We start from the raw sequence: 61,362 nt of genomic DNA on the forward strand, positions 1-61,362 counted from the left end.
ATGGCTGGTCAATGCGAGGCGAGAAACTCATTTTCTACTGTGGAACCTTGAGCTTGGGTTTCTACCCCAATGTACACGTTACAGGCCAATATACTGCACGTTTATAACCCAATGTACGAAGGGTCTCTGTATTTTCTGTCAGGCAAACAAAATAAAGAGGAGGGGGTTCTGGCCATAGACATATAGGAGAAAAATGCCATATGTCTCTGCTTCTGGCTTTTGAGACTGACAATTATCATCTCTTCATCACCAATTTAACCTGCAGATTTTAAGTGGTCAGTTTGAATTGGAGATTGCTATGGCATGGCTACTGCAATAGAAACAAGGTTGTGGATTGGTCATGTTTTTATTTGTACCATCTCTGTCCATGCACAAGGGATACCACAAAGTGAACATTTAATATTAAACTGTTTAACAAAATTAAATGACATTGGTGAGCATATCTGAGAACAAAAATTGAATTTCAAAGATTCCTTCCCTATCTCCCATCGTGTAGCAGTGGTCAGAGAAAATACTCACAGGAGAGTAATTCAAGGAAGAAAAGGTTGAAAGAGTATTACAAGAAGGCATATTTAGCATGACCTAAAACAGTGACGGTTTTTGATGTGTGACTGAGTGATAGACTGTACACACAGGTGACTTAAGCTTTGTTCACACTGGCATTTGAAGTGACTCAAACACAATTTTATTGCATATCAGATTCAAACCTGTTAACTTTCCTGCATTCTGAACAGCCAAAAATAACACAGAATCTGATATTTTAAGCCACATTTCAAATCTGATTCCTGGCTCTGAACGGTCAAATATTATTTATTTGTCCTCAAGTGGTTTTTAGACAGTCATTTGGCAGATTTTGTTGCTTACTAGCTACTCTGTTGACAGTTTTAACAAGAACATGTGGTAGCTAGCTAGCTTGTTAATTGTTTACAAACAAATTAGCTAAACAGCTACCTAGCCAGCTAGTTGACTGCTGTAGCTAGCCAAAAGGAAAAGTTGGATCATCTTATCCTTTAAGGCTTTAGTGTTCTTACACTATGATTTTGAACATTCAAAGCAACTGGGAAACATACATGGCAGGCATTGCTGTGACCTTAGCTTGCTACATAACTACTGAGTGATAGGATGCATGAGCACCACGACCAATCGGCCTACACCACTGCGCACACACCCGTCATTACTATGTCAACTTGCATAGCCATGCAAGCAAATGACTGCTGTCTGAACCCACACAAATACAATTTGGTCACTTGTAACTTGCTGTTTGGACAGTCAGAATCCTAAAACAGATTAGAAAAACAAAACTGGTTTGAGCATTAAGGCCTGCAGTGTGAACAAGGCTTAATAGACTTTGATGCATTGTGGGAGGCCCTGGTAGCAGGCTCAGGTCTGGGAGAGTCTGACAGACAGACAGACAGACAGACAGAAAGGGTGTGAGCCAGGAAGAAAGAGTCTAGCAGCTGCTAAAGTCATGGATCAGAACCAATGTGCTTTGACTTGCTCTCTTGCAAGTCAGGGGTGACTGGCTGTGTGACAGCAAGAGAGCACCTGGCTGCACTATTCACATTTACATTTCAGTCATTTAGCAGACGCTCTTATCCAGAGCAACTAACAGGAGCAATTAGGGTTAAGTGCCTTGCTCAATGGCACATCGACAGATTTTTCACAGCCTGGCAACAAGGGCGCATCCAATTATTTGCATTTGTTTTTTGACACACAGCTGTTGATGTCGTTAAATATCAATTACATTTGTCAAAACTTTTGAATAACGTACAGAATTTGAAAGATATGGTAATTCTCTGGTGAGGAAAAATATTGAAAAAAAATTGAGGGTTTGTTTTCATGTAGAATAAGCAATCGGAAGCCGATGTTAGCATAATTAGCATTCCCTGTTTAGAGTTTACATGGCAGGTAGCTAGCAGATTGCAAATTCGCCACCATTTCGGTGAGTAGCTATATTTCTATTAACTTGACCAGTGATTTTTTGTTGTTGTCATTTAGAACATTTACATAGAAAATAGATGTGATAATTGACTGCTACCAGTGCATTTCCATTTAACTGTCTTGTTGATAAATAACAGCTGTATGTAATAATGTCACCAACAAAAAAAACATTGTTGAATACCAACGAAGTGGTTGAAGTGTTTCCATTATCCATTTAGGCAAATTGCATATTAATAAATTGGCAACAGCCTGTATACCCTCCCACCAATCTGTTTCATGTCTCAGGTAGATGGCAAAAGCCAGCATGGATAGAATGCAAGAATTTACTAATATTTGCCATATTGTAATAATTCTCAACGTATCACCATGGTCCGTGCCATGGTGAGATCTGAAATAATTTGATGGGGAAACTTGCATTCAGCCAACCACAAAAGTAATTAGAAGAAATTCAGGCATTCTTGAAAGTCAAGGCAATCCTTGTCCTGCAAAGAAGCATTATTTTTATAGTTGAAAAATAGATTTAGCAAGCCGTAGGCATTTATAATTAAATGTGGAGTGGAGCTTTATAATTACATGAGGACATCACGTGTCCCACCTACCTTCAAAATTATTCCGCAATCATTTATTCGAAAAACAGTTTCCATCATTTGTCTCAATAAAGAAAGTTAGACAAAATAGTAATCCACCCCTGTCGAACAGATAAAATGTTGTTGATCTTTAAAACATTTCTCCTATATCTACGGTTTTGTAATGGCTGTCTTCATAAATGGACCAAGGCGCAGCAGGTATGTGAATACTCATCTTTAATTATCCAACAAAAGGAGTAAAGCATCCACAGGAAACAAAAAAAACACAACAGCAACAGTTTGCAGGCTTGAAAACGCAGTGCAAAACAACCACCCACAAATCCCAGTGACAAACATACTCCTACATATATGACTCCCAATCAGGAACAACGATCCCCAGCTGTTCCTGATCAGGAGTCACAAGACACACAGAACAATCAAACACCCACACAAGACTGCCACGTCCTGACCCCCAAACTACTACAACAGCTCCATCTGCTGGTCAGGACGTGACAGTACCCCCCCCTCAAGGTGCAGACCCCGGAATGCACCTAAAAAAAAAAAAAAAAACACCAACAAACAAAATCCCCAACAAAACCCATAAACACTAACCCTTAAACAATAAGGGAGGGAAGGGAGGGTGGCTGCCGTCACCGACGGCACTGTGCTACACCCCCCCTCCCCAACCCACCTATCTCTGGAGGTGGCTCCGGTTCTGGCCGTTCCAGGCTGTCGGGGCGGTCTGGCAGCTCGGGGCAGTCTGGGCAGTCCGGCAGCTCGGGGCAGTCTCGCCACTCCGGCAGCTCGGGGCAGTCTCGCCACTCCGGCAGCTCGGGGCAGTCTGGCCACTCCGGCAGCTCGGGGCAGTCTGGCCACACTGGCGACTGTTGACTGGCGGGCAGCTCTGGCGACTGTTGACTGGCGGGCAGCTCTGACGACTGTTGACTGGCGGGCAGCTCTGACGACTGTTGACTGGCGGGCAGCTCTGACGACTGTTGACTGGCGGGCAGCTCTGACGACTGTTGACTGGCGGGCAGCTCTGACGACTGTTGACTGGCGGGCAGCTCTGACGACTGTTGACTGGCGGGCAGCTCTGGTGACTGTTGACTGGCGAGGCTGGGTTCACGCACTTGAAGCCTGGTGCGTGATGCTGGTACTGGGCGTACCAGATTGTGAACACACACCTCCATGCTAGTGCGGGGAGCTGGCCTGGGGCTCCATTCTTGCCCCGCAAAACTCCCCTTGTGCCCCCCCCCAAAAAAATTCTTGGGGCGGCCTCTCGAGTTTCCTAAACTCCTCCATCGCCCTGGAAACGCTCCTCCTTAGCTCTGCCCACGTCCATCCTTCCTCCTCGTTCCTCTGCTGCTTGGTCCTGGTGAGGTGGGTGGTTCTGTAACGGCTGTCTTCATAAATGGACCAAGGCGCAGCAGGTATGTGAATACTCATCTTTAATTATCCAACAAAAGGAGTAAAGCATCCACAGGAAACCAGTGACAAACATACTCCTACATATATGACTCCCAATCAGGAACAACGATCCCCAGCTGTTCCTGATCAGGAGTCACAAGACACACAGAACAATCAAACACCCACACAAGACTGCCACGTCCTGACCCCCAAACTACTACAACAGCTCCATCTGCTGGTCAGGACGTGACAGGTTTCTATTACACATTGCAATACTTTTTTTTTTACATTGCTTATGTTTGACCACACTGTCAATGTTAAGCAAGCTAGCTAAAATTGTATTGGTTGAATAATTGTTTCTGAATTCAAAAGCACTTGAACACAATAATGTCGGACTTCCCAGTTTCATGATAAGAATATTCCTGGAAAATGTTGGTTAGGTGCAACATAAAACCAAAAAATGACAATGGTTTGAGTTACAGGAGTTACAGGACAACTGGTGTTGTCAAACCCTTACCCCATACACCCATACAGCGCTGTAAACCACAGAGTTTGAGCTCTGACATAATTTGTAGCATGTTACTCTACAGCCACTGGATTCCAATTTAGGTGCTTATAAGTGCCCAAATCTGGCATTTTCAACCTGTATACGAGTACAAGATTAAAGGATTTTAACGATGGGTTTGCTTGTTTGTCAGTGGGCTGGAAGTAGAAAAACAGTCAAGTTCAATCAGGAACTTGGTCAAGTGGGCGGGTCTACAGAAAGTGGATACGCTGTGATCGGTTGTGACTAGTGGAACTACAGCTAAGACAGGAAGCTACTTTTCGTAGCAGGTTAGGAGAGCATGTTAGCAAACCCTAACCCTTTTTCTAACCTTCACCTAAGTCTCCTAACCTGCCACCTTAATTATCCTAACCTGCTATTAAAAAGTAACTTGTATCTGTACTCCCTCTAGTCAGAACCACTCGGTTCTCTTCCCAATTCTGTCCCATCCCCATTAGTGACCAGATTGTTTAAATATGGTTTCAGTGAGTTGTGAATGTACAGTAGATACTGTATGTATGATCAAAGTTGGTGAGAAATCTGGATTAGAAATATGACAAATTATAATTGTAATGTTTTGTAATATTTTCAGAGGGAGAAAACAGCTACATGGTTTGTTACATCTGAATGTGCACTGAAATGTGCTTCATTACCTGACTTGTGTGTGAGGGTAAAGCTTATGACTCAACAATATCTTGTGCGGGTGGAAAATTAGACTTTTCATAATCATCAGACTAACAAAGAAACTCGCAGCATGATACCAGACATAAAAGAGAAAAGCAGGAGAAAAAACTTAAATTATAATTATTGTATGTACTGTAATGATGTGTCTGATCTTATAAAGGAAAAACTGTTTGGGTTCTTATCTGACCTCCACAAAGCGGTTGTCTCCCCCGCTGGCCTGGGGAGATAGAGTGGAGGTGAGGAGGAATGCCTGCTAGACTAGAACAGATAACAGAACAGCAGGACACTCACCTGGAATGAATATGAGATGGAAGCAGAGGATGAACAATAGTAGTATACAGGCTAACGGACCGTCTCATTCAATTCATTGTTCCCCGCTGATGATACTAATAGTACTTTTTGGTTATCTTAAATGAAGAATGGTGATGTTTTTTGTTTATTTTATTACATTCAAGCAAATGTACTCATTCATCCCTGTTTTTCTTTTGCTGAGCCCTGGCAAAAAAAAAAAAATCTCTCATCATTCCCTGAAGCTCTGACGCTAAACAATGAGGCTTTCAACAGCATGATAGGAATGATTTTTGTACATTGTGAGAATATGCAAAAAAATTGATTTAATATGCAGCACCTTCCCACACAAGACTCTGGTTGATGTCACAGTACTGAATATATATATATATATATATATATATATATACAGTTCGTAGGAGTGTAATCTTGGCATTGACCCTAATGAATATACTGTGTTAAAATGCAAGACGGTGAATCAAGACTCAGATATACAGTGATTTTTGGTATGGGTCTGTATGGTGGGTAAGATCCACTTTAACTCAAAGGGGGAAGGGAAGGGCTGCATCATGTAAGCTACAGTAGTTATTGCTTTGATGCCATGTTTATGTTTACAATCATGTTTTCCCTTTGCTACATGAATGAAAAGATATAGTCCTCCTGCTGTGTTCACTGACAGAAAGTAAACAACAATTACTGACTGTCAGTCATGTCGACACGATATCGCTTGTGGGTTTCAAATCTCATGCTAGTAGAAGTGGCACTGTTAATACCTGTATCTCGTGCAGCGGTCGGCCTAGAGGATATGTATGTCTGTGGGAGGAACTTGATATTTCAGGTCACACCAAATCAATTGGATTACTCAGTAATTGATGTGTTTACTGGTAGTCTTATTTATAGCTGAGGCTTGAACGAGGTTGGTAGGAGAGAGTGGTGCAAGGGGAACAAGGGGAACAAGGGTGCGTTTCCACCCCATTTCTACGTATGTGAGAATGAGTGTGTATCAGTCCGCCTGTCTATGCATGTTTTGGCCTCCCGGCGTTATGGTTCACCTACCACTGCATTAGTACAGCAAGATGCCCACAGTACCTTTATTCACCTTAACAGAAGAGGTGACATAGACATTAAGTGAATTCAAGTACTTCTCAAGTGTGGTGGTACTCGTAATAACCCTGAAGAAGGCACAGTGATGCTGAAACGTTGGTCTTTTACCCAATAAATTACTGGGAGTTCATATCTATAGTGTGTGACTCCCTTTATTTTTATAGCTTACAGTTTATTCGCCGTTAGTCATCACCTCTACACTAAATAATCTTCTCTGGGTGTGCGCCAGCTCATGCTTTTTACTGGTACTGGTAGTACCAACATACATTTGCATGTGCATGTGCTGCACACATCAAAAATAGTTACTACTGCTTTAGGACATGCTGCATATCTTCTTGTAGTGCTCTTTCAACCTCGTCGCAAATCAATTGTTTTACAACTTTAGATATTTTTCCTTTGTTTAATCAAAGCATTTGCCTCAATTACCAGGTGGGATTAAAAATATCCGTGTGTGTGTTCACCCTTCACCCCCTCACAGGCTGTCATTCTGTAGTTGGCAGTGGGAGCCTTTGGGCAGCATATGTGAAGGAGTCATCTGCTTCTCTCTGTTTCCCTTTGATGAACAGACATCACATGTGAACATTTGACCCCATCTTTGGTGACAGACATTGAAGCCAGCACAGGGACAGCGACAGGGACAGGAAGCTCGCTAGCAAAACTGTGTGCTGATATGCAGGGCGGGGAGCTTCCTCTTAAGGTTTGCTCTGCTCATACCTCAGAGTGTAACCCCTGTTGCCATGGCTGTAAGGAGATCAGACGCTGTCGGTTAGACAGGATGGGGCTGGCGGTCGGTCTTGTGTGTCTGACTGCCAGAATGTCAGCATGCTACAGGAAAAAAGCCTATTTTCTCTCTCTCTCGCTTTTTCTTTAGTTTGTTGTGTATGCTATTTTCTCTCCTCTCAGTCATGTACTTTATAGCTACTGTGTGAAGCAATGTCCTTGTTCCATTTGTTCCACAAATTTGTTCCAGTACCTACTACCTAAATGACTCTATATGACAGCTGCCACACTAGTTTTGAATAAAATATTTTGCTGGGAGCAGGATGGGAATTAAGGGGAGTTTTTGGGTCACTGTCCTCATTCACTCCTCCAGAGTCGCTCAAGTTTCAGGGAACCTTTTTTATAATTCTTTTTAGTTCATCTGAAAATCTATGAATATTTCAGAATAAAGGCCTTTACCATGCCTTAAGGTCTATGAAAGATCTATCAATCTCGCCAGCTTTGTTGATATATACAGTGTATTCGGAAAGATTTCAGACCCCTTGACTTTTTCCACATTTTGTAATGTTACAGCCTTATTCTAAAATTGATTATATTGTTTTTTTCCCTCATCAATCTACACACAATACCCCATAATGACAAAGCAAAACAGGTTTATAAATGTTTGCACATTTATTAAAAATAAAACTCTGAAATATCACATTTACGTAAATATTCAGACCCTTTACTCAGTACTTTGTTGAAGCACCTTCGGCAGCGATTACAGCATCGAGTCTTCTTGGGTATGACGCTACAAGCTAGGCACACCTGGATTTGGGGTGTTTCTCCCATTCTTCTCTGCAGATCCTCTCAAGCTCTGTCAGGTTGGATGGGGAGCATTGCTGCACAGCTATTTTCAGGTCTCTCAAGAGATGTTTGATCGGGTTCAAGTCCAGTCCCGAAGCCACTCCTGCATTATCTTGGCTGTGTGCTTAGTGCCGTTGTCCTGCTGGTAGGTGAACTTTTGCCCCAGTCTGAGGTCCTGAGCTCTCTGGAGCAGGTTTTCATCAAGGATCTCTCTGTACTTTGCTCCGTTCATCTTTGCCTCGATCCTGACTAGTCTCCCAGTCTCTGCTGCTGAAAAACATCCCCACAGCATGATGCTGCCACCACCATGCTTCACCGTAGGGATGGTGCCAGGTTTTCTCCAGAATTGACACTTGGTATTCAGGCCAAAGAGTCCAATCTTGGTTTCATCAAACCAGAGAATATTGTTTCTCATGGTCTGAGAGTCTTTAGATGCCTTTTCGCAAACTCCAGGTGGGCAGTCATGTGCCTTTTACTGTGGTGTGCCTTTTACTGAGGAGTGGTCACCTCCCTGACCAAGGCCCTTCTCCGCCGATTGCTCAGTTTGGCCGGGTGGCCAGCTTTAGGAAGAGTCTTGGTGGTTCCAAACTTCTTCCATCTAAGAATGATGGAGGCCACTGTGTTCTTTGGGACCTTCAACGCTGCAGACATTTTTTGATACCCTTCCCCAAATCTGTGCCAAGACACAATCCTGTCTCAGAGCTCTTTGGAAAATTCCTTCGACCTCATGGCTTGGTTTTTGCTCTGACATGCACTGTCAACTATAGACAGGTGAGTGCTTTTCCAAATCCTGTCCAATCAATTGAATTTACCACAGGTGGACTCCAATCAAGTTGTAGAAACATCTCAAGGATGATCAATGGAAACAGGATGCACCTGAGCTCAAATTCGAGTCCCATAGCAAAGGGTCTAAATATTTATGTAAATCGATTTGTTTTTAAGTGCAAACATATCTAAAAATCTGTTTTCACTTTGTCATTATGGGGTATTGTGTATAGATTGCTGAGGAATTGTTGTTATTTAGTCCATTTTAAAATAAGGCTGTAACGTAACAAAATGTGAAAAAAGTGAAGGGGTCTGAATACTTTCCGAAGGCACTGTATTTTGCACTATTTAGGTTTCACTCTTTGATGAGATGTTTTATGTGACAGTAAGTAGGTTTCCGTCCAATCAGCGACAGATTTTCATGCGAATATTCTAGAATCCGCATAAAGAACGTAGTCACATCTGCTCCTGCCACACCCCCTCGTGGTCATCCGGTGTCTGCTTGACCTGCAGCCATTCTCCCAGTACACTCTCTCTCTTTCCCCATCCCTTACTGTTTGTGTGTGATTGTGTGTTTGGAGACAGGTGTGCTGGAGTCAGAGCAGATCCCTACCAGCTGCAACTCGTTCCAATATCAAGACCTCTACAAATACTCAGTTGTCCCACTTCCACTCTGCCAGATTGTAATCTCTGCTAAATCAGTTTATGCTTCTAGCCATTATTATTATTCAAGATCCTGTTACCCTGATGTACCTGTTTCCCTGCTTGACGCTGTTTATCCTCTCACTGCAGTTTTGCCGCCCTGTCTCTGGCTCCTGTTCCACATCTCACCACCATGCTACCCTGTTCTGGACTCACCACACCACCACTCTCTTGGATTCTCCTCTGGACCTGTTTACCCTGTTCCAACCCAGCACACTCCAACCTCAGCCTCCACATCTGGTTTCCTACAACTCATCCAAGCTTCCCTGGATCTGCACTCCATATCTCCCTGTGTTACAATAAATACCTTGGTTCATTCATCTCTGTTTCCTCATCTGAGTCTGCTCTTGGGTTCCCCTGTGCTGCTCTGCTTAACAAACAGCAGTTAAGCATCGCTCATCATGTCACCAGAATAAGACCCTCTATATTTATTGGAAAGCAGCATCAAGCTCATCACCATGCACTTTCAACACCCTGAGAAGTTCACCATAACTTATTTAATCTGTAGCCTAATAAACTGCATTCGTAGTGGGAGGACCACATACCATCTCATCGCCTGACTCCAAATTGACTTCGATATGATGGTTATTATATATATATATATATATATATTTGCACATAAAAGCGTTTCACGCATAATTCATTTTACAGACACAAAAAGACCCCACCATTTCAAACAAAATAATTAGGCCATTAGGCTAATTACACCAAAACTTCCTGATTCCATCAAAGTTGTTGTGACTTGTTTTATTACAACTCGCATAAAAACCGTGGATGGAAAGGTGGTTTGTGAAGGCTTCTTGTTTTAAAGTGTGAGATAAGGCTTGTTTTTAGTGTGAGATAAGGCTTGTTTTTATTGTGAGATAAGGCTTGTTTTAAAGTGTGAGATAAGGCTTGTTTTAAAGTGTGAGATAAGGTTTGTTTTAAAGTGTGAGATAAGGCTTGGTTTTAGTGTGAGATAAGGCTTGTTTTTAGTGTGAGATAAGGCTTGTTTTTAGTGTGAGAAGGCTTGTTTTAAAGTGTGAGATAAGGCTTGTTTTAAAGTGTGAGATAAGGCTTGTTTTTAGTGTGAGATAAGGCTTGTTTTTAGTGTGAAACAGCTGGCAGAGCTTTTAAATCTATGGCTATTAAATAGTTTATGACCACATACATGTCTGAGTGACTGGGGATATGTGCATTCTGGCAGAAACCCGTTTTTGATTTTTAAACCAAGTGCTGCTTTATTTACAAAGTGATGAAAGAAATATGCTCTAATTTCTCCAGGTACATTTTGGAGAATAACGTTGGCAAAGCAGTTGTAGAAGGGCATGTCAATGAATGTCGTCGACACTAGACACTTAAATAACAAGGAATCATATGACAAAATATAGTGCAAGCCAGGAATATATCTGTTTGCAATAATAATTAACAAGTATTTTCCGAAAATCGAGGTAGAGAAAAGCACACACTGCTTCAATTATACCATTTTTACACAGATTACAACAAAACAGAGTTGTTGTGAATAAAGCAAGTTGATGCAGAGTTCATAAAAGTGTTGACCATATCCTGCTATGAAGGAGAGCAGAAGTAGCAACACCTGCTGCTTCAGGCATTAGTGATGAAGACTTTGATGGGTGGACTCATTCCTTGTTGGGAGAACCTCATCAGCACAATGAGTACCTTTCCTTAATGGGTCATAGTTGAACAAATTGATAAGCTTTTGTTATAACACAATCAAATGAAGTAAAGTATGAACCACTGTGCTGCTGAGCTATGTCAAACTGACTATGCACAATATTCTGCTCTTCCATGGATAATGCATAGCATGTAAGACAGATGTGAGCTTCAAGCAGACTTAACAATGAATGCCAAATGAAATGGTAAGGGTTCCTGTGGATTTTGCAAATGGGCATTTCTCAGAGATGTATGTAGCTAGTTCCAGAACATTCTCCAACTCTAAACCATTAGGTCAACTTGTTGTACCACCTCTCTAACATCTTCCCCATTAAATCACGTCCAATCACAGGCTTGTTATCCCTACCACCCTCAAGTGCTTTGTGGTAACATTACAATATTAACTTTTGTTTGATAGCCTTCATTCACATTACAATTTATATTTCCAAAGGAATATATCATCTTGGCCATGTACTGTGTGTGTTTCCTCTGGGTCTTTGTGGGTGTCCATTGGGTTGACTTTGCAGAGATAGATGTGTTCAAAGGCATGTCTGAAAATAAACTGACTATGGATGCTTTCTGTTTTGCAGGATTTTTGTTGGTGAACATTAAACACTTGCCTGCCTCCAAACAATAATAGATTCACATGTACCTATACAGACCACTTTCAATTGTTCACCATCATCACCTACTAGACCACGGACAAGTTGAACTGGAAACAGTTACATAGATACAGATTCCGCGACCTTCACTGGTTTAAGTCAATAGCTAATGGCACCCCTTGCGCAAGCATTAATTTAGCAAATATCATTGTGCAGAAATCCATTTGCAGCCCATGCGTTTAATGACCTAGAATTATCGCCAGGGTCCGCATGTGATTTCCCAAGTCAATGCATCATCTTCCTGACATGAATATGAAGTCAGGACTGAATTGTAGCATATGCACAAAGCCAGTGTCAACTTGAATAGGCCGTCAAATACGGTCTATGGTTTTGTGTCCCAAAATAGAATGACTGAGTGAGTCAGACAGTCATAAGACCTAAGTGATGGCCTTGTCTCTGTGCCTCTACAGCGGGTTAGAGAGGTATTAACAGTCTGTCTCTGTCTTTATCTACAGCCACAGGTCACAGGTCATCCCTCTGAGCCTCTATTATACAATCACAAAGAGTAGCAGCCAGTAGTCTTTACAATGAGGACAGGATTAGAAATTCCTTTGACGCTTCTGGGGACCCAAACTATCCTCCTCCTTGTCATTGTCCTCTTCCTTCTACACCTTAAGGGCCTCGTGCACACCTACGGCGGACAGGCGTCGGTTGATGTTGCGGTAGCGGCATCGCAGCAGATCCTTGTAGGTGGAGCGCAGGTCCCGGTTAAAGAAGGCGTAGATGAAGGGGTTCATGAGGGAGTTGGCGTAGCCCAGCCAGAGGAGGAACCTCTCCAGCCAGATGGGCACACAGCTGCACTCCACTCCGCAGATGAAGGGCCTGGCCGTGGACAGGATGAAGAAGGGCAGCCAGCAGATGGAGAACACGCCCACGATCACCCCCAGCGTGGTGGCCGCCTTCTGCTCCCTCTTGAAGATGGAGATGTTGCGGCGCTCGCGGGTCAGCAGACGGGACAGCACCGCACACTCCTCGGCCACGCCCTGCGGCTTCAGGCCCTGCATTCTCAGTGCCTCGCTTGCCACCGTCTCTAGCCGCTCGCGCCGGGTGAAGTCGGTGAAGCGGTGCTTGAGGCCGCTCTTGCGGGCAGCCCTGAAAATCTTGTAGTACATGAAGAGCATAACGAGCATGGGGATGTAGAAAGCCACAGCCGTGGAGTAGATGGTGTAGCCAAAGTCCTGGCTGATGAGGCACACACCGCCCGCGTGGACGTTCTTGGCCCAGCCGCAGAAGGGTGGCAGGGTGATGGAGGCGGACACCAGCCACACCCCCAGGATCATCTTGGCCATCAGCTGGCCATTCTGCCTGGCTGGGTATGTGAGGGGGCGGGTGATCCCCAGATACCTGAGAGAGAAGAAACACAAATAATTTAGCCAGATAAACTTTATTATCCCATTTAGAAATGCAAGCAGGCTACATACAATGCAAAACATAAAGACACTGGGGCAGCAGGATAAGGAGTAGTATAGTCTGAAATTAGTACAATGAATCTCCTGCCTGTTTTTGCAATCGTTTGAGTCTCCTCTATCCTCTGCTTGTTTTACATAGTTTTGTCCCCTCTGAGAAAACACTACAGCACTGCTTGCTTATCATTACCTTGAGCAACAAAAGAGCAGCCTCCTGCCCTAAATACATCAAGGCTGCTCGTAGTCTTAGCCTTGTACAGTACATCAAAGAGTTTCTTATTAATTTCAAAGAAAAAAACTCTCTTTAATGTGATGGTCAAGTGTAAGCTCCATCATCTTTTTAAGAGCCATTGACTCCTTACCCTTCTGTAAAAAGGCTTAAAGGAATCTACAGAACAACTGTTCCGGTCATAAGAGCAGCTCCTGGGGTACAATGTACTGACAACACTGTACTGACTTTAGGGAATTCAAATGTATAGTATAGTGTACTGTACTATACATAAGCAATAAGTTAACGCACGACAGGCTGTGCATTATCGGGGAATGGCTTAAAACAAATCCCATCGGATCACGGTTGTAAAAGGCTTCGGCCAGTGGAGTAAAGTACTTAAGTAAAAATACTTTAAAGTACTACTTAAGTAGTTTTTTTAGGGTATCTGTACTTTACTTTCCTATGTCTTTGATGACTTTTACTTTTACTTCACTACATTCCTGAAGAAATAATGTACTCTTTACTCCATACATTTTCCCTGACACCAAAAAGTACTCGTTACGTTTTGAATGCTTAGCAGGACAGGAAAAGTGTCTGATTTCATGCACTTAAAGATAAAATCCCTGGCCATCCCTACTGCATCTAATCTGGCAGACTCATTAAACACACATGCTTTGTTTGTAAATTATGTCTGAGTGTTGAAGTGTGCCCCTGGCTATCTGTAAATGTTAAAAACAAGAAGATCGCAACGTCTGGTTTGCTTAATATAAGGAATTTGAAATTATTTATACTTTCACTTTTGATACTTAGGTATATTTTAGCAATTACATTTACTTTTGATACTTAAGTATATTAAAAAACAAATACTTTTTTACTTTTACTCAAGTAGGATTTTACTGGGTGACTTTCACTTTTACTTGAGTCTTTTTCCATTAAGGTATCTTTACTTTTACTCAAGTATGACAATTGGGTACTTTTTCCACCACTGGCTTCGGCAAATCATTATTTTTAAGACCATAACTTCTAAAATGTGATGTTTCGTGAACAATTATCCTTCGCACAAACCGGAGGGGTGCAATATCTGAGCGTTAGGTTACAGACCGGTTATCTAATCTCAATAGACAGTAGTGATTGACATTGACTGAGAATGTTTCCTAGAAGTCTTCCAAAAAAGAAGGAAAGAGACAGCAACACCCAATATGGTTGTGTGTGTCATAACTTGGTTACAGAAAACAGTCATGCCACCACCACTCCACTCACTCCCCCACCTCAACTCTGACTAAAAAACATTGGTATTAAACTCTCTCCCTCTCCCAGTCAGTCCCAGTGCATGTACACAGCTGTGGTAAGACTGAATGGGTTTTTAATATATCCAGGGGTAGGCCATGTTAAATGGATACATGACATAGGCCACAGTATAACAGGATAGATATACAGTTGAAGTAGGAAGTTTACATTCTCTTAGGTTGGAGTCATTAAAACTTGTTTTTCAACCACTCCACAAATTTCTTGTTAACAAACTATAGTTTTGGCAAGTCGGTTAGGACATCTACTTTGTGCATGACACAAGTAAGTTTTCCAACAATTGTTTACAGACAGATTTCACTTATAATTCACTGTATCACAATTCCAGTAGGTCAGAAGTTTACATACACTAAGTTGACTGTGCCTTCAAACAGCTTGGAAAATTCCAGAAAATGATAGCTTTAGATGCTTCTGATAGGCTAATTGACATCATTTGAGTCAATTGGAGGTGTATCTGTGGATGTATTTCAAGGCCTACCTTCAAACGCAGTGCCTCTTTGCTTGACATCATGGGAAAATCAAAAGAAATCAGCCAAGACCTCAGAAAAAAAAGTTGTAGACCTCCACAAGTCTGGTTCATCCTTGGGAGCAATTTCCAAACACCTGAAGGTACCACTTTCATCTGTACAAACAATAGTATGCAAGTATAAAGACCATGAGACCATGCAGCCGTCATACCGCTCAGGAAGGAGATGCGTTCTGTCTCCTAGAGATGTACTTTGGTGCGAAAAGTGCAAATCAATCCCAGAACAACAGCAAAGGACCTTGTGAAGATGCTGGAGGAAACAGGTACAAAAGTATCTATATCCACAGTAAAAAAAGTCCTATATCGATATAACCTGAAAGGCCGCTCAGCAAGGAAGAAGCCACTTCTCCAAAACCGCCATAAAAAAGGCCAGACTACGGTTTGCAACTGCACATGGGAACAAAGATCATACTTTTTATAGAAATGTCCTCTGGGCTGATGAAACAAAAACAGAACTCTTTGGCCATAATGACCATCGTTATGTTTGGAGGAAAATGGGAGAGGCTTGCAAGCCGAAGAACACTATCCCAACTGTGAAGCACGGGGGTGCCAGCATCATGTTGTGGGGGTGCTTTGCTGCAGGAGGGACTGGTGCACTTCACAAAATAGATGGTATCATGAGGGAGGAAAGTTATGTGGATATATTGAAGCAACATCTCAAGACAACGGCCAGGAAGTAAAGCTTGGTCGCAAATGGGTCTTCCAAATGGACAATGACCCCAAGCATACTTCCAAAGTTGTGGCAAAATGGCTTAAGGACAACAAAGTCAAGGTATTGGAGTGGCCATCACAAAGCCCTGACCTCAATCCTGTAGAAAATTTGTGGGCAGAACTGAAAAAGCATGTGGGAGCAAGGAGGCCAACAAACCTGACTCAGTTACACCAGCTCTGTCAGGAGGAATGGACCAAAATTCACCCAACTTATTGTGGGAAGCTTGTGGGAGGCTGCCCAAAATGTTTGACCCAAGTTAAACAACTTAAAGGCAATGCTGCCAAATACTAATTGAGTGTATGTAAACTTCTGACCCACTGGGAATGTGATGAAAGAAATAAAAGCTGAAATAAATCATTCTCTACAATTATTCTGACATTTCACATTCTTAAAATAAAGTGGTGATCCTAACTGACCTAAGACAGGGAATTTTTACTAGGATTAAAAGTCAGGTATTGTGAAAAACTGAGTTTAAATGCATTTGGCTAAGGTGTATGTAAACTTCAGACTTAAACTGCACTAGGTTATCCTCTGAGGAAATTCACAAAAAAAAACATGATGGCTGCCACGGTAATGCCTCTCTCTGCGCCATAAATGTTTTATTAAACGAGACGAAAATCTGTGGGAAAAGTAGAACACATGAGTGATTCTGTATCAGTGCCTCCCTCATACTGCTTGGCCTTTCCATGATAATGGACGTTTTAGGAACCACTTGTAATTTGGACACTAATATCGCCATCTTTGCCCCTATAGAATTAGATTGATTTACATATGCTGGAATGCAAGTATTTTATACTTTTGTCAGTCAAACTCCTTGATATAGTGACTCATGAAACATATGTAGCAGACATGAGTCAGTCATGGTCACGTGATGAGGTAGCTCCGCCTGCGAACTTCAACACCTGTGTCTGCCTTCAGCCCAAGAGGGAATATCCTCTCGATCTAACAGTCTAAGATGTTGGTTGTTGCCGTGGGTGATCCGGGTTCATATCCCACGTGTAACACAATCTCAAGCTTTCTGTTTTAGGGAAAGGAAAGATACCTAGTCAGTTGTACAACCGAATGCCTTCAACTGAAATGTGTTTTCCACATTTAACCCAACCCCTCTGAATCAGAGAGGTGCGGGGGTCTGCCATAATCGACATCCATGTCTTCGGCACCCGGGGAACAGTGGGTTAACTGCCTTGCTCAGGGGCAGAACTACAGATTTTTATCTTCTCAGCTCAGGGATTCGATCCAGCAATCTTTCAGTTACTGGCCCAACGCTCTAACCACTTGGCTACCTGCTTTTACATGATCTGAATGTTTTTTTGTGAATCGAGATTTGCTATCCCAACAAGCATTTCCAGTGTCACCACAAAAAACACATGAGGGAAACAGTCCAGTCCAACATCACGGTGATCATGAATGTGTCACCACAGATGTCTATTAGTTATTATCACCTCCCAAGAATACACAAAGTGGAAACAGGTGAATCACACTGGTTGCAACATATTCCCTTTACAGTGCACTACTTTTGAACATAGCCCTATGGGCCCTGATTACAAATAGTGCACTTTATAGGTAATAGGGTGCGATTCGGGATGCACCCCGTGATAGAATGTCAGCACTTATCACTGAGCCAGATAGAGACAGAAGAGGGACAGCTCTTATCAAATGAAGTTGAGCTCCTCTTTTTTTGTTGCTTTTTTTTGCAGATGGATTAGGGCCTATCCACAGTTGTTGTGTTCCTGAGCCCTAGGGGATTACAATGCCCTAGACAAACAGAGTGGCTGAGCTAATGGAGAGTTCCATTACTTCTGCTAGGCTAGTGAAGCACAGTAAAGTGGAACTATTTTCTACACACATGCAGAATGGAAGGGCCTGGATGTACATCATGGTTGTAGTGGCTGTCACTCACCTCCAGGAGCCAGGAGCACCACTCAAGCCTTTTATGTCTGAGATAGGGAACATGGTGAAATATTTAACTGGGCTGGAGTGGCTCATTTGGAATGGCTTCCCTCTTAAAAAAGCAAGCACACTAAAAAAGGAATATTGTCGGCTGGATAGCTTTTAGGCCTACAGAGTGTCTTTCTAAGAATAAGAGCAGAATTCTGTAACTTTCTAATAAATTGGGATTATCTTAAAGAGAGGATTTCAGTGTCAACAAAATAATTGGATTGAGTTTTTCAAATGGCGGTCTGCTTTAGTAAAAATATCAAACGTCATGTGCATCTGCAATAACCACATCCTATATTTGTACAGATGAGAGAGCAGTGGATTTGAATGAAACACACATGTGCAGCCGGGGCTGATGCTAATCTGAAAAGAAGTCAATTTTTCTCAGAACGCAGGAACTGTCATGTTGCTGTTTTTCCTTCAACGTTCAGTACATTTGCTTGCTGCTTGCTTCATGGTTTGTTTGCTAAATATACAGAACATGTCAGTGCCATGGAAAAATTTGAATGCACAGAAAAACAGCAACTTCAGCACATCTTCATACTGACTAGCTCTGTATTAAAGTATGCTGCCGTTACTGTACAAGTCCTCCTACATCTCATTGACAACACTACCTTGTTGCAGATCTCAAGAGAAAGAGGTTGACTTCTAACAACTCTCACAAATGTGCCTGTATTATGACATCAGTGACCTAATAACTCCTATCTTAAGTTAGCAAAAAAAAGAAAGGCCTTTTTAATTGGGCTTTCTCCCATTAACCCCTGCCCCTCTAAGTATGTGTATGGACACTTGACTGACCCTGGCTGTCTAGCCCATCGCTGGCCAGGTCAAGGTTAAAATTAGTGAGCGGAGAGGTCAGTTAGGAGCAGTAAGTGCCCATATAAACTGGCCTTGTCTCTTACACACTGGCTGAGTCACCCCTGGACGGTTTTATCTATTTATTTTTTCAAATACTTTGAGAATTTGATTGAGACTGCAGATTGAGAGAATGATCAAGAGCCAGATGGGTGGTGTTGGGACCCTTCTGTGACGATTCCATTGGTTCCAATAGGCAATGTTCAATCAAGCACAGATTAAGTATTTTTAAATGAATAAATACTACACGTGCTTTGGCTTCCATACCATTGTTCCCTACGCTGTGACACTATTGGATTCCTTGAAAAACTCCGTAATGGAAAATGTATATGAACATCCGTACTGTGCTCTGTCTGGCCCCACCCTTGACAACCCTGATTTCTAAACAGTGACTAGGTCCACATTTATTCTAGGGAGAGCACTGCATTGATGACAGCCTGTTTAACAATGGAGCTCATAATGGTAACCAGTGTAGAGTTGTGGTGCAACTCACTCTTAACTATTTTTATGACCATGTGTGTTGACATTTTTTTACTTTTACCTTGCAGGTGCTGAAACATGGGAGAATCCCGCCTTAAGCATAATATCATCTGTAGACCTAATATTTGTCTGACCTGTGCCTCATCGACTCTTTCCACTTTACAAGTGGAGGATGTTTGAGCAGTAACCCTTGCCCCTGAAACCTCTTGAGCACATAATATTCTGAAATGTTAGATTTTCTCTCTTCTGTTATGTCTCTCTTGCTTCCTTCCTCACACCAACCAGCCTGTTCAGTGGCTGGTACTGTGTATTGGTCAATAAAACGTTGATGTTTTATGGCCCAGTGGATCATTACAGGCCTCAGAAACCACCTGCACCACTGGAGTTTATAGAGTTTCCCACAGATAAAGATAATAGCCGGCTATTACTGTCAAAACGATAAATGGCTAATGGGCGCACTAATACAGTGCACAGCTGGTCTGTCACTTTACATATGAGAGCAGGTGTGTATGTCAAATTTAATTATAGTGTGTGTGTATAAGTTTGTGATTAGATAATAAGCTCTATCGTTTCCTCTGGATATTGCGGGTAATTATACCTAAAAAAAAACTATTATAGAACCGAACTCATTTAGTGAGGGTCCTAAAAAAACGGTCACTCAAATATTCATGAATGTGTCAACTCTTTTCTCATTATCATACAACGACACATCTATCGATGGAAGCTGAATATGTATGCTTTAACTAGTCCATCGGTTCAATCCAATCATGGTGGTCCATGCTTGATTTACCCTTTATTCTGTGTAATCTACATTGTACTGTTAACTACGCAATACGCTACAGTTGAAGTCGGAAATTTACATAAACCTTAGCCAAATACATTTAAACTCAGTTTTTCACAATCCCTGACATTTAATCCTAGTAAAAAATCCCTGTCTTAGGGCAGTTAGGATCACCACTTTATTTTAAGAATGTGTATATACTGTATATACAGTTGAAGTCGGAAGTTTACATACACTTAGGTTGGAGTCATTAAAACTCGTTTTTCAACCACTCCACAAATTTCAAACTATAGTTTTGGCAAGTTGGTTAGGACATCTACTTTGTGCATGACACAAGTAATTTTTCCAACAATTGTTTACAGACAGATTAATTCACTTATAATTCACTGTATCACAATTCCAGTGGGTCAGAAGTTTACATACACTAAGTTGACTGTGCCTTCAAACAGCTTGGAAAATTCCAGAAAATGATGTCATGGCTTTAGAAGCTTCTGATATGCTAATTGACATCATTTGAGTCACTTGGAGGTGTACCTGTGGATGAATTTCAAGGGCTACCTTCCAACTCAGTTCCTCTTTGCTTGACATCATGGGAAAATCAAAAGAAATCAGCCTAAAATTGTAGACCTCCACAAATCTGGTTCATCCTTGGGAGCAATTTCCAAACGCCTAAAGGTACCACGTTCATCTGTACAAACAATGGTACGCAAGTATAAACACCATGGGACAACACAGCCGTCATAGGAAGGAGAGGCGTTCTGTCTCCTAGAGTTGAACGTACTTTGGTGCGAAAAGTGCAAATCAATCCCAGAACAACAGCAAAGGACCTTTTGAAGATGCTGGAGGAAACAGGCACAAAAGTATCTATATCCACAGTAAAACGAGTCCTATATCGACATAACCTGAAAGCCCGCTCAGCAAGGAAGAAGCCAATGCTCCAAAACTGTCATAAAAAAGCCAGACTACGGTTTGCAACTGCACATGGGGACAAAGATTGTACTTTTTGGAGAAATGTCCTCTGGTCTGATGAAACAAAAATAGAACAGTTTGGCCATAGTGACCATCGTTATGTTTGGAGGAAAAAGGGGGATGCTTGCAAGCCGAAGAACACCATCCCAACCGTGAAGCACAGGGGTGGCAGCATCATGTTGTGGAGGTGCTTTTCTGCAGGAGGGACTGGTGCACTTAACAAAATAAATGGCATCATGAGGTAGGAAAATTATGTGGATATATTGAAGCAACATCTCAAGACATCAGTCAGGAAGTTGAAGCTTGGTCGCAAATGGGTCTTCCAAATGGATAAAGACCCCAAGCATACTTCCAAAGTTGTGGCAAAATGGTTTAAGGACAACAAAGTCAAGGTATTGGAGTGGCCATCACAAAGCCCTGACCTCAATCCCATAGAAAATTTGTGGTCAGAACTGAAAAAGTGTGTGCGAGCAAGGAGGCCTACAAACCTGATTCAGTTACACCAGCTCTGTCAGGAGGAATGGGCCAAAATTCACCCAACTTATTGTGGGAAGCTTGTGGAATGCAACCCAAAATGTTTGACCCAAGTTAAACAATTTAAAGGCAATGCTACCAAATACTATTTGAGTGTATGTAAACTTCTGACCCACTGGGAATGTGATGAAAGAAATAAAAGCTGAAATAAATCACTCTCTACTATTATCCTGACATTTCACATTCTTAAAATAAAGTGGTGATCCTAACTGACCTAAGACAGGGAATTTTTACTAGGATTAAATGTCGGGAATTGTGAAAAACTTTGTTTACATGTATTTGGCTAAGGTGTATGTAAACTTCCAACTTCAACTTTAGCTGTGTCAAATGGAACCTCTTAATGGAATGGGATCTGCATTGCAACCTCTAAGGGGGACCATAAACACTTTTACTAAAACCCTAACAGCACTTTGCAGGTCAACATCATAAAAATACAGTGAGTGAGAGAGAGAGAGAGAGAGAGAGAATTAAGATTTCCTTCAAAGAACTGTAAGACGAAGGCATCAGTTTTTCAAAACAGCCTGATCGTGCCATCAGCACAAGTGATAACATGTTTTATAGAACAGCAGAAAAGTCATCTTACAGTGTAAAGTTATGCTTTTCCCCCTCCTTCACACAGCATTCTAAATATCTGCTCAGACTCTGTACATGTCTCCCTCTCTGTACTTTTGACATTTATGGGAAATGTCTCGAGCTAGATAGCTAGGCTATAGTTGGAAAGATAAGAGACTTTGGTTATGTTACAGTATGTGAAAGCCTTCCCTGGAGTATATATCAATATGTCTACTGCCCTAAGTTCAGCAAACAGAGAGTGATAAGTGACTAAGACATATGGTTTTATCAATGTAGACCAACAATGTTTCCGTGTGTTTCGTGGTGACAGTCATGTTCCTACAAGGAAACAAACCTTTACTGGCAGAGGTAGACATTGGTAAGTCTTTGTTTTACTCAGAATAATCCACTTGCGTCACAGAAAAATATGTCACAGAAAGTCCATCTGCCGGTACTGTGTGTAGTTTTACCTTTGTTGCTGCAAACACCAAATATTACTGAAAGATTAGGGCAAAAAATAAAGATAAAATATATATATATATTGTTTAACTATATCTCAATATTACCCATTACCAGGGATATTTTACAGTGAAAAACAATATTATTTATCTCTTCAAACACATTTGGGGTAGCTTATGCTCATACCCTCTATCTTTTTCATTATCTTTACAAGTTGGGACAAGTTTTAATATTGCCAGGAATTATTATCTCTATGCTTTATATTATCCTCATAGATAAACGCCTGAAGTGTACCTTTTCTGGTGAGCAAACACAAAGTGTACTCTCACACAGTAAACATAGATTGTGGCAGGCATCTATGGATAACGTATAACAGATCTGCTTTCATACTACATATGTAAATATAAAGTAGCATTGATGGATTGTTTGAGGATTCCTAAAAAACGTAGCTAGGTTATTCTACATTAAGTGAAAGGGTTTTTATTTCTAGATATGTTTCCACTCTGTTATGGCCTATTGTAAACTACTAAGTGGGTGTCAAAGTACTGACAGTATATTCCAGCATGAAATACGTAGCCTATTTGTTAATTGAGAGAAGATTACCTTTGCTGCCCTTGCCTTTACTCATTTTAAAAGCTAAAAGAAAAAGTGGTTGCATCTGTGATTCACAGGAAATTTACAACATCATAATGGTACTTTATGTCCTCTCCCTGAGTCAGTGGTGGTGATTAGGGAAGCAGGAAAATGTGGTCATTTTGCAGCAACATCATAATTCTAAATGATGAGTTTTGGAATTGAGAGTGAATACTCTCACCGAATATGTGGAAGTGTAATGTGTAGAGTAGATACATGTCTACACACACACAAACACCGAATATTCACTGCCAATCATAATTTGTGTGGAAGACTGTTAACCAACATGATAAATCTACATGTCCACAGGGATGTACTTAAACAGGGCATGCGGACAGTATTCAGACCCCTTGACTTTTTCCACATTTTGTCACATTACAGCCATATTCTAAAATTGATTAAATAAATAAAAAAATCTCAGCAATCTACACACAATACCCCATAATGACAAAGCAAAAACAGGTTTTTAGACATTTTTGCAAATTTTAAAAACAGAAATACCTTATTTACATAAGTATTCAGACCCATTGCTATGAGACTTGAAATTGAGCTCAGGTGCATCCTGTTACCATTGATCATCCTTGAGATGTTTCTACAACTTCATTGGAGTCCACCTGTGGTAAATTCAATTGATTGGACATGATTTGGAAAGGCACACACCTATCTATATAAGGTCTCACAGTTGACATTGCATGCCAGAGCAAACACCAAGCCATGAGGTCAAAGCAATTGTCCGTAGAGCTCCAAGACAGGATTGTGTCGAGGCACAGATCTGGGGAAGGGTACCAAAACATTTCGCCAGCATTGAAGGTCCCCAAGAACACAGTGGCCTCCATCATTCTTAAATGGAAGAAGTTTGGAATCTGGCCAAACTGAGCAATCGGGGGAGAAGGGCCTTAGTCAGGGAGGTGACCATGAACTCGATGGTCACTCTGACAGAGCTCTAGAGTTCCTCTGTGGAGATGGGAGAACCTTCCAGAAGGACAACAATCTCTGCAGCACACCACCAATCAGGCCTTTATGGTAGAGTGGCCAGACGGAAGCCACTCCTCAGTAAAAGGCACATGACAGCCCGCTTGGAGTTTGCCAAAAGGCACCTAAACTCTCAGACCATGAGAAACAAGATTCTCTGGTCTGATGATAGCAAGATTGAACTCTGAATGCCAAGCGCCACGCCTGGAGGGAACCTGGCACCATCGCTACGGTGAAGCATGGCGGTGGCAGCATCATGCTGTGGGGATGTTTTTTGCAGCAGGGACTGGGAGACTAGTCAGGATTGAGGAGCAAAGTACAGAGAGATCCTTAATGAAAACCTGCTCCAGAGCGCTCGGGACCTCAGACTGGGGGCGACGTTTCACCTTCCAACAGGACAATGACCCGAAGCACAAAGCCAAGACAACGCAGGAGTGGCTTCGGGACAAGTCTCTGAATGTCCTTGAGTGGCCCAGCAAGAGCCCGGACTTGAACCCGATTTAACATCTCTGGAGAGATCTGAAAATAGCTGTACAGCAACGCTCCCCTTCAACCTGACAGAGCTTGAGAAAGGGGAAAGGGGGATACCTAGTCAGTTGTACAACTGAATGCCTTCAACTGAAATGTGTCTTCCGCATTTAACCCAACCCCTTTGAATCAGAGAGGTGCGGGGTGCTGCCTTAATCGACATCCACGTCATCGGCACCCGGGGAGCAGTGTGTTAACTGTCTTGCTCAGAGGCAGAACGACAGATTTTTACCTTAGCTCAGAAATGTGATCCAGAAACCTTTAGGTTACTGGCCCAACGCTCAAACCATTATACTTTTTTTAAATCAATTTTAGAATAAGGCTGTAACCTAACAAAATGTGGAAAAAGTCAAGGGGTCTGAATACTTTCCGAAGGCACTGTATCTGTGTCTCTCTAGTACCCTTGGCTGGAGAGCACTATACCAATGCCAAATCACAGAAACACACACACACACACACACACAAACAAACAAACAAACAAACGTGTCCTGGTACTGGATAAAGTTCATGATGCCTTATGACCTTAACCCCCTGAGGTCGATGTCCACGCCCCCGCAGAAATGTAATTAGTATAATAAAGAAATCTCCATAAAAAACGTCAGTTTAAGATAGAGATATCCGTTTTTTGCATTGGATGTGTCTTAAACCTCGTCTGCCTTTGTCGCACTTCCGCATTTGTGGTGAAAGGTGAAAGAGCTAGAGTGGTGTTTGTAACACCACGAGGCATCTCGAAAATTGATCTTCTCACAAAATCGTCTGTAGCGTAGGGCAAATTTTTTATCAAATATATTTTTTTTATATATATTTTTTTATACTTCAAGGGGTGCAAATCAAATAGCTAAATGATCCATGGTATGACCTTCTTAAAACAATTCCATATAGCTTAGTAGAACCCCCCTGTATGGAGGGGGATTCTGTATGGAGGAGTGGTCTAAGATCCCTCCCAATGTGTTCCCCAACTCATAAAATATTTTAGAAAAAGGCTCAGTGCCGTTATCCTCGCAAGATGAGATATTGAAAGGTATTGAAAAAGGGGTGTCAATCATTTTGACCCATACCTTTTGAGAAAAATACGTATACATTTTTTTACAAAATCACTTTCTTTGAGCAATTGTATTCCAATAAAATAATAGAATTCGCCCCCCCCCAACAAAAAAATGTGCATACAATATATCTCAGTATTTGAATTATTTGTTTTATATAGTAATTTTTGCTTATCTTTATTAAGGGTGTCAATAATTTCAGACTCGATTGTATATACAAATACCCAGAACACTATCTACTGTATATAATCTGTTCCATCAATGGGATACCCATGATCCTGCTCTGTGTAAAATGTTTTGCTTTTGTTCATCCCAGATGAATAATGCACCACAGCCAAACACGCAACATGATTTATGCCAAACTCCCTTCGCCATTAAGACCCAGTTGATCTTTCCCCCCCTGCCCGCTCACTCAGATTATATGTGGATGTCACTGCCAGGTTATATGCACAGCAAAGAAGCAGGTCTCGATCTCCTGGAGGCTTATAGCTTATCCATCCTGTCTGTCCCCACTGTGCAAAATGTGCACATTATTCACACTATCAGCCCAATGATCCCTCACTGTAATCGTTACATTAACACCTTGCCTGAGGAAGTTTCTTCTGGGAAGTTTTCCATGTCCCTGTTCCTTCACTGTGCCTACTCTCTCTACATATGAAGCTTACCTGGAAAGGTTTCAAGTTCTCTCTGATTAGTTTTTGTCTGACAGAGTAGCTACTGTAGCAAAGAAAAACAAGACAAAATAGGACCAAGAGGTGGGTCTGGTGAAAATCCATATCGGTCCAATGAACCAGTCTGTGCCTGTACTAAAATCAATATAAGGTATACAGTATATACTCTGTATGTGTGGAAAAATATCTAGTACACTTATTCCAATGCATTCACCCCACTTCAACAAAGAGTGTTTAGACTGGAGCTAAAGGTCGAAACCATCAAAGTTTTTAAAAACAAAACAAAGACTGTCTTATATTGAGGCCAGTGAGCAGAGGTGATATTAACTGTAAGGGAGATGACGTGAGGCAAATGTCTTCAATTCCCTATGAGTCAGCTGGCCAGACAGCTTATTGGTGTTCTATGATAACTGAGACCCAAGTAAACGACCGAGGCAACTTCTGACCTCACAGAGTCAATATTGTAGAGGAGGGAATGTATTAAGTAGGAAGATGTATTAAGTAGGAGGACAAACGATGTAGTCTAGGCACCTGGGCTGCGTTATTCTTCTTTCTGCTATCGTATTGACCAAGTCCCAAGGGAACTCTTCTCTCTCACAGATCGTTATGATGGATTGGTATTGTAGCTCTATAACAATGTGTTTTGGTAATTCATGGCTATGGGATTTTAACAGACAGTACTTTATTCCCAATGATGACATTATAGACTGTCACATTGTATAGACACCATTGACCGATTTTTAGTCTTTTCTATTTTTGTCAAATGCCCAACAAGGGGGAGGGCAGTTCTGAGGCACGACTATTATTGTGAATGAATGTTACCATGAATAATGCACCGAGCAAACTGAATTATTAATTCACGTTTTGACAAATTCCAGTACGTCGGACGAACTCCAACTTCCCATTGTTTAGAAAACACTGTTTGCAGCCTGCTATGCACAACTTCCCACTGGGAAAGGTGTATAGAGAGGACTGAATACGTCACTGCTATACACCGATGGACTTGATGAAAAAGCACTGATGAAAAAAACATATTAAAGGATTACATGAGAAGTAGCATGCCTCTCCAAGTACACATTAACTTAGATCTGACCGTACTACTGTAGCTTTAGAGAAGATCCTCTCTCCTCAGCCATGTTTCTCCTCTCCTACATATTTCAGAGCAGGCAGGGCACTGCGTCTGTGGAGAGGTGGAGGAAGGAGGGAGGGAGGATGCCACTGAGTGTGTATCCTCCTTGGTGTCACTCTGTATTACTTGTGCAACCGTCATCCAGGTCAACTCATCTGTGGTGTTGGCCGGGTGCTGCTGTGCTGTGGTGGGTGGATATTCATTCTGCACCAAATAACTACACAGACACCCATACACCCAGACCTCCCCTGGGTTGAACGTATTCACTGGTACACAAACAACAATCAAAGGTAGATGGGGTACTATACTGTATACTGTACTGGTATGATCAACGGTTCTACAGAATTGGCACTGGCTCACATGCACTAATTAAAGGTAGCAAAAGGGGGACTATATACAGTACATTCCCCACAGGATTGTCAAGTCAGGCTATGGGCTTTACACAGGTGCTTACTGCCCCCGGTGTGAACTCTGTCAAAGCACCCATCTGGTTCTGGGTAAATTGGGCAGAATGTAAGGGCCAAAAGAATCTGTCACAATGGAGGGGAATCACATCAGGACTTGACATTCATATAAATTTGCCAGTGTCACACCAGCCCAGTACCAAGTGAAAACTACTGGCCTGGACCAAGATCACAGGAAAGCAAGTTATGCACCCAGAATTTCAATCGTGGGGGATTTCATGTTTCATTTGCCGTCTGGGCAAGTACCTTTATATTATGGTCAACCATAAAATCTGATATTTACACTGATTTTTGGAAAACTAAAATTAAACCATCCCCAACTCAATGAGAACATATAGCCTTCACATATGAAACAGTTTCAAATGTAACGTTCCTCTCCAGAAATGAGCCCAATAACATATTGATGAAAAGCAATATCTTTAGGGCCTATACACATAGCCACGGGAAGAAAGGGTGCAGAGGGTGCTGCAGCACCCCCTGATAAATTGTAATATATAAAAACATCATTTTTAATTGGTGAACTCATCTATTTTTTGTATGTATTATTCTATTAGCAGAGAAAAATACTCCTCAGCACCCCTGACAGGACCCAAAACATCTTCCCGCTGCCATGCCTATACATGTTCCATATTATCAGGCAGGTGAGCTAGTTTAGCAATAAGCATTATCACCTGTAGCCTGATGCAGCATCGTGACTACATGGCTGAAGCATGGGGTTGCTCCTCTGCATTGTTTACCACAATGAGCTAATCATTACTTAGATCACAGATTCTAAATATGATCTTGTTGCTTGTTTAATGTCCTAAAAAAAATTGCATTGGCATATATGCCTTCAAGTTATGCATTGGAATGGCCAACGTGCCTGGTGGTTTGTTTTTTTATTGCCATGCCAGACACTAAAGACTGTCTGAGAAATAAACCATACAGCACTGGAAAGTTGGGATGCCGCTCTTTTCAATAATCATCCTCAAAACTGCTGTCTTTTCCATAGATTGCATTTAGAAATATTGTGCAGCGACTGGGCTTATTATCAAATCAAATTGTATTGTATTTGTCACATGTGCTGAATACAACAGGTGTAGTAGACCTTACCGTGAAATGCTTACATAGAACATTAGAACACATTTCATTCTGCACAACAATCAGCTGTGTGAGAAGTTGCTCACGCTTGCCACCCAACAGTTGATGTTCAGCTGATAAATAAACAACATAGTTCATTGACAACTTCGGGAATTAATCTGTTATATAGACTACATAATTGCATTATTACAATATTCATTGTTATTTCTTCCTGTAGGCTATTTAGCCAACAAGTGATTTGTGTAAATAATGTTCTTGTCTTGGAAAGCAAGCAGCTCCATAGTGTAGGCCTAATCCTACCTAAACCTTTCTTTGCTAATAATGACATTGATGTGTAGGATGTCTGATACGAAAAAAGACTGAAAACCAGGTGGAGGACTTTTATTCTGTGATTGTGGAATGTGTGTGTCGATGTTCAATTCTGAATTGATGGGCTTCCCACCTCCACCAGTCTGGTGTGAGTATCCAAGACGTAGTCTACTAAGGCGGGGCTCACTCAAGACAAAAGGCTTTGACATTTTTGCCTCTGTTTGGAAACCAAATGCTGGTTAATAACAAGTGTGAAGCGTCAGACGTCAGGAAGATTGTGAAGGATTAAATACAAAAATTAGTTTGAGAAACAGACGCCTCACAAGTCCTCAACTGGCAGCTTCATTAAATAGTACCCACAGAACACCAGTCTCAACGCCAACAGTGAAGAGGCGACTCTGGGATGCTGGCCTTCTAGGCAAAGTTGCAAAGAAAAAGCCAAATCCCAGACTGGCCAATAAAAAGAAAAGATTAAGATGGGCAAAGGAACACAGACACTGGACAGAGGAACTCTGCCTAGAAGGCCAGCATCCTGGAGTCGCCTCTTCACTGTTGAGGTTGAGACTGGTGTTTTGCGAACCCACAAATGCTGATGCACTCAGTACATAAAAATGTACTGAGTGCAAGACAGTGTTATTTCTTATTTGCATTTTTAAAGAGGATCTGTCTCTTTGCAATAACAAACTCTTCCATTCCCCAAGCACTATCTAGATATTGTCAACGGCTGGGTGACTCTAGACAGGGAATATCCTCCCTCTCCCCTCTGTTGCCAATGAATTATTCATATCTGGCTTTAAAAATAAAGAATATATATTACTCTTAGAGGGAGAACTAGAACTGGCCACAAGAGAAAGCACCTTTTTAAGAACTGGACAAGGGCAGGTCTAGTGCTTTCAAACTGGAGAAGGTAACACTATTTCCATCTACGATGATGAATCATGAGTTTTTAATATGCAATAACAATGCTAAGGTTGGAGAATATCATATTTATGATCATATTTATTTGTATTTATTTTTTACTATTCACACTTTTCAGAGTAAGATTTGTGCAGTGGCCACTTAAAGTACGTGGTAAGAACGTGGCAGGAATATAGTTTGGCTCAGCCCAGTAGAAGCCAATTGAGAAGATCCTCATCCAGGAATGATAGTTGAGCTACAACTAATTCGCCTGTATGATTGTGGCAGGTAGCCTAGCGGTTATGCACATTGGGCCAGTAATCCAAGGTCGCTGGTTCAAATCCCCCAGCTGACAAATTGAAAAATCTGCCGATGTGCCCTTGAGCAATGCACTTAACCCTAATTTCTCCTGGATAAGAGTGACAAAATATTATGCAGAAACCACCCATAAAGAAAATCTATACCAAAGAAAAGCCATCTTCAATCATTGTGAATTGGGGCCTGCCTCTCCAGCGTGCAGTGTGCGTGTGTGTGAAGCTAGGGACCAACCAACATGATGGCTGGGGAAATGTCAGAGAAGCGCAGAGATTAGTTCCAGCAGAGTGGTCCATGTTTTTCTATGCATCCTTTATCCCTGTCTGAGCTGCTGACAGGATCATGCTAATCCAGAGGACCTCTAAGGCGGCGTCCCAAATAGCATCATATTCCATTTATAGTGCACTTTTGACCAGGGGACATATATTATTTGGGATGCAGCCTCAGTTCCAACAGAGACCAAAAACCACTGTGCTTGTATACGTGTTTGAGATTCACTAATCACTACATTGTGATTCATGCAGTCGGACTGTGAAGAATCACTGATCTACAAATCCCCACCTTGCATCACAAATAAATTAACTTGATGTAATCAAGATTAGCAATTCTGCACCTTGCCTTGCTTAAACAGATCCCCTGGAACATGCTGACACTCTCTCTTTGATCCACAATCATGTGGTAGCTACATTCCTCTGCTGAGACCTACAGTAAGGAGATCTCAGGGACCATTGATAGGCGACGACATAAGACAGTCAAGTCAGTTGGGATCATATGGCCTATATCAGGGGTTCCCAAAACGTTTCACTCAGGCCCTGCTTCCAGCATTTGGGAACATCAAAGCCTCCCCACATTCAATGGCCACAAGCACTGTTCATGACACAAACTGTTCAACCCTCTCTTCATGGCGGAGAGAAAATAGGTATAAAGCTGTTTTCTTGTAATGCTATACATTTTGACATGTCTAATGTGTATTCATGTGATATTTGAACATTACTACAAAATATATGGGCTAAAAAACCCAGCTAAAAAAATGTTAGCTGACATGGGCTAGTTATATTTTTTGAAATATATTATATTTTATTATTATTATTTTCCCCTAACCCTACCATCCCTCCCTTAATTTGAGTAAACTAATGGACAACAACACTTAGGCTTCTACATTGAGCTTATACATACTATATACAGTACATTCGGAAAGTATTCAGAACCCTTGACATTTTCCACATTTTGTTATGTTACAGCCATATTCTAAAATTGATTAAATGAAAACTGTTCCTCAATCTACACACAATACCCTATAATAACACAATGAAAATTTCTAAAAATAAAAAAAACAGAAATACCTTATTTACATAAGTATTTAGACCCTTTGCTATGAGACTGTAAATTGAGCTCAGGTGCATCCTATTTCCATTGATCATCCTTGAGATGTTTCTACAACTTGATTGGAGTCCACCTGTGTTAAATTAAATTGATTGGACATGATTTGGAAATGCACACACCTGTCTATATAAGATCCCACAGTTGACAATGCATGTCAAAGCAAAGACCAAGGCATGAGGTCGAAGGAATTGTCCATAGAGCTCTGAGACAGGATTGTGTCGAGGCACAGATCTGGGGAAGGGTACCAAAACATTTCTGCAGCATTGAAGGTCCCCAAGAACACAGTGGCTTCCATCATTCTTAAATGGAAGAATCTTGGAACCACCAAGACTCTACCAAGAGCTGGCCGCCCGGCCAAACCGAGCAATCGGGGGAGAAGGGCCTTGGTCAGGAAGGTGACCAAGAACCTGATGGTCACTTTGATAGAGCTCCAGATTTCCTCTGTGGAGATGGGACAACCTTCCAGAAGGACAACCATCTCTGCAGCTCTCCACCAATCAGGCCTTTATGGTAAAGTGGTCAAACGGAAGCTACTCCTCAGTAAAAGGCACATGACAGCCCGCTTGGAGTTTACCAAAAGGCACCTAAAGGACTCTCAAACCATGAGAAACAAAATTCTCTGGCTGGTCTGATGATACCAAGATTGATCTCTTTGGCCTGAATGCCAAGCGTCACGTCTGGAGGAAACCTGGCACCATCCCTACGGTGAAGCATGGTGGTGGGAGCATCATGCTGTGGGATGTTTTTCAGCGGCAGGGACTGGGAGACTAGTCAGGATCGAGAGAAAGATGAACGAAGCAAAGTACAGAGATCCTTGATGAAAACCTGCTCCAGAGCACTCAGGATCTCAGAATGGGGGTGAACGTATACTTTCCAACAGGACAACAAACCTAAGCACACAGCCAATACAAAGCAGGAGTGGCTTTGGGACAAGTCTCTGAATGTGCTTGAGTGGCCCAGCCAGAGCCCGGACTTGAACCCCATCGAACATCTCTGGAGAGACCTGAAAATAGCTGTGCAGCGACGCTCCCCATCCAACCTGACAGTTTAAGAGGATCTGCAGAGAAGAATGGGAGAAACTCCCCAAATACAGGTGTGCCAAGCTTGTAGCATCATACCCAAGAAGACTGGAGGCTGTAATCACTGCCAAAGGTGCTTCAACAAAGTACTGAGTAAAGGGTCTGAATACTTATGTAAATGTGATTTTTTTTAATTTATCTATAAATATGCTAAAATGAAAAAAATATATGTTTTTGCTTTGTCATTATGGGGTATTGTGTGATGAGGGGTAAAAAACTATTTAATCAATTTTAGAATAAGGCTGTAATGTAAAATGTGTAAAAAGTCAAGTGGTCGGAATAGTTTCCGAATGCACTGTACATTTAACGGACACAGTTCTATTTTCCATATATTTTTCAACTGTGCTGTTATGTTTCACAAAAGTTATGAACCTTTCTTTTCTTAAAGATTCTACAAATTATAAATTTAAAGAGAATAATTTTTGCTAAGAGTATTATTATATTATTGATCAATTGACTTTAACTAGCACACAGCAGTGCTATTTGCAGATTTAGCTCCAAGAAAATGTTGCAATTCTTCAGCCATTCCTGAACCTGCGACCAAAAACAAGCTACATATCGACAATACCAAAACAAATTGTCTAATGATTCTGTCTCTTCGAAGAAAAATCTGCACTGCTGGGATAGTTGTATCCCCTATATATATATATATATATCATTCTATTGGTTGCAAGAATTTTGTATAATAATTTAAATGGAAAAACAAAGTTTTGAATCTAGTGTTATGTGTATCAGTTCATGACTGAAACCTTTAGTGGGAGGTCTTATGCTTTAATATTTAATCCTTAATCCTTTCTGCCCTTAGAAATTAAATTTTAGAGGGCAAATTTAACTTGCCGTTCCGAATAAAATTGAATATTTTTTGCCCATATAATTTAAAGTCGCAAGCCCATTAGCAAAATAGCTAAACTGGGATATGACTAAAGAGTTAAATCAGGGTGATTTTTCCACAAACCATCAGTCCTATATATGATATCATTTACAAAGATTATACCTTTTTTTTTTTAAATCAGTTAGTATATTTGAGTTTAACCATAATATTTTTTGTAATATTTGATTGGTCTTTTCTGGTGGATTAAACTGAAATTGCAACCAACTTCCTATGGCTTGTTTTAAAAAAAGCGATATGTTGGAGAGGATTTCATTTTCAAATAATCGAAAGTGAGAGGTTGTAATCTCAATAATGCGAAAATGGTCATTCTTGAACATGGGGTTACACATGCTTACTTTTCTGCTGGAGTATAATTTTTGTATGACTGAAACCTTTAGTGTGAGGTCTTATGCTTTAATATTTTATCATTTCTGCCCTTAGAAATGTCCTTTTGGAGGGCAAAATTGACTTGCTGTTCCAAATAAAATGGAACATTTTGTGCTCATTTAATTTAAAGTTGCTAGGTGTAGGCAAGGCCATAAGCAAATAGGTAAACTGGGATATGACTAAAGAGTTAAAATCAGGGTGATTTTTCCACAAATAGACAGGTATTTTCCTTTCCACTGTATGTATGTCCACTTCACCGTCAGACCATTTTATTGGTAAACTACACGGTAATGTAAAAGTTGTATTTTTTTTGATCCAATATGTAATATAGTACACTTATCATTTGGTTGTAATCCAGAGAGGTTAGAAAATGTATCTAGTTTATCTATAAGGCTGTGGAGAGATCAAAATAGTGGTTTGAAAAGAACATGAATCATCCGCGTACAATGACACCTTTGTTGTTAAGCCCTAGACCTTGATATTATTGTTGGATCTAATTTTAATAGCTACAATTTCGATGGTTATAATAAATTGATATGCTAATAGTGGACAACCTTGCTTTACTCCTCTTGACAGTTTAATACTTTCAGAAGTAGCCATTATTTACTAATTTACACCTTGGGTTACTATACATAACTTTAATCCATTGTAGAAGAGATTCTCCAAAATTGAAATATTCCAGGCATTTATATATAAATTCCAGCCGTACTTTATCAAAAGCCTTTTCAAAGTCAGCTATGAATACCAGGCCTGGTTTCCCAGACTTTTCATGGTGTTCTATTGTTTCCAGTACTTGTCATATATTATCTCCAATGTATCGTCCATGTAAAAAACCTCTCTGATTAGGAAGAATAATATCAAACAATACCTTTATAATTCTATGAGCTATGCACTTTGCTAGAATTTCTGCATCACAACACTGAAGTGTAAGGGACCTCCATTTTTTAAATGGACTGTATCTTTATATTTACCACTTAGGTCTTGTTTCAGTAATAATGAAGTCAGACCTTCTTGTTGAGTATCTGAAACTCCTCTGAGTACATCAAAAAAGGTTTGGTATACCTCCACTGGTATGCCATCCAGCCCTGGAGTTTTCCTGGACTTAAAGGCTTTAATTGCATCAAGAAGTTCCTCCTCTGTAATTTGGCCTACACTTGAGTCTTTCTGTAGACCTGTTAATTTTACATTATTAATAGGAAAGAAAATCACATTAACTTTGGCAAGTGGAGATGGGGGAGACTGAAATGAAAACAAATGCTTTGCATCCTCTTTCAAAATATTGTTTGATGAATCATGGGTAACACATTTCAGTAAATCATTTTGGGTAGCATTTGTATGTTGAAGATTTTTTATAAATTGTGAATTTTTCCCCATATTCCTCCAGTTTGCTTTATTTTTACAATATATTACGCTTGATCTTTATTGAATACGTTCCTCCATTTATTTTTGTTTAAAAACATGTTTAAACAGTTTCGAACCACTGGCCTATATAGCCAGGACGCAAAGTGTTTGACTAAACAGAATAGACCTTTATAGGTGTAATATTCCCTGTGAGGTACAGGGACAGCTTTATCACGTGACCTTGCTGGGAATCTTGAAAGGCATGTCAAACACAGCATTATCAGGCCAACCATTTTTTACAACTGACAAGTTCAATCTGAATCTCTTTCATTCTATTTTCCACAGATATCAATTGTATAGGCCTATAACATATTTTTACAACTGCACAGTAGTTTTCTAAGTGAGTGTGCTACACTGAAGAGAAAATAATTGTATGGCTTTCAAGGATATGACTGAAAAGTGTACAGCAGAGGAGGATTGGCTCATAGTAATCGCTGGAATGGAATTAATGGAAGGGAGTCAAATGTGGTTTCCATACATTTGATGTGTTTGATCCCGTTCCATTTATACCATTCCAGCCATTTCAATGAGCCTGTCCTCCTATAGCTCCTCCCTCCAGCCTCCACTGGTGTGCAGATACAGTCAATACCTCTAAATATACAGTTTGACAATAATACTAAAATCCCAGAAGATTATCTCAAGATTACTTTATTTCTTGATAAAATTGCTTTATTGAGCTGGGGCGCTAAATCAGTTAAGACTTTATTGTTAATTTCCCATCAAAGAAGTAAATTGCAGCATGAGCCTAAGATCTGGAAAGGTCTTCCCTTGCTCAAGGATTGTTTTGTGCACACACGTCTTATTTGTCTCAAGTAGTTGACAGATCCAATTGTCCATCTTATCATTTTAGACATTCTTTGCCTCGCATAAGATATTTTTGTCCCTTGGTCCGGTCAGCATAAGCGATGGATGAGCTGTTCAGATCAGACCCTTAATTACAAGGACATTTTAAATCACACAATGGTCCCGGATAAACACCAGTCACGATCATGCTTACAGCAGTCACAATCACGCTATTTTTCGTTTAGGGAGGGACTGAGACAACCATAGAATTAGGAATTAGAATACTAGAATGGACATGAACCTTCTTATGATGGTCTAAAGGTCAGCCATTTTGGGCAGGGAGTTGGTCAAACATGGTTAGCCAGTGCTGTGATAAGATATTGTGTAAAATAATGAGTTTTAAGAATGTATCTGCAATGTGTTTGTTAGCTAGCTAGCCAGCCAGTTTTAGAGGACTGATTCCATGAATTTTTCAAACGCAGACCGTTCCATTGACCAGATTGGCGCACATTCAACAAAGTGCTAACTCCCATTCGTATAAACTGGTTAGCATAGCTAGAATACAGAAATCGGTGGTGGCAGTCAACATAATTTTGAACTGTCATGCAGTTGATTGGTGACAATGACATTAGCATGTGTTGGGGTTGACTTCCATACAAGCCTTACACTCAGAGTTGTACCTCAACATAGTGTGAAATACACATTTAAACAATAGCCAAAACGTAGGCTAATTTTCTGGGGGCAATGAGGAGATTCAGTATCTTTCCCCCACAGCCATTTCCCCCACACATTTCCATGGCAATTCCATTGCTTTGGTCGAGTTCAACTGACCTCTTCACAGCATCTACAGTATGCCAACAATCCATTCAAACAATGAAGTCAATTCACAGCTATACAATGGCTGAAATCAGCTGATGATAGGACTTAGACAAGTTGTAAATGCAACAAGTACTGATATTGTATCATATAAGGGAGTGAATGTTATAATAAGCATTACATGGAGAAAATCAAACCTTTCTGAAATGAAAATGGGTGGCCCTCCCTTCAGCAAAATATACTGCTCAAAAAAATAAAGGGAACACTTAAACAACACATCCTAGATCTGAATGAAAGAAATAATCTTATTGAATACTTTTTTCTTTACATAGTTGAATGTGCTGACAACAAAATCACACAAAAATAATCAATGGAAATCCAATTTATCAACCCATGGAGGTCTGGATTTGGAGTCACACTCAAAATTAAAGTGGAAAACCACACTACAGGCTGATCCAACTTTGATGTAATGTCCTTAAAACAAGTCAAAATGAGGCTCAGTAGTGTGTATGGCCTCCACGTGCCTGTATGACCTCCCTACAACGCCTGGGCATGCTCCTGATGAGGTGGCAAATGGTCTCCTGAGGGATCTCCTCCCAGACCTGGACTAAAGCATCCGCCAACACCTGGACAGTCTGTGGTGCAACGTGGCGTTGGTGGATGGAGCGAGACATGATGTCCCAGATGTGCTCAATTGGATTCAGGTCTGGGGAACGGGCGGGCCAGTCCATAGCATCAATGCCTTCCTCTTGCAGGAACTGCTGACACACTCCAGCCACATGAGGTCTAGCATTGTCTTGCATTAGGAGGAACCCAGGGCCAACCGCACCAGCATATGGTCTCACAAGGGGTCTGCGGATCTCATCTTGGTACCTAATGGCAGTCAGGCTACCTCTGGCGAGCACATGGAGGGCTGTGCGGCCCCCCAAAGAAATGCCACCCCACACCATGACTGACCCACCACCAAACCGGTCATGCTGGAGGATGTTGCAGGCAGCAGAACGTTCTCCACGGCGTCTCCAGACTCTGTCACGTCTGTCACGTGCTCAGTGTGAACCTGCTTTCATCTGTGAAGAGCACAGGGCGCCAGTGGCGAATTTGCCAATCTTGGTGTTCTTTGGCAAATGCCAAACGTCCTGCACGGTGTTGGGCTGTAAGCACAACCCCCACCTGTGGATGTCGGGCCCTCATACCACCCTCATGGAGTCTGTTTCTGACCGTTTGAGCAGACACATGCACATTTGTGGCCTGCTGGAGGTCATTTTGCAGGGCTCTGGCAGTGCTTCTCCTTCTCCTCCTTGCACAAAGGCGGAGGTAGTGGTCCTGCTACTGGGTTGTTGCCCTCCTACGGCCTCCTCCACGTCTCCTGATGTACTGGCCTGTCTCCTGGTAGCGCCTCCATGCTCTGGACACTACGCTGACAGACACAGCAAACCTTCTTGCCACAGCTCGCATTGATGTGCCATCCTGGATGAGCTGCACTACCTGAGCCACTTGTGTGGGTTGTAGACTCCGTCTCATGCTACCACTAGAGTGAAAGCACCGCCAGCATTCAAAAGTGACCAAAACATCAGCCAGGAAGCATAGGAACTGAGAAGTGGTCTGTGGTCCCCACCTGCAGAACCACTCCTTTATTGGGGGTGTCTTGCTAATTGCCTATAATTTCCACCTGTTGTCTATTCCAACAGCATGTGAAATTTATTGTCAATCAGTGTTGCTTCCTAAGTGGACAGTTTGATTAAACAGAAGTGTGATTGACTTGGAGTTACATTGTGTTGTTTAAGTGTTCCCTTTTTTTTTGTTGAGCAGTGTATATTTTACCTAAACCCTCCATGAACACTTTAAAAAAAACAAGTGAGCCTCCCCTACACCCAAAATAATAGTTGAAACAAAGTGGATAGCAGAGAACATGTAAAGTATAATGTTACCCTTACTTCTTGGACAGACCAGAGTCTTACATATGCAGTTTTAGAAACTGTTCTTTGACCTGTAAAAACGACATGGCAATGCAGGAATTTGCAAGGTTGTGGGTTCGCAGACCACGGTGGACAAGAGTAGGGGTGAAAATGTCTCCTTTATACCAAAAGCAGTGCATAAATCTATTATAGTCTTTGCGTGTCCGATAAAAAATTGCCTTTTATAAATATGTGAAGCAATTCTGTGTAATTTTACATATTAGCAGAATATTGTTTTTATACACCACAAACTACAGAAATTACAGGCTAAGAATGGACAGAGAGATAGGCCTATGTGTTGATCTAATCCTATTCGTAGAAATGCCAAATACGTGTCTTGTTTGCAACAAAACTGTGCCTGTTTGCAAATAATTCAATCTGAGACGTCATTAGGAATTGAAGAGGGGTAATTTCAAAAGTTATGCCTACCTTTCCACGTCAGACATAATAGGCCTACCGACACAGAAAATTGTAAGCTTTACCTGCTGGCTACTCGTCTTTCGTGGCTTAACCCAATGAGAGAAGGTCACAAGTGTTTCCCTAAAAGCTGTCTGGGTTTAAACATCTATTGTACAGAAAGTGAATAACTTAATCAATTGATAGTGACAGAATTAGATTAGTTCCCAAGCAAAGTCAGCCTCTGAATGTCAAAGAAATTAAACAATGATATCCTCATTATGCATCGGAGTCACGTCTTGCTCGGGTATTTTACAGCTTGTTTCTCGCATAAAGAATCACGGACCAAAGCGATGTTATAGATTACTTTATATATATTTATATGCACCATGAGCTGTCCATTTCCGATTGATTGTGCCGCGGCTGCTGCTTCAAGTTTCAGCACCACAATGTAAATTACTCGAATCTGGCTTATTGTGAGGTCAATAACTGTGATAAATACATAATGGGCAAGAAACATATTGTTTTTAATCAAATCTATTATAGTCGTGGCCAGCTATCAAAGTTGACCTCCGGTCCTCCTCATCTTCGCGCTCTCCTTCTCAAACTGAACAGAACATTGACTATAGGCTTATCCGCGCGCATAGACTAGGCCTAATCAAAATGTATTTTCGGAAGAAACCTTTGACTCTCCTCCTGAACTGCCACCGTAGCCCTACACAGAACAGCCATTGGTTAAGCTGCACACCAAAAAGTTTTTGATCAGCAAGAGTTGGAATATCCATTGCAGTGTGTAATGCAGCCTAGTTTTATTTAAACCATCCCAGCAGCTATTTTAGAAATATAAATATGAACTTTGCTCTATTCTTCTCCGAGCATGCACTTCGTAGCCTATAGCCTATGGATCATTTGATTGAGGCCACACGAAATAGCCTATAGGCACACTTGCTATTGCGCGCCCATCTGAGATTCAGAGATGAGGGGCAGCACCGAGCATACATCGATATATAGCCTAATAAGCAACTAATTCTAAAGAACTGAGAAATAATTAAATTTCATCAACTACAAATTACATGATCCCCCTCTGGACTAGATTTATTTTAAACTAAACCCTCATATTGACTGAAATTGAAAAAGCATGACCCGCGTCCCTTTTTCCTCCAGGTAACCATTCTGAACATTTAGATTAATATGATCTCTATGGAGGCACAGATTATCTATGAAATTGACCAGATACTCAAGTAGCCTCTCTAACAATGAAAATAATGGAAGGCGATCGGGAGAAGGCTAGATCAGGTGGCACCATTCTAGCCAATGAAGACAGATCCGCGTGTGAACAACAGGCACAACTCCGATGTAAAAGGCTGCATTCCAAACACTTAAAAGACAAACCCTCTCCCCTCAGTCCTCAAATGAAGTGGACACTTCTGATGACGTTTCATGACGTCTGACGAGTTGACACTTTTTATTTTATTTTTACTTGCAGGGCAAGGAGCGAGGGAAGAATGAATTGGACCGCTCTTTCCCAGAAATGTGACACTCGTTCATCCCACGGTTGTGTGTGCCTTATATGCGCTACAGTCAATTATGATTTCATTTTCTATCTTGGCTAGAAGACAACGCATCCGCAGGCATCTAATGTTAGCCATCCTACAATATCTGGTAAATCTAAAATTACAAGGGATAAGTGTGATGTCAGGGAAAGTTATGTGCGCAAGTTAACGTTTCCAAAAGCTAACCAAACAAAAACATCATTACTTTTATGATAAGGTTATGTGTTATGTGTTTGACCCGTCATCACAATTTCTAACTTGTTTACATTAGTTTTCACTTAAACTTGCATGTTTACTTCTCCATATTAATGTCGGTTTTTAGGTTTTGGCGGACTTTTCTTAGTGGATGTACAATTATGGGGAATTGAATTATTGGGCGTTTCAGGCCCGGAGTGAACATAATTGTACACTCGCAAACTCGATCAAAAACGAGGACTGAGGGGCTTACATTGCCCACTTCCCTTTCTTTGTTAATCATTTGGACCAACGACAAAGATGGCCGTGGGGATTCCCCCAACAGAAAAAAAGAGAGGGTAAGTGGAGGAAGGTGTGTCTTTTATGAGTTTGAAACGCAGCCAAAGTGTTTTTTCTTAAAGATCCCGGGTTGTCACGTGCCCTATTTATCAGCACACTCGTAACAACCTAAGCATTACGACATATCTATTAAATCACTTGGTAAATGAAAAAGAAACGCCACTTGCTGGATACGATTTTGGGCCCAGTTATCTCTCTCGCTTCGCCTCTTCCTCTCTGACTGGGGCCAATTGTCTGTCTGTCATCAAATAAGGAAGGCCAAATTTGGCTGCAATGCCCAACGAGGGGTGAGGTCATGTTGACTTTGCTCTCAGTGCTGCTGTCCTCAAAAGCGAGGTTATGTTTAGCTTTGTTGGCTTTGTTTATTTCTCCTTTAAAAGGTTAGCTAGATGGAATATATATATATATGCGAGAAAGGAGGGAATTGATGGCTGAATGGTTAGATGAATGGATCTTGCCCTTCCTGTGCAAATAAAACATTGGAGTCGTTCTGTATACAGGAAGACAGGGAGGTGATAAGATATATATATATTTTTTTACAATTACCTTTTATTTACCCGGAAAGTCAATGAAGAACAAATTCTTATTTACAACAACAACCTGTTGTTTTGAAAATGTAAACCCATAGAACCACCTGCATGAGGGACAGCGGAAGACTTTGTTGTGAGAGGATCCATGAGTGACGTGCTATAGAAAGGCAGATGAGTTCACTGGAGGGTGATAAACTACTGGCCATATACCGCAGTTTCTATCTCTCTGAGCCATCAATGTCACTCACTGCACAATTCAGATATGTTCTCCAACCATCTTTTGCCATAGACATGAAATATTCACTTTCCACATTTTGTTGTGTTACAGCTTGAATTTAAATGGATTGAATTTAGCTTTTTTTGTCACTGGTCTACACACAATACCCCATGTCAAAGTAGAATTATCTTTTTCTACATTTGTACAAATTAATTTGCTTAATAAGTAACGTAATAAGTTGCATAGACTCACTGTGCGCAAAAATAGTGTGGAACATGATTTTTGAATGATTACCTCATCTCTGTACCCCACACCTACAATTATCTGTAACGTCCCTCAGTCTAGCAGTGAATTTCAAACACAAAGACCAGGAAGGTTTCCACAAAGAAGGCCACCTATTGGTATGTAACCTTTATTTAACTAGGCAAGTCAGTTAAGAACAAATTCTTATTTATATTGATGGCCTACACCGGCCAAACCCAGACAACACTGGGCCAATTGTGCACCGCCCTATGGGACTCCCAATCATGGCCGGTAGTGATACAGCCTGGATTCAAACCAAGGTGTCTGTAGTGACACCTCTAGCACTGAGATGCAGTGCCTGAGACCACAGCGCCACTTGGGAGATGGATCAACCACATTGTAGTTACCCCACAATACTAACCTAATTGACAGAGTGAAATGAAGGAAGCCTGTACAGAATAAAAATATTCCAAAACATGCATCCTGTTTGCAACAAGGCACTAAAGTAATAATGCAAGAAATGTGGCAAAGCAATTCACATTTTGCTTTAAATACAAAGTGTTATGTTTGGGGTAAATCCAATACAACACATTACTGAGTACCACTCTCCATATTTTCAAGCATAGTGTTTACTGTAACTATAAATGTATTCGTTTTTAAATTATTAAATTATTTTATTACCACTTTTTCTCCCCGATTTCGTGATATCCAATTGGTAGTTACAGTCTTGCCCCATCAATACAACTCCCGTATGGACTCAGGAGAGGCGAAGGTCGAGAGCCATCTGTCCTCCGAAACACAACCCTGCCAACACGCACTGCTTTTTGACACACTGCTTGCTTAACCTGGAAGCCAGCCGCACCAATGTGGTGGAGGAAACACCGTACAACTGGCGACCGAAGTCAGCTTGCAGGCGCCTGGCCCACCACAAGGAGTCGCTAGAGCATCCCGGCCGGCCAAACCCTCCCCTAACCCGGACAACGCTGGGCCAATTGTGCTTCGCCTCTTGGGTCTCCCGGTCACACCCGGGTCTGTAGTGATGCCTCAAGCACTGCAATGCAGTGCCTTAGACCGCTGCACCACTCGGGAGAGCTATTCAAGTTATTATGTTATCATATAAAGTGTGCATGTTCAACATAGCATGCATATGTCATCGGAGATCTGTGGAGATCTTCACAATTGCTGTAATAATCTGCTCAGAATCTCGAACGGCATTGAGCACTTGAACCATGTACTTTTATTGTAATCTCAACTGCAATCCAGGTGATTTGGTTATGCTATTAGATGAAGAACAGTGATTACACATTCATCTGTTGTATAAATAAACAAAATATCTGACATTGTATTCCCATTTTAACTTTTAGGTGCTTTTAAATTGTTAAAAGTGCAGTGATAGACATTTGGGTGACAACTAAACCAAAAATATGACATTGTTTTTCCATTAGAATGTGGTTGTGCTTTTAGATGGATGAAAGCATAGTGATAACACATTGTAAATTCAACTAACTTTTGGCATTTTTTTCAGTCTGTGAATATGGTTGTAATCTCATTGATCAACATCTCAACCAAATATTACCCAATTATCCACTTTAAAATGATGTAGTGTGCCCGGTGGGATATGTCATCATATGTCATATGTATCCTCCATACCATTTGGGCATCAGGAAGGGATGGCCATAACAATACTAAAGATTAAGAAATGCTCATATCTCAGTGTTCCTGTTCCTCCTTTAATAGCATTAGCTCTTCCGGCATACAGAATCATTATGTTTTGTGAAAGCACTGCTGGCACCATGAATAATTTCTTTGTGTAATATATTGTACTAATAAGGCATTATGAGCAAGAAGGGAGAAGGATCATCTGACCATTGTAACCGCTATTAGTCTTAATTGTGGCTTCTGAGTGAGGGGGAGCAACCCGATTTGATCACTTGAATTTATTTTATAGTGGATTATTATTGGGGAACAGTGGAGTGCTTCCAATCTGTCTCCTCTCTGAACAATCAACAGTACTATAAGGGCAATCTAGAACCAGTCAATCACAGTGAGCAATGATTCCCACTAGCAGGCTTCTCTTCTTTCCCTCCCCAGGCAGACAGTGATAGTTCTTAAAGAGGGGTGGGAAGGGGGAGGAGGAGGAGGAGAAGAAGGGAAAGGAGGGGTTGAGATGGGATGGGGAATAATTTATTATATAATATAATTATTTTCAATATTTTCTATGTAGATTTAATCAGGGAATCAGTCTTCACCGGGAGAAATATGTGTGGATGGATGCAAGAAAAGATACATTGAGGAAATAATGTGGTTTGTTTGCATTCATAATTTTGGCAAATGAAAAAGCATCACTGCTGTGTAAATCCCTGTGAGCATTGTGTGTACTCTGAGTATGCTTGCTGAACTGATGCCCATTTCGGTGCTTTTTATCTACATATTAATATCAGGGATCAGTGTAACTGGCAGAGAGCATGTGTTTATTTGCCCTTTGAAAGCAGTGGGGTTTGGCAATGGGTAGGTCCAGTTTGCTCAATTGAACAGTGAGTCACATCCCACTGGGCACAAACTGGTCGAATCAACGTTGTTTCAAAGTAATTTGTCAATATATTGCTGCGTGGAATCTACGTGAAAAATGTTTGTTTTGAGGGTGACATTTTAACCACAGGATTATGTCATCATGGTAACCAATTTTCAACACAGACAAACCTTGTATAAAATATGTCGAATTTGTACCTTTTTAAACAATGTCGGATCTGGGCAAACCTCCTACTGGAGGTATCCATTTCGTCTCCCATCCAGGCTTTTAACCAAGCCCAGCCCTGCTTAGCTTTGGTATTTGACACTGACAACTGCCAATGTGCTATTGTGAGAAGATTTTTTAAGCGAGTTGGTGAATCAAGGTTGAAATCTCATTGATCAACGTCTAAACCAAATACTTCCCACATTTCCATATTGAAATGACGTGGAGCGCCAAGTGGGATATGACAGAATGACATCAAACGTCGCATGAATTTGTATTAATTTTAAAATGTATTCATCTGAAATATAGGCCAATATTGCACTATGTTTAGGAGGACTATAATATAGCCCATATGTCGTATGTGGAGAATTAACACAAACACTGCATACAATTCATAGAATACACAATACATTAACCAGCATGTGTAATTAGGCTATGCATGATTGTATCCATGTTCTGGTGCAAGAGGATAACCAAATTTAAATGAGGCTTACTATACATTCATCGCAGTCTGCTTATTGATTTTTTGGGGGGAAGAGCACTTGACCGCACAGAAGACATCCCTCAGGAACCAAACACCTGAAATGCATTCGTTTTTCCAGTATTTTACTGAAACCCACTGGCGCGTAATCGTGTCATAGGCGCGACTTGCAGATTCATGATATTTTAAGCATTCATATTTTATTAATTACGTTGGAGTAGGGACAGATGCAATAACATTGACACATTGCAATTTACAACAGTAACCTAGCTCGCAACACGTTAGCTTGCACTAATGTCCCTAGACAGTAGCCTAACGTCACAAGAAAATCAAATTAGTCACAGTGACACGTTCTTTGCAATGACCGAAATAAACTTTCACATTTTACATTGGGCATGTAAGAGCTACCCACTGGGCACATACTTGTTGAATTAACGTTGTTTACATGTCATTTCAAGGAAATTACGTTAAACTAACGTGGAATAGACGTTATTAAATATAATTATGTGCCCACAGCCTGTGCACAGTGGGTAGCGACCAACCAAAGTCTAACGATCAACAACCCTTACAAATAGTTCGATCCAATCTCAAGGGGCTATGAATCCATAATTAGACTATAACCTATTTATCAAAAAGTGTTAATGTTGGCTCATGTTGGCTTATTAAGAGCTCATGTGTTTTATGCTGGACATCAACCTCAAGCAAACCAATTATCATCCCGCTAATGTGTGTCATTTGGCGCTATACATGTTTTGACTAATGTCACCGAATAGCTCAGGTGAATAGCCTACATTAGATACATCCTTGTTGTACATTTGATTTCACTGGTAAGTTTAACTAACTCACCTGTCAACACTGATCACGCACAGGGTCATGATGGAGGCTGTGCAGCACATTACATCCATACCAATGAAGATGTTGCAAAACACCTCCCCAAAAAGCCACTTGCCCCCAGTTAGGTCTGTCACTATAACAAAGGGCATGACAACTATGGCCACGGAGAGGTCTGCCACAGCCAGCGACACAAGAAGATAGTTTGACGGTTGTCTTAATTTTTTCACCACGCAAACCGCTATGACAACCAATGTGTTTCCCATCACAGTGACCGCTGTGATGATTGCCAACATCACTCCGATTATTATCTTCTCTCCACTGCCGAAATCAAGTAGTGTCTCCCCGCACGTATCGTTCCACATGGCTGTTGGACCAGCTGTGACCAGGACGTTATAGAAAAGCTCCAGAGTGCCATTGATAACTTCGGAAACATCCTCTCTCTTATTGGAAGTGGGATCGACGCCCGAGGTATTGAACATTACGAAAACGTGATCCCGGCGGTGATGCAAGGGACACCTCGCCAGTGTACTCCAATTAAGCGCATTCTTGATCAGTAGGCTACGTCTGTGATCTTGGGTCCAGTAGTTTATCGTTTTCCTTTGTAACAAGACAGCCAGTACTGAGAAACATAAGCCCAAACCTTAAAGCCATGCACAGTCAGAGCGTTTCACCTTCCCAAAAGAGTGATCCGCGCCTCTCCAAATGCGCAAGAAGAGGCGAAAAACAATGATGAATTGTATGGCCAGCATCGAGCTATCTTCAAAGAAATCTTCCCAGAAAAATCACTAAAACGTCATAAAAAACGTTGCATGTTAAGCTATTTTTAGGTTGATTTCACAACGCGCTTGTTTCCCAGTGTGGTTTAGGGTAGGCTAATTCGCTGACAGATATACATTCTCCCACGAGCGGTTTAGATCCATCTGCGAACGCTCAAACACGAAAATGTGTTCACAAACATACAAGTCCATGCAAGGTAATTGAATCGTATCAAACATTTTATTACTCGTACTTAAGGCTATAGGACTTGATGCATGCTATTATGATATATTGTTAGATTTTTTTCAGCAGAGAAAAAGGATTTAATCAAAAAAGCAAACTGATCATATTTACATAATCTCTAATCTTAATTGAGGACAGTAGGTCTACACTGGTTCAAATTGAGGGCATCAATGTAGGGTACTAGTGGGTAACTAGCCCCATGGGGTAACTGCCCACTCTGTAATTCACTTTAAGACCACATGATGTCACCAAATTATTTTTTCCAAAACCTTCCGTGGCTACCACTGCTCTTGCTCAACAAAAAATGTCCTCTGTGTCATCACAACTTTTGTTGTCACTACAGATCCGGGTTCGATCCTGGGCTGTGTCGTAGCCGGCCGTGACCGGGAGACGCACGAGGCGATGCACAATTGGCCCAGCGTTGTCCGGTTTAGGGGAGGGTTTGGCCAGCCGGGATGTCCTTGTCCCATCGCGCTCTTGCGACTCCTGTGGCGGGGCGGGTGCATGCACTCTGATATTCCAAATAATATGTTTTTTTTTTATTAATTAAAAACAACTATTGAAAACCTTTTGCTCCTGAATGTCAATTTAAAGTCTGCCGGGATTTAAAGTCTTGCATTATTAAAATAATATTTAGTGCAATTGTACATAATGTATTGTTCGGAAAAGGAACAACAAAGAAAGAACAAAGCAAATGAATGTGCGGGTGAGTTAAAAAGAGGGATTTTACATCAAATCTCCTCATGGTGCCAATATTAATGGTGACATGTGCAACACCATTTCCCCCCCATATTTTATTTTATTAATTAAAATAAGACAACTAGACTTAGCTTTTAAGCATTAATTACTAGAGAATGTATAAATTAAACTGATTAAATGGATTTTAACACACTTGTGTGAAACCCTGTGTCATAATCTTCTACTGGGATAACTGGCAGTTACCCCGGGACTTTAAAAAAATGCCAATTTTCTAAAAACAGCATTTCATGAAATAACAAAAAAATGTAAACTGTAGTCATTTATTTCCCTTTTTAGTTTATTCACCTAAGCATGACCTTCATCCACATACCAATTTTTTTCCAAACGTTGCGTTTCTGTGTCAGCAATTACACATTGTTCTTAACCTGTCTGGGCTAGGGGGCAGTATTTTCACGGCCAGATGAAAAACGTACCCAATTTAAACAGGTTACTACTCTGGCCCAGAAACTAGAATATGCATATTATTAGTAGATTTGGATAGAAAACACTCTGAAGTTTCTAAAACTGTTTGAATGGTGTCTGTGAGTATAACAGAACTCATATGGCAGGCAAAAACCTGAGAAAAATCCAAGCAGGAAGTGAAAAGTCTGAGAATTGGAGTTCTTCTTTTGATTCTCTATCAAAGCTACAGTGTCTGTGGGGTGACGTTGCACTTCCTAAGGCTTCCATTGGCTGTCTAAAGCCTTCAGGAAGTGGTTTGAGCATTTCCCTGTCACTGGGCAGATAATAGGAGCTCAGTTACTGAGTGGTCTGCCTGGCAACAAAGGGATTGGATATGCGCGGTCACGCGAGCATGCCGTTCCTTCTTTTTCTTCTTGAATGAATATGCTATTGTCCGGTTGGAATATTATCGCAATTTTACGTTAAAAATACCATAAAGATTGATTTTAAACAGCGTTTAACATGCTTCTAAGTACGGTAATGGAACATTTTGACTTTTCGTCTCTCGTTCAGCGCTTGTGCGTTATGCCTTTGGATAAGTGATCTGTACGCACAAACAAAACAGAGGTATTTGTACATAATATGGATTATTTCGAACAAAAACAACATTTCTTGTGGAAGTAGCAGTCCTGGGAGTGCATTCTGACGAAGATCAGCAAAGGTAAGAGAATATTTCTAATACTAATTCTGAGTTTAGGTTGCCTCGAACTTGGCGGGTGTCTGAATAGCTCACCGTGATGGCTGAGCTATGTACTCAGAATATTGAAAAATGTGCTTTCTCCGTAAAGCTATTTTAAAATCTGACACAGCGTTTGCATCCAGGGGTAGTCTATCTATAATTCTTAACATAATTATTATATATTTTGTCAACGTTTATGATGAGTATTTTTGTAAATTGATGTGCACATTCACCGGACGTTTTGGTGGGAATACATTTTCTGAACATCACGCGCCAATGTAAAATGCTGTTTTTGGATATAAATATGAACTTTATCGAAACAAAACATACATGTATTGTGTAACATAATGTCCTAGGAGTGTCATCTGATGAAGATCGTCAAAGGTTAGTGCTTCATTTAGCTGTGTTTTGGGTTTTATTGACACATGTCCTTGCTTGGAAAATAGCTGTGTGATTATTTTTGTCTATGTACTCTCCTAACATAATCTAATGTTTTGCTTACGCTGTAAAGCCTTTTTGAAATCAGACAATTAATGAGAAGTTTATCTTTAAAATGGTGTAAAATAGTTGTATGTTTGAGAAAGTTGAATTATGACATTTTGTTGTTTTTTAATTTTCTGCCCTGATATTTCACTGGCTGTGTCCCGCAGGTGGGACCTAGCGTCCCACCTAGCCCATAGAAGTTAAGGGGGACAAGTTACCCCCTTGTACCCTACTAGTCTAATACAGCAATGGGCCAAGGGCGAAATTGTGGTGTAGATATTTTGGGGTAGAATAGTATAACGGGTCCGCGGGGTATCCCAGATTTTTTATATGTTTTGTTTTAAAATGCGTTTCACCTAATTCTACAGTTTGACATGACTTATTATGCCTCTTTTGCAGTATTTTGAGGGGTATTTTGAAAACAGTTTAAGTGGAAGGATAAGTGGAAGGCCCCCCAACGCCCCAATTTTTTAAATATAAATATAAATATATATATATATATATATATATATATATATATATATATATATATATATATACACACACACACACACAGTGCCAGTCAAGTTTGGACACACCTACTCATTCAAGGGTTTTTCTTTATTTGTACTATTTACTACATTGTAGAATAATAGCGAAGATATCAAAACTATGAAAGAACACATATGGAATCATGTAGTAACCAAAAAAGTGTTAAACAAATCAAAATATATTTTATATTTCAGATTCTTAAAAGTAGCCACCCTTTGCCTTAATGACAGCTTTGCACGCTCTTGGCATTCTCTCAACCAGCTTCACTTGGAATGCTTTTCCAACAGTCTTGAAGGAGTTCCCACATATGCTGAGCACTTGTTGGCTACTTTTCTTTTACTCATCCCAAACCATCTCAATTGGTTTGAGGTCGGGTGATTGTGGAGGTCAGGTCATCTGATGCAGCACTCCATCACTCTCCTTCTTGGTCAAATAGCCCTTACACAGCCTGGAGGTGTGTTTTGGGTCATTATCCTGTTGAAAAATAAATAATAGTCTCGCTAAGCGCAAATGAGATGGGATGGCATACCCTGCAGAATGCTGTGTTTGCCATGCTGGTTAAGTGTGCCTTGAATTCTAAATAAATCACAGACAGTGTCAACAGCAAAGCACCTCCTCCTCCATGCTTCCCGGTGGAAACCACACATGCGGAGATCATCTGTTCATCTACTCTGCATCTCACAAAGACACGGCGTTTGGAACCAGAAATCTTACATTTGGACTCATCAGACCAAAGGACAGATTTCCACCGGTCTTCTTATTATTGGTGTCCTTTAGTAGTGGTTTCTTTGCAGCAATTGGACCATGAAGGCCTGATTCACGCAGTCTCTGAACAGTTGATGTTGATATGTGTCTGTTACTTGAACTCTGTGATGTATTTATTTGGCCTGCAATTTCTGAAGCTGGTCACTCTAATGAACTTATCCTCTGCAGCAGTGGTAACTCTGGGTCTTCCTTTCCTGTGGAAGTCCTCATGAGAGCCAGTTTCATCCTAGTGTTTGATGGTTTTTGCGACTGCACTTGAATAAACTTTCAAAGTTCTTGATATTTTCTGGATTGACTGACCTTGATGTCTTAAAGTAATGATGGTCTGTTGTTTCTCATTGCTTATTTGAGCTGCTTCCCATAATATGAACTTGGTCTTTTACCAAATAGGGCTATCTTCTGTATACCACCCCTACCTTGTCACAACACAACTGATTGTCTCAAATGCATTAAGAAGAAAATACATTCCACAAATGAACTTTTAACAAGGCACACCTGTTAATTGAAATGCATTCCAGGTGACTACCTCATGAAGCTGGTTGAGAGAATACCAAGATTGTGCAAAGCTGTCATCAAGGCAAAGGGTGGCAAATTTGAAGAATCTCAAATCTAAAATATAATTTTATTTGTTTAACATTTTTTTGGTTACTACATAATTCCATATGTGTTATTTCATAGTTTTGATGTCTTCACTATTATTTTACAATGTAGAAAACAGTACAAATAAAGAAAAACCCTGGAATGTGTAGGTGTGTCCAAACATTTGACTGGTACTATTTATTTCCTGCATTTCAACACATTTTGCCATGGGGCAGAGAGAAAGATGTGCAGTTTTATAATGCTAATAAAACATTTTGAGAGAAAAATATTAACGCTGAAAAGCGGCTTTTAACATATTTAATTTTTTTGGAAGCAAAACTATTTAACTCATATTGTAGTTAATTATAGTTCATATTTCATGGAAATCTATATTAAAATTTTTGGGAACTCAGCCCAACTTACTGTTGAGAGTTAGAATAGTATAATACACAAAATTTGGTTGTGCATCAGCAGTTTTTCTCTTATGTGAGACACTGACAGTCATTCAATTAGCCCAAAAACTGAAAACATTTCTCTCCACACTATGGCAATATGTGTAGAATGGCAGGAAATTAGCTGTAAAACTGCTATTTTTCCTATCCGCCCCATGGTAAAATGAGTAGAATTGCATGAAATGCTATAAAATTGCTAAATCTTCTCCCTGTCCCATGGCAAATTGTGTAGAATTGCAGTAAAGTTGTTTTAAAACTACAACAATTTCTCTCCACCCGATAGCAAAATGTGTAGAATTGCAGGAAATTAGCTATAAAAGTGTTATTTTTTTCTCTCCTTTCCATGGTGCAATGTGTAGATTTTCAACAAATGAACTATAAAACTTCAAAAAAATATATACGCTGTCAAGAGGGGGGCCATAAATATCCTTACACATTATTAAACATTAACCAGCTAAATGACTGCTTTCTGTTATTTTTAATCTCAATTTTATACAGATGTTTTGGACATATTACTGTTTTGCGTTAGATAGTGAATGAAGAGTAATCATTGCTGGCGATTGAACCAGTGACCCATGGAGTAATGGATTGGATTAGTGGATTATCGCCTGTGCCATAAACACCCTCTTTGCAGAGGTCATAGTATGATTACCATCCCTGTAATCATACAAAACGAATATGTTTGGAAAAGTGATATATTTTTAAGACTTGAATTGATTATCATGCCAAAGCCAGGTCATGATTGTTTATAAAGACCATCTTTAGTTGTTGGTTTTGAGGTGTCAAGTACATGGTGATTGGAATTAGAATAAACAAAACAAATAAAGACATGATATCTTGCTTTCTATTAAATACATGGGAAAGGACCTGATTTTCCCATGCAGATGCTCTGTGGACAGTGACATTGCAGATCAGACAAGAAACAGTCCTTCTGGTTCCTTCTATGCCACCCCTGGGCATAACAGAGGGCACCTGTTAATAAAAATAAACTGATGACGAATATTCAGTCAAAACCACTGGAGTTTAAAACATTATTTTCAACATTGGAAATATGCTTGGGGAGACAGACAGCAAGGACAGGACATAGAGCGCTTCCCAGGCTGTGCACATCATCATCCAGGGAACAGCTGTGGTTCGTTAACCCCTTTGGGCCTTGGGAAGGCCAGCTCCTTCCCACATACCACCACTGCCTGGGCTGTCTGTCTCTCCCCCGGATGTGATCACCAGCACAGCCTAGGACTTTGCTCACCATTACCCACTGCTGGGTCTGATGGGCATACTGGTAATGATGATTGTTGCATTATATTACCAACAGTGTCTAGTGACAGTGCTTGGCCAGCCCTACTGTCATTGAAATTGCCCCACTTACAATGAGGCACATTATTAATTATTATTATTAATCAATGGTTTGGATGCCAAGGAACGGTGGTACACGTTGTTACCCAGGAAAACAGGGATGGCACAAGCATCGAGATCTTATGAAAACAACCTGTCAGCAGCCAGTCAGTCTCTTGTAATGGAGAGGAGGGGAGAAGTAGATGTGATTAAATGGGATTTAAGCTGCTCTGGGAGACTGGTGGAACACTCCTGCTGTGGAATTTTATGCAAGAGCGCCAGTTTATGCAGTGAGTGACAGCTCAAACTAACTGTAGATAGTAGCTGCTGATTGGGATGTCACTTTGGCTTTGAGACAGTCCGTCGACAAAACAAGTTCAAGGAAATCATGAAAACAAATATTGTATTTATTTTTGTATTACGGGCCTCTTGTCATGAGTTCTACAAGTGTAGCATACCCTTGCCCCTCTTTGTGGCCAATCAGTCAGCAATCTCTGTTCTTTTTGTGACTCCAGGTAATTCATTACATTTTAGTCATTTAGCGGACGCTCTTATCCAGAGCGACTTACAGTAGTGAATGCATACATTTCATACAATAGATTTTTTGTATTTTTTTTTTCATACTGGCCCCCCCGTGGGAATCGAACCCACAACCCTGGCGTTGCAAAGACCATGCTCTACCAACTGAGCCACAGGGAAGCTATTCATCAATTCCCTAAAACTCTGCCTTTTGTGATACTAGGTTAGAGTGAATTATTTTGTTATCGGAAGTGAATAAATTGGGAGAAATGGGTATAGGAGTCAGTCTGCCCAAGCTACTGCGACTTTGACAGGGTAAAAATAGCTATAATCGTCCTGGCCAATCAAACACCAATCAAACACAATCAAACACCCTTCTCTGCTGTCTTCTCTTTTAACAGCAGATTGTACATTCTGTGGGACAGTTTGTGTGATTATGCTGGCTCATTTTAGGCGAGATGAAGATAAACGTTGTTCATCTCATTTAGTTGCTGGTAAATTGAGGATTATTTGTTTCTGTGACCTTAATCCCCTGACATAATCTGTCAGGGAAAACAGTTCTGGGATGTGAAACAATCACATGATGATGATAACGAATGCCAATAATCAGAGTAATTATAAAAGTTGTATTCAGTGGTTTGTCGCTGTCCAACAGCTTCATCTCCTTGAAGGTAATAATTAACTGGACTAATGTCCAGGATAGGTAATGAATTGATTTCTGACAGGATTGTAAATGATTACATTTGTTGCTTGATAATATTTACAAAGTATGCAACATCATTAAACCCATCTGGCTACCGAGTGGCGCAGCGGTCTAAGGCACTGCATCTCAGTGCTAGAGGTGTCACTACAGACCCTGGTCCGATTCCAGGCTGTATCACAAACGGCCATGATTGGGAGTCCCATAGGGAGGCGCACAATTGGCCCAGCGTCGTCCAGGTTAGGGTTTGGCCGGGGTAGGCTGTTATTGTAAATAAGAATTTATTCTTAACTGACTTGCCTAATCACCAACAAACTATCATCTTCCAAACACACCAAGACAGTTTTGAAGAGGACACGACAACACCTTTCCCCCTCAGGAGACTGAAAAGATTTGGCATGGGTCCCCAGATCCGCAAAACATTCTAAAGCTGCACCATCGAGAGCATCCTGACCGGTTGCATCACCGCCTGGTATGGCAACTGCTCGGCATCTGACCTTAAGGCGCTACAGAGGGTAGTGCATATGGCCCAGTACATCACATGGGGCCAAGCTTCCTGACATCCAGGACCTATATACTAGGCTGTGTCAGAGGAAGGCCAAAAAATTAGCAAAGACTCTAGTCACCCAAGTCATAGACTGTTCGCTCTGCTACCAAACGGCAAGCGGTACCGGAGTGCCAATTCGAGGACCAAAAGGCTCCTTAACAGCTTCTACCCCCAAACTATAAGACTGCTGAACAACTAATCAAATGGCCACACGGACTATTTACATTGACCCCCCCCCAGTGCTGCTACTCGCTGTTTATTATCTATGCATGGTCACTTTACAAATTACCTAGACTAACCTGTACCCCCGCACATTTACTCGGTACCGGTACCCCCTGTACATAGCCTCGTTATTGTTATGTACATTTATTGTGTTACCTTTTGATTGTTGGTTAAGGGCTTGTAGTAAGTATTTCACGGTAAGGTCTAGACCTGTTGTATTCGGCGCATGTGACAAATTACATTTGATTTGTTACTGTTATTTTATTGTTGTTTTTCTACTTTCTTTGTATTTATTTATTGTTTACATCAGTTTATATAGTAAATACTTTCTTAACACTTATGAGGGAAATAAGTATGGCCCACTTACTAACTGCAAACAGACAGTACCAATTCGATTTTAGCTGTTTATATACTGAACAAAAATATAAACGCAGCATGAAAAGTGTTGGTCCCAAGTTTCATGAGCTGAAATAAAAGATCCCAGAAATGTTCTCAAAAATGTTGTGCATAAATTTGTTTATATCCCTGTTAGTGAGCATTTCTCCTATGCCAAGATAATTCACCCAACTGACAGGTGTGGCATATAAAAAAGCTGATTAAACAGCATGATCAATAGACAGGTGCACCTTGTGCTGGGGACAATAAAAGGCCACTCTAAAAATTGCAGTTTTGTCACACAACACAATGCCACAAATGTCTCATGTTTTGAGGGAGTGTGCAATTGGCATGTTGACTGGAGGAATTTCCACTAAAGCTGTTGCCAGAGAATTGAATGTTAATTTTACCATAAGCCACCTCCAACGTCGTTTTAGAGAATTTAGCGACACAGCCTCACTAACACAGACCACGTGTAACCATGCCAGCCCAGGACCTCTACATCCGGCTTCTTCACATGCGGGATTGTCTGAGACTGGACAGCTGATGAAACTGTGGATTTGCACAAATTAATAATTTTTGCACAAACTGCCAGAAACCGTCTCAGGGAAACTCATCTGCATTCTCGTCTCTTATATCGATGGCAATTTGAATGCACAGAGATATCGTGACGAGTTCCTGAGGCCTTTTGTTGTGCCATTAATCCGCCACCATCACCTCATGTTTCAGAATGATAATGCATGGCCCCATGTCCCAATGATCTGTACACAATTCCTAGAACCTGAAAATGTCCCAGTTCTTCCATCGCCTTCATACTCCATTCCCACCAATATCCAGCAACTTCGCACAGCTATTGTAGAGTGGGACAACATTCCACAATCTATGCGAAGGAGATGTGTCTCGCTGCACAAGGCAAATGGAGGTCACACCAGATACTGACTGGTTTTCTGATCCACGCCCCCTACCTTTTTTTTAAGGTATCTGTGACCAACAGATACATATCTGTATTCCCAGTCATGTGAAATCCATAGATCAGGGCCTAATGAATTTATTTCAATTGGCTGATTTCCTTATATGAACTGTAACTCAGTGAAATCTTTGAAATTGTTGCATGTTGCATTTATATTTTTGTTCAGTGTATGTTGTTCATTGTAGCTATAGCTTATTGACATGACCTCTTTCCTGAGACATGCAGTAACTGTCCCCCTAGAACCATAGAAGCTGAGCTGTTATGCTGTAGTGTTACTGACAGTAGCTTCAGAGGGCTCAGTGCTGGTTGTAACATGGTGTTGAATCTCGGTTGGTGCCTTGGAATGGAAGAGAATGGAACAACATACCTTACTCTGTTTTGTTAGAGTAAGGTATAGGGTAGCTAATAAGTCAATGACTAGTGCGACATTACTAGCTGTTCCAGCTGGTGGATAGCCATGGATACATAGGTGGTGTTAAGTAAACCAACAATGTGTATGCCGCCATGTTGTCTATTTCAAATCTTCTCTCATTGATTGAGATGTGTCATTTAACACAACGCTTGATTTTTGAGTCACGCTCATGACATGCAGCACTTTGGGGTGGGCACCCACCTATCTCGATCAATGAGAGAAGATTTGAAATAGACAAGATGGCGGTGTACACATTGTTAGATTACTTAACCCCTATGGGCTAGGTGGGACGCTTGCGTCCCACCTACTCAACAGCCAGTGTAATCCCGTGGCGCGATATTCAAATACCTTAGAAATGCTATTACTTCAATTTCTCAAACATATGACTATTTTACACCATTTTAAAGACAAGACTCTCGTTAATCTAACCACACTGTCCGATTTCAAAAATGCTTTACAACGAAAACAAAACATTAGATTATGTCAGCAGAGTACCCAGCCAGAAATAATCAGACACCCATTTTTCAAGCTAGCATATAATGTCACATAAACCCAAACCACAGCTAAATGCAGCACTAACCTTTGATGATCTTCATCAGATGACAATCATAGGACATTATGTTATACAATACATGCATGTTTTGTTCAATCAAGTTCATATTTATATCAAAAACCAGCTTTTTACATTAGCATGTGACTAGCATGTGACTAGCATTCCCACCGAACACTTCCGGTGAATTTACTAAATTACTCACGATAAACGTTCACAAAAAACATAACAATTATTTTAAGAATTATAGATACAGAACTCCTATATGCACTCGCTATGTCTGATTTTAAAATAGCTTTTCGGTGAAAGCCATCACAGGCTAGCTATTTTGACACCCACAAAGTGTGGTACTCACCAAACTCCGATTTACTATTAGAAAAGTTTGATTACCTTTGGTGTTCTTCGTCAGAATGCACTCCCAGGACTTCTACTTCAATAACAAATGTTGGTTTGGTCCCAAATAATCCATAGTTATATCCAAATAGCGGCGTTTTGTTCGTGCGTTCAAGACACTATCCGAAGGGTAAATAAGGGTGACGCGCCCGACGTGTTTCGTGACAAAAAAATTCTAAATATTCCATTACCGTACTTCGAAGCATGTCAACCGCTGTTTAAAATCAATTTTTATGCAATTTTTCTCGTAAAAAAAGCGATAATATTCTGACCGGGAGTGGTTGTTTTCATTCAAAGAGAGAGAAAGTAAACATGTTGTCAGCTCGGGCACACACGCCCCAGTCTCATTGTTCTCAGATCGACCACTTACAAAACGCGCTAATGTTTTTCAGCCAGGGCCTGCAAAGCCACCATTCAGCTTTCTGGCGCCTTCTGAGAGCCTATGGGAGCGTTAGAAAATGTCACATCATGCCAGAGATCCCCTGTTTTGGTTAGAGATGATCAAGAAGGCCATGAAATGGTCAGAGAGAGCGCTTCCTGTTTGGAATCTTCTCAGGTTTTGGCCTGCCAAATGAGTTGTGTTATACTCACAGACACCATTCAAACAGTTTTAGAAACTTTAGGGTGTTTTATATCCAAATCCAACAATTATATGCATATTCTAGTTACTGGGCAGGAGTAGTAACCAGATTTAAATCGGGTACGTTTTTTATCCAGCCTAGCAAATACTGCCCCCTAGCCCCAACAGGTTTTAATGGAGTGAAACATTTTATTTAATAACGGAGCCTTTTCTAAATTCCAACGAACCACCTGCAACTAGCCATGGAAGTTTAGAAGACAGCAGTGGCTTCTAAGTTGTGAATCGAAGAAGTATTGTCAAGTAAAGGTTGGTCGAAAATGTTCTGCTTAACCTTAAAGGGATACTTCGGGATTTTGGCAATGAAGCCAGAGTAGGATGAGTTCATGGATACCAATTTTATCTCTCCATCCAGTATGAAGGAAGTTAGAGGTAGTTTCACAAGCCAGCCTTTATTGCGATGACTAGAAGTCTGTGCTATCTACCAGAATGCTAGCAGTTACCATAGACTTCCAGTCATTGCGCTAATGCAAATTCCTACAAAATGCACGCAGAGACATACAAATGGTATCCACAAGTTCATCTGATTGCAAAAATCCTGAATTATCCCTATAACACTACATTTTTTTTCATTTGGCAAACGCTCTTATCCAGACCAACTTACAGTACTGAGACCATACATTTTTCACACTGGTCTCCCTTGGGAATTGAATCCACAACCCTGGCGTTGCAAGTGTCATGCCCTACTAAATGAGCTACATTACCTACGTATCAACAGCTATCCGCCAGCTGGAACAGCCATGTCGGACTAGCCATTAATTTATGAGCCAGGTATAGGTTATGGTTAAAGGGGCGGCAAATAACGCACCTGAGAGATATTTGTAATTGGTCTCAGAAAGATTAAGCAGTTGGGGTTGGACTTGAAGACGAGCTACATGGTGAGGTCAGGGAAGTGACTTTTTCAATATGCCTGTGGCTGCGTTTACACAGGCAGGCCAATTCTGACAGTTTTTCCACTAATTGGTGTTTTGACCAATCACATCAGATCTTTTCACATCACCACTTTTTCAGAGCTGATCTGATTGGTTAAAAGACCAATTAGTGAGAAAAAAACCATCAGAATTGACCTGTCGCTTAACCCCGCCCCAGAATTTGGGGCAACCAATGGCAGCACTCCAATGGACAGCAACTGTCGTCGAGTCAAACACCTTGGACAAGCTCACAGTTTGAGATCATTGTGAGGGGATTTCGCCAGCGGTTGAATGGGGAATTGGGCTTTCCAGGAAAATATTGTCTGAGGTTGCAACAGTAACCAGTAACCAGTAACCTTCGCTTGGCGAAGGGTCAATTATGGAGAGCACCACTCTGGATATCCACTTGGACATGTCAGCTTGCCACACTACAAATTAGAAGGAAACATCCCTCCTTGATGAGTGGTGTCCGATGGCTCCCTCTCAGCCCTGTCCTGTCCTTCTTATAACATAAGACCAGGGGAAGAGAGACGGGTCACACTGAGGTTATCAAATGGACCTCAGCAATACTAACTGTGTATAGGTCCCAAATTGCACCCTGGCTACTACATATGAGCCATGTTTTGCAGAAATAAGAGAGAGTTGCCCCTTGACACTGATCTAACAACAGTTTTATGTTTCCCCGATAATGGTTAAGGTCAGGATTTGGGGAAGGTACGCTGATCTTAGATGTGTGCTTATGGGAAACGTCTACCTCCGCACATCTTTCGGAGTTCAACTTAAGGGTCTGCTATCACAACCTAAACATTCACAATAAAGGCTGGCCTTTTATAATCTCCATCCACTCAATAGAGGAAAATTAAGTGTTCATAGATTCCTGGAGTCAGAAGATATGACTTGCGAAGCACTGTGAAACTATTTGTTTAATGTCAAACTTTAGCATGCAACAGTTCTTCCAGTGAGTTGTGTCATGTTGCCAAGTTTGAACTATCTTGCTCCCTTATCTTTTTCTTAAATGTTGCCCAGAATTCCACTTGTCAGGACCCTGCATCCCTCTTGTACAGTAGATTGGGCTAACATAACTTGTGAGTCACACCAGAGAGGAATAGGCAAACCGAGAAGGATAATTGGGCCCAAAATCTATTTTCTCCAGCAGGTGGCGTTTTTTCTTTGGCACATGACATGGAGTACAGGGAGTGGATTAGCTAAAGAGACGGAAGGATTCTACATTCTGGGCTGCCCACTTGCTCGGAAA

At 41.0% G+C, this 61,362-nt stretch overlaps 1 protein-coding gene across 1 annotated transcript; it reads right to left on the reverse strand.

Annotated features, from left to right (window-relative positions):
- Nucleotides 1-10,760: 10,760 nt before the first annotated feature.
- On the reverse strand, nucleotides 10,761-47,563 carry LOC115164326 (5-hydroxytryptamine receptor 7-like). The gene is made up of 2 exons (XM_029716697.1): nucleotides 46,861-47,563; nucleotides 10,761-13,226 (listed from the first exon to the last, which is right to left on the reverse strand). The coding sequence occupies exons 1-2, from the start codon at nucleotides 47,325-47,327 to the stop codon at nucleotides 12,488-12,490; spliced, it is 1,206 nt and encodes a 401-aa protein (XP_029572557.1). The 5' UTR covers nucleotides 47,328-47,563; the 3' UTR covers nucleotides 10,761-12,487.
- Nucleotides 47,564-61,362: the final 13,799 nt, after the last annotated feature.

This window comes from Salmo trutta, chromosome 27 (genome assembly GCF_901001165.1).
Source record: "Salmo trutta chromosome 27, fSalTru1.1, whole genome shotgun sequence".
NCBI lineage: Eukaryota > Metazoa > Chordata > Actinopteri > Salmoniformes > Salmonidae > Salmo > Salmo trutta.

What these genes read in the sequence shown, in the direction of transcription:
- LOC115164326 (XM_029716697.1), bottom strand. Translation starts at nt 47,327, where the DNA reads ATGTTCAATACCTCGGGCGTCGATCCCACTTCCAATAAGAGAGAGGAT. An exon ending in TGCGTGATCAGTGTTGACAG is followed by an intron (nt 13,227 to 46,860) that starts GTGAGTTAGTTA and finishes CTTCTCTCTCAG; the next exon opens with GTATCTGGGGATCACCCGCC.